This window comes from Lepidochelys olivacea (genome assembly GCF_965140295.1).
Source record: "Lepidochelys olivacea isolate rLepOli2 genome assembly, chromosome: 1".
Lineage (NCBI taxonomy): Eukaryota > Metazoa > Chordata > Testudines > Cheloniidae > Lepidochelys > Lepidochelys olivacea.
The window spans coordinates 351466268-351538356 of NC_140411.1; the positions used below are offsets into that span (position 1 = coordinate 351466268).

A 72089-nucleotide genomic window follows, 5' to 3' on the forward strand; every position below is an offset into this window, starting at 1 on the left:
AAGCCTCAGACAATCGACCCTGAAAGTTACAATTATACCTGTTTGCCACAGAGGTAAAGGGAGGCACATTCAGGTGAAGGTCAGACAGGGAGCGATTGGCAGAGTCAGAGATAAACCCCAATAGTTGGGACTACTCATGCCAAACACTAACCTGTATCAACTGAACCCTACTGGATACTTACCATTCATGGCTTCCAAATATGTCACTAACCTGAGAGGTTTCAGAGTAGCAGCCTAACCTGAGAGTAACTTTTGGAGAGGCTCATTGTGGGATTTTTTTTATTTTGTTTTGATGATTTTAAGAGGAACTATTGCACTTTATAGAATGGTGTAAAACCCATTGTGTAGTTGAGAATCAAGCCTACTGGGTTGATAAGAGAGGAAACCCATAGCTAGGAAGGCAAGAGAGGATACCCATATAGGTAACATGGCAAACATTAGGAATGTTTGCAGAAGTGCTGATGACATGCAGCTCTCTCATTATTTCACACAGATGTCTGTGTACTCAACACTTCTCAAAGCCAGGCCTATGCGCTCAGATGTGAATCTGAATCTTGCTGTTCATTTCCTGCTTCTTCCTGTTCCCATGGATATGCCTGCTGGGTTTAGCATGGCCTACAGTTTCCATTAAGGTCCCGATAATCCCATCACAATCCCCCCCAAACCCTCTTATCCCCCACAACCCTATGGGCCCCTGTGACCACGGAGCCCGTCCTAACTGTGTTGGCCACCATAATCGTGTAATCTCCCATAACCACTGGGACACCGGTTACAATATAATCCTCCATCACTTTATAAGCCTCTGTCAGCACATGTGCCCCCATCACCACCTCCAATGTCAGCTGCACCCGAGGAGTCCGCTCTGCTTTCCTGAGGGAAAGAGCTGAGAATGGCTCCTGGGAAGGTCATGACAGCCGGTGGGGGTTGGATCAGCCCTGTGTGGGAGTCAGGGCACTGCCTTACGTCTGGCTTGTTGTTGCTGTTGTGCATGCTTTGTGGAGTGTTACTCCAGATGTTTGTGAAGGAAGACATCTTTCTGCAGTGGAGATAAATCTGAAACATGCAGAAGGCAAGACAGAAAACATAAGGAGCATTGTGGCCACTTTTCTTTTCCTTATGAAAACCTGGTCGCTGTCCTGCAAAGTCACACAGATGCTTACCGCGAACTATGTGATTGGTCTTCTTGACACCAAAGAAAAACTTACATTGTTAAAGTGAAAAATCTGTCTAGTCTTTACATAAAAGACTCTCATAAATATAAAGGGAAGAGTAAACCCCTTTAAAATCCCTCCTGGCCAGAGGAAAAATCCTCTCATCTGTAAAGGGTTAAGAAGCTAAAGGTAACCTCGCTGGCACCTGACCAAAATGACCAAGAGACAAGATACTTTCAAAAGCTGGGAGGAGGGAGAGAAACAAAGGGTCTGGGTCTGTCGATATGCTGCTTTTGCCGGAGACAGAACAGGAATGGAGTCTTAGAACTTAGTAAGTAATCTAGCTAGGTATGTGTTAGATTATGATTTCTTTAAATGGCTGAGAAAATAGCTGTGCTAAATAGAATGAATATTCCTGTCTGTGTGTCTCTTTTGTAACTTAAGGTTTTGCCTAGAGGGATTCTCAATGTTTTGAATCTAATTACCCTGTAAGGTATTTACCATCCTGATTTTACAGAGATGATTCTTTTTTTACTTCTATTAAACGTCTTCTTGTAAGGAAACTGAATGCTTTTTCATTGTTCTAAGATCCAAGGGTTTGGGTCTGTGGTCACCTGTGCAAATTGGTGAGGATTTTTACCAAACCTTTCCCAGGAAGTGGGGTGCAAGGGTTGGGAGGATTTGGGGGGGAAAGACGTGTCCAAACTACGTTTTTTCAGGAACCCAGATAAAGTTTGGTGGTGGCAGTGGAAGTCCAAGGGTAAAATAGTTTGTACCTAGGGGAAGTTTTAACCTAAGCTGGTAAAAGTAAGCTTAGTAGGTTTTAACGCAGGTCCCCACATCTATACCCTAGAGTTCAGAGTGGGGAAGGAACCTTGACAAAGACTATTTGCTAAACAACGTAATGCAAGGAGGAACTCAGCCTGGCAAGTAAGGGCCTGTAGAATGCTCTCAGCCACTCCAAGAGCCAGATTCTACTATCACACTAGGGCAGAGGTGGGCAAACTACGGCCCGCGGGCCACATCCGGCCCGTGGGTCTGTCCTGCTTGGCCCCTGGAGCTCCCGGCCAGGGAGGCTCGCCCCTGGCCCCTCTCCCGCTGTTCCCCCAACGCGCAGCCTCAGATCGACATACAGACAGTGCTCTGGCCCGCTGCTCCTGCTGGGCAGCATGGCAGCGTGGCTGGCTCTGGTATGGAAAGGGGGTGGGGAGCAGGTGGTCCTGGGGGCAGTCAGGGGACAGGGAGCAGGCGGTGGAGGTTCTGGGGGGGGAAGTCAGAGGATGGGGAGCAGGGGGAGTTGGATGGGGGTAGGTCCCCGGGGGTTGTGAAGGGCAGGGGTGTGGATAGGGATTGTGGCAGTCAGGGGACAGGGAGCGGGGGGGGGTGTTGGATAGGGCGTGAGGTCCTGGGGGGCGGTTAGGGATGGGGGTCCTGGGAGGGGCAGTCAGGGGTCAAGGAGCAGGGGGGGTTGGATGGGTCGGGAGTTCTGAGGGGGCGAGAAGAGGGAGGAGGTGAATAGGGGGTGGAGTCCAGGCTGTTTGGGGAGGTACAGCCTTCCCTACCTGGCCCTCCATACAGTTGCACAACCCCGATGTGGCCCTCGGGCCAAAAAGTTTGCCCACCCCTGCACTAGGGGTTTGGAAGGTGCAACTTGAAAAGTTCCTGGTGCTGCCAGCTCCACTGGGAGGAATTTCATCCAGTGCAATTTTTTAAAAAGAAACAAGGAGAACCAGAAGACCGACATTATGATGCAGCAGAGTTTTTAATGCAAATGCGATTGGCAGTACACAGTTACAGAAAGAAATACTACAGAGCAGAAAGAATGTATTTCCAGTGTTTCAAGAAGGGGTACGACCAATCACCTGCCTCAATGGGATGTATTTCAGACAAAACGTTCTTTGTGCTTTGTTGCAGCTGCAGAGATTGAGAAACAAGTCCCCTTTACAATCATTTTAAGTTCCTTGTTTTACCCCAGTCGGTGGGAAATGAGACAAAGCAAAATAGAAGCAGAGGGACTACACAGCTTCTGCATTATACATCAGCCATAGCAAAGGTCAAAGTGAGGCATTCAAGGTACATATGGATAGAGAGGATAGAACACGTGGTGCCTAAAAGGGAATTAAAGTGGTAATAAATGTAAATGATGCCCATCTTAGGGCCCCTCTTTCCTTCACACTGCGGGGTCAGTGTAAACAGCCTGCGTGTAATTCAGAATGAGTCCACATGTAAATAAGAGAATCAGCACATGGCTGGGAAAGCCTTGGCAGAAAGAGTCATAAAGCGTAACATTAGAAATGCAGCATGGCAGGGAAGAAAGGTAAGCAGCAGGATACGGACCCTGGACTTCAGGAAAGCAGACTTCGACTCCCTCAGGGAACGGATGGCCAGGATCCCCTGGGGGACTAACTTGAAGGGGAAAGGAGTCCAGGAGAGCTGGCTGTATTTCAAGGAATCCCTGTTGAGGTTACAGGGACAAACCATCCCAATGAGTCGAAAGAATAGTAAATATGGCAGGCGACCAGCTTGGCTTAATGGTGAAATCCTAGCGGATCTTAAACATAAAAAAGAAGCTTACAAGAAGTGGAAAGTTGGACATATGACCAGGGAAGAGTATAAAAATATTGCTCGGGCATGTAGGAATGTTATCAGGAGTGCCAAATCGCACCTGGAGCTGCAGCTAGCCAGAGATGTCAAGAGTAACAAGAAGGGTTTCTTCAGGTATGTTGGCAACAATAAGAAAGCCAAGGAATGTGTGGGCCCCTTACTGAATGAGGGAGGCAACCTAGTGACAGAGGATGTGGAAAAAGCTAATGTACTCAATGCTTTTTTTGCCTCTGTTTTCACTAACAAGGTCAGCTCCCAGACTGCTGCGCTGGGCATCACAAAATGGGGAAGAGATGGCCAGCCCTCTGTGGAGATAGAGGTGGTTAGGGACTATTTAGAAAACCTGTTAATGCACAAGTCCATGGGGCTGGACGAGTTGCATCCGAGAGTGCTGAAGGAATTGGCGGCTGTGATTGCAGAGCCATTGGCCATTATCTTTGAAAACTCATGGCGAACCGGGGAAGTCCCGGATGACTGGAAAAAGGCTAATGTAGTGCCAATCTTTAAAAAAGGGAAGAAGGAGGATCCTGGGAACTACAGGCCAGTCAGCCTCACCTCAGTCCCTGGAAAAATCATGGAGCAGGTCCTCAAAGAATCAATCCTGAAGGACTTGCATGAGAGGAAAGTGATCAGGAACAGCCAGCATGGATTCACCAAGGGAAGGTCATGCCTGACTAATCTAATTGCCTTTTATGATGAGATTACTGGTTCTGTGGATGAAGGGAAAGCAGTGGATGTATTGTTTCTTGACTTTAGCAAAGCTTTTGACACGGTCTCCCACAGTATTCTTGTCAGCAAGTTAAAGAAGTATGGGCTGGATGAATGCACTACAAGGTGGGTAGAAAGCTGGCTAGATTGTCGGGCTCAATGGGTAGTGATCAATGGCTCCATATCTAGATGGCAGCCGGCATCAAGTGGAGTACCCCAAGGGTCGGTCCTGGGGCCGGTTTTGTTCAATATCTTCATAAATGATCTGGAGGATGGTGTGGATTGCACTCTCAGCAAATTTGCGGATGATACTAAACTGGGAGGAGTGGTAGATACGCTGGAGGGGAGGGATAGGATACAGAAAGATCTAGACAAATTGGAGGATTGGGCCAAAAGAAATCTGATGAGGTTCAATAAGGATAAGTGCAGGGTCCTGCACTTAGGACGGAAGAACCCAATGCACAGCTACAGACTAGGGACCGAATGGCTAGGCAGCAGTTCTGTGGAAAAGGACCTAGGGGTGACAGTGGACGAGAAGCTGAATATGAGTCAGCAGTGTGCCCTTGTTGCCAAGAAGGCCAATGGCATTTTGGGATGTATAAGTAGGGGCATAGCGAGCAGATCGAGGGACGTGATCGTTCCCCTCTATTCGACATTGGTGAGGCCTCATCTGGAGTACTGTGTCCAGTTTTGGGCCCCACACTTCAAGAAGGATGTGGATAAATTGGAGAGAGTCCAGCGAAGGGCAACAAAAATGATTAGGGGACTGGAACACATGAGTTATGAGGAGAGGCTGAGGGAGCTGGGATTGTTTAGCCTGCAGAAGAGAAGAATGAGGGGGGATTTGATAGCTGCTTTCAACTACCTGAAAAGGGGTTCCAAAGAGGATGGCTCTAGACTGTTCTCAATGGTAGCAGATGACAGGACAAGGAGTAATGGTCTCAAGTTGCAGTGGGGGAGGTTTAGGTTGGATATTAGGAAAAACTTTTTCACTAAGAGGGTGGTGAAACACTGGAATGCGTTACCTAGGGAGGTGGTAGAATCTCCTTCCTTAGAGGTTTTTAAGGTCAGGCTTGACAAAGCCCTGGCTGGGATGATTTAACTGGGAATTGGTCCTTCTTTGAGCAGGGGGTTGGACTAGATGACCTTCTGGGGTCCCTTCCAACCCTGATATTCTATGATTCTATGATTCTATGATTCTATCAGACCAAGGTGCTGAGCACACACAGCTCCCACTGAGCGCAACTGGAGCCATGTTTGCACAGCACATCTGAAAGCCATGCCCAAAAGGTCAGGGGTGAATCTGGATCTTGCTGTTAATTTCCTGGTTCTTCCTTCTTCCACGGATGTTCCAGCTCGGTTTAACATGGCCACAGCTTCCACTGAGGTAGCTATGGCAAGATACCCTATATCCCCATAATCCCCCATAACCATAAAGGCCCGGGTAACCACAGTATCCCCCATGGTCCAATAATCCCCCGTAACCGTAAAGGCCCCCGTAACCACCTTATCTCCCTAAACCATACAACCCTCCATAATGGCCTCCATAGCCGTATAATCCCCCCAAACCCAATAAGCCTCCGAAAACGGCTCCAACCACAGGTGCTCCTATGGCTGCCACTTTGCTCTGCTTAGGGAAATTGCTCAGAATTGGTCCAGGGAGGGTCACAACCACTGGTGAGGGTCTGATCACCACTTCAGAGTCAGGGCACTGCCTAACGCATGGCTCATTGCAGCTGCCAGTGACTGGACTGGGTCGGGTCACCCTTTCTTCTTAGTGCCGGTGGAAGAAAGGCTTCAAAGCTCGGTTAGAATTGTTGTGAGGTCAGCATGAGGCCCGAGAGAGAGCAGGAGTGGACTTAGTCTCTTTTTGTGTGGTCATGTATTTGTTTCTATTTTCTCTTTCTACACCTCTTGTCCACTCGCACTAAGCTTCCCTCCCAACCAGCCCTTTGATTCCCTCTCAATGACTTTGTCTGAAAAACACCGACTAGAATAAGTGTAACTATTTCCATGATGGACACCTGTGATTCTGGGATCATTTCACATATTTCTCAAAGAGATCGTGGTTGGGATCATGGTAATCACATATTTTCATTTGAGAATTTAACCTCTACATGTAAACCAGTTGAGCTTGGCATCACAGTGTGACTCTTTGGTTTTCCAAACCTTGGGAGTCACCAAAACTTGCTGATGAATAAAGAGAAACTTTGCTTCTCTCCTAACAAATCACTAAAGATAAACTCCTCAACTGGGGTAAAATGGGTTCAGGTCCACTGACTTCCATGGAGTGACATGAAATTACATCATATGAAGGAGCAACACCTTCAATGGGTATTTCTGCTCAGCAGAACATAGGAATTATTAGCCCGGGTCACACCACTTATCAGCTTGGTACATTCTCATGTCTTTAATAGTGAGGAATAACAGCTGCTTCGGAGGAAAGTAGCAAACCACTGAATTGGCCCTTTCTGGACTAACCTAAGAAAATATCTTTCTAATCCACCTAAGTGAAAAAGGGCTAACTGACTTTCATAAGTTACTGAAAAGATTTAAATGCCCTAATTCTTTGTCCAGTTAATAGGAAATATATTTCCCAATTGAATATGTTGTTCTTAAAGTCCCTCCTTTAGCTTCAGATCCTGAATCCACCAGCACTTGCAACTAAATAATTACACAAGATAGGTATAGAAGGACACCCTGATCCCTGACAAAAATCACAGTGACTACATGCAAGATTCAAGCTAAAATAAAAGGAGGCTCGAAAATAATATCTCTGGGGTTACAAAGAGATTGAGTTGAATTGGACTTATGTGATTCACTGAGGAGATGAAGTCCAGAAAAGTGTTTAGAAGAGGTCTGAGTCATGAGCACTTTAATACAGTTCTGAGGACTGCCTGGAGGATCTGCGATGCTGTTTGTGAGGAGGTCCTAATTAGTTACTAAACAAACTTGATTGCCTTCGTAAGTCCTCCTTTGGATGCAGCAGGTTTCCTCAGAGTTGGTGATTAGTGGGCGAATCTTAGCCTCAGAGGGCGTGACGTGCACATTGCACTCTTAAGCTGTCTTTTATCTTAAAATTGTACAGGCCAACTGCATTTCTCGTATCATTCCACTGACTTTATAGGTTTTGCAATGAGAATGAATGTCAAGGTGATTCTGAGCGGCATCAATAGCACAAGTGGGCGTCATGAAAAGAATTCCGTTTGGTCCTTTCAATTCATGCTGGTCGTGATTAGGGGCATGGGGCAGTTCATTCTAAATCTGCTAGGATGCAGGGATCCATTTTTCTCCATTCTCACCACCTCCATTCCCAGCAGGTCAGATCCAATCCCCTTTGAAATCAATAGGAATTATTCCATGGCCTCCAGTTTGTTTCCCGTCAGGACTTTAAGTCTGAAATTCACCCTTTGGCAGGAGGCTAGTACAATGCCTATGAACAACGTTAGTCCAATTTTAAACTTTCAAACTTGGTCTTAGCAGACTTCAGTGGCGCATGGGCCTTTTTGATAGCCCTCTGCCCAGGGCTGAATCTTACTCTATGGTGAGTAAAACGTGACCTAACATTGGACCTCCATTTGGGTCACCAATGCTGTTTCAAAGGACTGCCTAGAGCAAATTTGTTCATGGATCAAGCAGGGGTGGGGGGGCAGAGAGTGAAAGGAAACAGTGCTCTTTTACAGAATGGTGTTAAGTCTGGGAACCTCTACTCTACCATAAATCATCTCTCCATCTTTGAGCAGCCAAGAAAATGAGGTCTTGTAAGAAAGACGAAGGGTCCATCCTGGGGCCGGTTTTGTTCAATATCTTTATTAATGGAGGATGGCATGGATTGCACCCTCATCAAGTTTGCAGATGACACTAAGCTGGGGGGAGAGGTAGATACGCTGGAGGGTAGGGATAGGATACAGAGGGACCTAGACAAATTAGAGAACTGGACCAAAAGTAATCTGATGAGGTTCAACAAGGACAAGTACAGAGTCCTGTACTTCAGATGGAAGAATCCCATGCACCGCTACAGACTAGGGACCAAATGGCTAGGCAGCAGTTCCGCAGAAAAGGACCTAGGGGTTACAGTGGACGAGAAGCTGGACATGAGTCAACAGTGTGTCCTTGTTGCCAAGAAGGCTAACAGCATTTTGGGCTGTATAAGTAGGGGCATTGCCAGCAGATTGAGGGATAAAGAACAGGCATACTTGTGGCACCTTAGAGACTAACAAATTTATTAGGGCATAAGATTGAGGGATGTGATCATTCCCCTCTATTCGACATTGGTGAGGCCTCATCTGGAGTACTGTGTCCAGTTTTGTGCCCCACACTACAAGAAGGATGTGGAAAAATTGGAAAACATCCAGAGGAGGGCAACAGAAATTATTAGGGGACTGGAACACATGACTTATGAGGAGAGGCTGAGGGAACGGGGATTGTTTAGTCTGAAGAAGAGAAGAATGAGGGGGGATTTGACAGCTGCTTTCAACTACCTGCAGGTGGGTTCCAAAGAGGATGGATCTAAACCGTCCTCAGTGGTAGCAGATGACAGAACAAGGAGTAATGATCTCAAGTTTCAGTGGGGGAGGTTTAGGTTGGATATTAGGAAAAATCTTTTTCACCAGGAGTGTGGTGAAACCCTGGAATGCGTTACCTACGGAGGTGGTGGAATCTCCTTCCTTTGAGGTTTTTAAGGTCAGGCTTGACACAGCCCTGGCTGGGATGATTTAGTTGGGGGTTGGTCCTGCTTTGAGCAGGGGGTTGGACTAGATGACCTCCTGAGGTCCCTTTCAACCCTAATATTCTATGATTCTCTGAAAATGCAGCTGAGGGAGCCCAGCAGGAAACCCAGGTGAGAGGAAAATCACACATTCTTGGTGAAGCAGGAGATGGCTGTGGGATGAGATTTGACATAAAGTCTGATCAACCATGGGGCATGTTGCAGAAAACATTCCTGCCTAATCCAGAATGTTGTTCAAAGTGTAAATGATATCCACAAGGGTGGGTTGCATATCCAGGGAAGAGGGCAGAAGTGTCTTGTTTTGATTTCAAGTTCCTCAACCTCTTTGAAGGTGATGCAACCGAGTTGATTTGCCCCAAGAGAGCACCTTCATTTTTCAAATAAAAAATTCCTCCTAAAGCAAATGAGCCCCCGAAACTAGCTCTGACCACAGGGGCTCCTATGGTACCACTTGGCTCTGCTGAGAGAAATTGCGTAGAATTGGTCCTGGAATGGTCATAAGAACCGGTGAGGGTCTGATCACCACTTAAGAGTCAGGGCACTCCCTAATGGTCGGCTCCTTGAAGCCGATAGCAACTAGACTGGGCTGCTCTACCCCACATGGTTTTTAAGAAATACCAAATTTGAAATTACATGTGAATGAAAATGAAATAGCCCCAAATTGTGTGGCCTTAAATCATGGCCTGATTAAGGGAATGACACGAGAGACCTTGGCCTCCATTTTGTTTAAAGTGTGACTGTGTGACTCAGTGCAGAGGCGTCAAACCCCAATAACAATAGAAACAGAGAGACAACCCAAGACTTCTGACTCCTCCTACAACAGGTGGAGTTTGAAGCTGTTCCCTTTTACACTGTGTTACAAGACAATGTAAGTGACATGTCTGGTTACAAAATGTTTGCATCCTTTGATCTAAGCGTCAACAATAAAAAACTGGCTCATGCAGTGATCCACTGTAACTGCGGCTTCTTTATACCTGAGGATAATACTTCTCCAAAGGAATTACAAGTCTGTCCATTTTCCAAGAGTGCGGTAGCCTTGTAAATATCAAGATGGAATTAAAGCTTATAAAACTTGTTTTAAGTTATAGTACCCATGGCAATGAAGTCACCAAGTGGGTCAGAGTAATGCAGTGGTAATGAATTGTTCCAGCTTTGTGAAATGAGGTACAGAGTAGTATATCTCTTCAACACTGTCTTCTTTATACATGAGGCTTATAAAGATCCAAAGGAATTACAAGTGTGTACATTTCAAGCTCGTTCATGTGCAGTGTAGAAATAATAATCTCAAAGAATAATTCAAGCTGCGAAAAATTTTGGTACAAGAGAATTTAATTCTGCTCCAGTGTAAATACACACCACTGAGAAAACAATTACAAATAAAGGGAGTTAAGGTTCATTGCAAAACTCTCAATGGTTGATCATAGTTCACACTTAGATGAGAAGATGTTTCACCCAAAAGTTCCCCTCAAAATCATCAGAACAAAAAAAAAATTCCACAATGAGGCTCTCTAAGAGTTTCTCTCAGGTTAGTGACATATTTAGAAGCCGTGAATGGTAAGTATCCAGCTGGGTTCAGGAGATACAGGTTAATGTTTGGCATAAGTCATCCCAGATATTGGGGTTTATTTCTTACTCTGCACGTGGACAGTAGTAAGAAGCAGTTCAACTATAGGCTGAGCAAGTGCAGAATGGTGGTAGAATGTGCGTTTGGATGTTTGAAAGCATGCTGGCGCAGTTTACTGACTCGGTTAGATCTCAGCACAGCCAATATTCCAATTGTAATTGCTGCTTGTTGTGTGCTCCACAATATCTGTGAGAGTAAGGGGGAGACGTTTATGGTGGGGTGAGAGGTTGAGGCAACTCGCCTAGTGGCCAGTTTCTCACAGCCAGACAACAGGGCGATTAGAAGAGCGCAGCAGGATGCGCTGCACATTAGAGAAGCTTTGAAAGTCAGTTTCATGACTGGCCAGGGGAGGGTGTGAGAGTTGTGTTTGTTTCTCTTAAAGTTACCCACCCCCTATATATATATATATATATGAAAGGAAATAAAGTTACAATTGTTTAAAAAACATTCTTTATTATTTGTTGCACAAAACATTGAGAGAAATCAGAAGTTAGACGGGTGGGGGTTATTGGGTTAGGGGGGTAGAGGAGGAGGGAAGGACAAGTCCAGAAACCAAATCAAAATTTAGGATATGCCAGCTTTCTGCTGCTTGTTCAGTCCTCTGGGGTTGACCATGTGGGTCCCCGTAGCCTCCCCGCCCTGTGTTCTTGGGCGTCTGGATGAGGAGGCTATGGAACCTGGGGAGGAGGGAGGGCAGTTATTCAGGGGCTGCAGTGGCAGTCTATGGTCTTGCTGCCTTTCCTGCATTAGATCCACCATACAGCAGAGCATTTCAGTTTGCTCCCCCATGAGCTTGACGATAGCATCCTGCCTGCTCTCATCACGCCCATTCCTCCTCTCTTCATATTCATGTAACGCTTTACACGACTCCACAATTGTTTGCCTCCACGCATTCAACTGGGCCCTATCAGTGCAGGAGGACTGCATGAGCTTGGCAAACATGTTGTCCCAAGTTCATTTTTTTCTGCCTTCTAATCTGGACCAGCCTCTGGGACGGAGCAGATAGGGGCCTCATTGAAACATTTGCACCTGCTGCAGGAGGAGAAAAAGGGAGGGTAGGATTTTAAAAGATACATTTTAGAGAATAAAGCGGACACTGTTTCTCAGTGAAACAGGCAATTCATAGTATACAGCACATGTTCTTTCTGTACAAGGTCTCATTTTGCCTCCTATATTGAAGGGCCTGCCACTTTTGTGTGAGTAAGCCATCACACGCGGCCGGGCAACAGAATTCAGCTTGCAGGCAGTGGCCAGGCAATAGAATTCAGCTTGCAGGCAGCCTGCGGGCTCTCTGGGATGATTGTTTCACACAGCACCCTCCCTCCCCCCCCACCCTCACACACACACCCTGCGGAGCTCTGATGAGGCTCTGAGAAGGGATGAGCCCTTTAAACTAAACTCAAATATTTCCCTCCAACCCCCACCGCGTGGCTGCGATCAAACTCTCACTCACCAGATGTGCCTTCTCCAGGGTCATGGTCCGGGTGCATGCTTTGGGAGTAGGGGGAGGCTATTGACTCCAGCATTAAGAATAGTTCCTGGCTAGGGGGGAAAACAGATTCCCCACTTGCCATCTGTGCACTGTCCTCCTCCTCCTTCTCCTCCTCTTTGTCCTCCAAAAACTCATCCTCCTCGCTCCATGCTACTCCCCCCTTGCAGGTGTCCACGGACAGTTGTGGGGTAGTGGTGTCGTCACCCCCCATAATTGCATGCAGCTCATGGTAGAAGCGGCATTTATGGGGCTGTGGCCCAGAGTGCCCGTTCGCCTCCGTGACTTTTTGGTATGCTGGCCTGAGATCCTTGATTTTTGTACAACACTGTTCTGTGCCCCTGGAGTAGCTTCTTTCCATCATGGCCCTGGAGACTTTAGCATACGTATTTGCGTTCCTTTTTTTTGGAACATAGTTCTGCCATATCAGATTCATCTCCCCAACATGCAATGAGATCCAGTACCTCCTGTTCGGACCGTGCTGGAGCTCGTCTGCGAATCCGGGACTGCGTGGTCTCTTGAGATGGTGGATTCTGCATGGTCGCCTGTGATGGTGGACTGTGCTGATGGTCACCTGTGCTGATGGTGACCAAACAGGAAATTCAAAAGTTCCCTGGGCTTTCACAGCCTACCTGGCTAGTGCATCGGAGTTCAGAGTGTTGTCCAGAGCAGTTACAAGGGAGCATTCTGGGATAGCTCCCGGAGGCCAATATCATCAAATTACGTCCACAGTACCTGTAACCCGGAACTGCGATCTCGATTTTAGCGCTACTTCACTTGCCAAGGCGTAGTACAGAAATCAGAGTAAAGAGCCCTTTAAATCAAAAAAACTGGTTTGGTCGTGTGGACGGAACCAGTTTTATTTCAAGGTAACTTGGCTAATTCCGAAATCACCGTGTACTGTAGACCAGGCCTAAATTAGACCAGATGAGGCTCTGCACCTAGAATTACTCCTGCACATGAGAAGGTAGCAGTTGCCAGTCTGGAAGAGACGAGTGGCCCATCTAAGGCAGTATCCTGTCTCAGTGAGTGTCACTCACCAGCTGCTTCAGGAGAGAGCAGAAGAACAATGAATTAGTCCTTTATGGAGTAACCGTAGGGAGTTTCTTCATAAACTCTAAATTAAACATTGGGGTTGAGATTTTTCAGATTTCCCAAAGGGATTTGAATGCTCAAGTTCCAACTAAAATTAATAGGCTCTAGTGTTCCTAATGCGTGTCTTGCTCTGAAAATCCAGGGATTAACTTCTAAACCATGTAGAACCAAGGCCTGCACCTCGATAACAGAAAAAAATTGAAAAAATACCAAAACCCTTCCCACTCTTCAGAATCACAGAGTGTCTGTGCAAGATGCAGTCCTAAATTAGTGCAGTTCAGGAGCAGTGGTGAGCAGGGGGTGAGTAATCACTAGGACTGGTTTTATTGCTGACTCTGCCACTCGCTCCCTGGGTAACCTTCAGCTCAGTGTGCTTGTTCACCTCCACATCAACCAGCTCTCATAGTGATATTATGCTCGATGATCACAGGCTTCCTCAAACCAGAGGACTGCAAAGCACTGCAGGCTTATTAAAGTTGTGTGTGTGCACAGGGGCTGTATTATTTTAATAGTAGAAGTTTTTTGTGGGATTAGAGGCCCCAAAATTATGGATTAGGATTCAAGGGTTCTCACAGCAATTTTTGTGGGACAGCTCAGTGGTTTGAGCATTGGCCTGCTAAAACCAGGGTTGTGAGTTCAATCCTTGAGGGGGCCATTTCAGGATCTGGGGCAAAAATTGGGGATTGGTCCTGCTTTTAGCAGGGAGTTGCACTAGATGGCCTCCTGAGGTCCCTTCCAACCCTGATGTTCTACGATTCTATGGTAGCTTCTTCCAGTCAGAGGTTCACGCACCACCCATGGCTCTGAGCACCAGAGGGTAGAGGTGCTGAGTATGCACAGAGAGAGACATTCCCAACATGTTTTCTCTAAAGTACATTCCTTCTATTTGAAGTTGATGGAACTGTTCCCTTTTACACTGGTTCAGTATCTACCGTTAAACTTCAAAATATATTTAAAAGGGAAATGCAAAGGTACATGAAACGAAAATCAAAGAGCCCCAAATTCAAAGGTTAGGAATCACAAACTAAGTGACATCTGAGACCTTGATGTGCATTTTTAAAGTGAATCTAAACTTCAGTGTTGGAACATCTAATCCCAGTAAAAATATTACTACTTTAGTAATTCATCTCTTTGGCTGCAAAAACACATGATGAGTGTTTGTGAAGTGCTTTGAAATGCTGAGATCGGAGGAAGCCTCAGACAATCCACCCTGAAAGTTACAATTACACCTGTTTGCCACGGAGGTAAATCGAGGCACATTCAGGTGAAGGTCAGACAGGGAGCAATTCGCAGAGTCAATAATAAACACCAACTTGATATTTACAAGTCTACTGCACTCTTGGAAAATTGACAGACTTATAATTCGTTTGGAGAAATATTATCCTCAGGTATAAAGAAGCCACAGTTCAAGTGGATCACAGCATTAGCCAGTTTTTTATTGTTGATGCTGACATCCAAGGATGCAAACATTTTGTAACCGGACATGTTACTAACCTTGTCTGGTAACACAGTGTAACAGGAAACAACCTAGAGCTCCGCCTGTTGTAGGAGTCAGAAGTATTGGGTTGTATTTCTGTTTCTGCAACTGACCCAATGGGATCAATCTCACGCTAATCTCAGCCTCAGAGGGCGTGACATGCACGTTGCACTCTTCAGGTTTCTTTCATCTTAAAATTGTTTTGGCCAACTACATTTCTCGTGTCATTCCAATGACTTTTTTGGTGCTGCCATTATCATGAATGTCAAGGTGATTTTGAGCGGCATCAATAGCAATAGTGGGTATCATGAAAGGCATCCAGTTTGGTCCTTTCAATTCATGCCGCTCGTGATGAGGGGCACAGAACGTCATTGAAGTCTAGGGAACTCTACTGATGTCCACTGACTCAGTTTCTGCCTCTTGAACTTTGTAAACGACCATTTTCTAAGGAAAGGGAAATGCAAAGCTTTTTTTAATGAAAATCTAACAGCCCCAAATTCGGACTCTGGGAATCATCCACTGACTATTGGCATGACATCAGAAACCTTAACATGGATTTGTAAAGTTCATTTAATCCAGCATTTCTCAAATGAGGCCACCAGTGGATTTTTTTGCAGCTACGTCAGCCTCAAACACATGGGCAGGGATTGTGGGGGTGCAAAGCAGCAGCCCCTTCTGGCAGTGCGCACCTGTTGCTACTGAGTAACTGTTACCAAAGGCAGCGAGATGCACCTCTTTGTTCTTTACAGTGGCATCACCAGCATGGGGTTTTGCCTTCCAGCGTGCAGCCTTCTCTGGGGCTCCGGGCAGTACCTCTGGAGAAATGTGGGGCCCATGTGCGTGGCACGTGAGGCAGCTCTTGTTGTTGGAGGCGGCTGCAGCATTTGGTTGCCGGGCCGCTACCCTGCTCCCGCCTGCATGGGACATGGGGAGTCTGGGACTCTGCCGGCAGCCGGTGAGTTCCCAACCCACCCTCCCCAGGGCAGGCTCTCGGTGAAGGGTTCTGGGAGGCAGGGACAGAGAGACGGGTTTGTCAAAGGCCACCAAAAAAATTGTTGTGAGAACCCTTGAATCCAAATCCATAATTTGGGGCCTCTAAACCCACAAAAAACTTCTACTATTAAAATAATACAGCCCTGTGCAGACACACAACTGTAATGAGCCTCCAGTGCTTTGAAGTCCTTTGATTTGAGGAAGCCTCTGATCATCGAGCAGAATATCACTATGAGAGCTGGTTGATGTGGAAGTGAACAAGCACGCTGAGGTGAAGGTTACCCAGGGAGCAAGTGGCAGAGTCAGCAATAAAACCAGTCACAGTGATTACTCACCCCCTGCTCACCACTGCTCCTGAACTGCATTGGACAGTTCCCATTCGAGGCTTCCGAATAGCCCACGGCAGCATCCATGAAGCCAGTAGAATGATCCCAGCAATGTAGCTGACCCATAAAGTTTTCAGAGCAAAGAGCTTCAGGGTATAATGTGCCCCTCACCCCATGTGGAGTTAGGAACAAACTAATCCTCAAAAACACCAAGGGAAAAAATTACATCAGTTGAAGGAGTTACACAAAGTTTTCTTTTTAACTAATTGGGCCTTCAGGAACAAAGGACATCTCAAGTCCTCCGGTGGCATAAAACACTGTCTAAAAACACTTATGACTCAGGGGTCTCCTGTGTGAACTAGAAAAGTCCGATTCAAGTCGCTCTCTCCATAACCATTCCGATGATGTGCTTGGGATCCTTTTGATTTAGGGCTGAATCTTGCACAGATACTCTGGGATTCTGAACGGTGGGAAGGGTTTTTTCAATTTTTTTCTCTTATTGAGTTGCAGATGTTGGTTTCCTCATGGTTCATAACTTAAGGCTTGGATTTTCAGAGCAAGACAGGATACTGTATTAGATGGACTTGTGGCACCTTAGAGACTTACAAATTTTTTTGAGAAGAAGTTTTCGTGAGCTACGACTCACTTCATCGGATGCATTCAGATCCACTGAATGCATCCGATGAAGTGAGCTCTAGCTCACAAAAGCTTATGCTCAAATAACTTTGTTAATCTCCAAGGTGCCACAAGTCCTCCTTTTCTTTTTGGAGATGCAGACTAACACGGCTGCTACTCTGAAACCTGTATTAGATGGCCCACTCATCTCTTCCAGCATGGCAACTGCTACCTTCTCATGTGCAGATGTAATTCTAGGTGCAGAGCCTCGTCTGGTCCAACTTAGTGTAGCTGCAGTGAGACCAGTGGAACAGAGCAGATTTACACCGGGGAGGAGGTGGGGGTTTGTGTATTGTTTTGATTTTAAAAACCCAGTTTCGTTTATTCATCAGCAAGTGTTGGTGAGTCGCTGAGGTTTACAAACCAAAGCACCACCTTGAGATGTTGGACTGAACTTGTCTGTCAGTAGATGTCAGGAGACTGTTGGTCCCCTACTAAAGCTCGGCGGGGTGTTTTCGTGGTGCTCTCCCAGTACCAAAAGAAAGGGGAAGGGCCAATGAGAAATAAGGATCCTGAGACTAACAATGAGATCCCAATGCTGCAGGTCAGCCTGATTGACAAGGTGGGGCAGGCCAATGAAGGAGTCAGAAGCCCGGGGTCTCGTCCTCTGTGTGAGCGGGAGCTCCCTGAGCGGGAGGCCAAGCTAAGGAGAGAGCAGCAGCCAGAGCCAGGGTGGAACAAGTAATTAAAAATAGGGGCAGACAGACTTGGTTGTCAGACTCTACAACTGCACTAAAAAAGTAAGAGAACTGTGTGAGAAATACACCACTTTGGCGCTGGGGAGAGGATACAGCCCTTCATGAAACCATGGAAATGTAGTCTTGCTACTCTGTTTTCTATCCCTTTTTCTTTTTCTTTTCTTTTTTTTCTTTTTTTTTTTTTTTGACAATTTTTGACTCCACTTTACTTCAAATTCAAATATCTACTACCACATACTGTTGGTCTTCTGGTTTAATTGCTCTTCCATTCTGTGACCGATTGGACCGCGCCGCTCCCGCCCCTTGTCCAGGATGCCACCCAATTTACTGGGGTTTCACTGAGTCTCTCCTGCTCCACCAGCCTGGGGTCCCTTGCCCTGTTTTGTTGACTAGGCTCTGCGGCCTCTTGCAGCACACACACACAAGGAGGGCCACACCCAGCTGCGGACACAGACCGAAGTCAGCTCTGAGTGAGAGGACTCAGCCAGCACTCTCATACACATTCCTTATGGGAGATAAACCCCAAATCATATTGTCTTGAACTGTACAGAAAGTTCTGCACAGCAAAAGCTCAGAAAAATTCATCCTCTCCCTCAATGTAGAGAGAATTGTGCATAGCTTCTTACCCTCTCCCCCCCACCCCCAAATAGGAATTGTTCAAATTGGGCTCTGTTATAAACAAGAAATACGTTTATTAACTACAAAAGGTAAATTTTAAATGCTTATAAGGGATAGAAAACAGATTAAAGCAGATTACCTCAGTAAATAAACAAAAACCTTTTCAATGATAGCTTACATAAATTATATCTGAGTTATGCCATATTCATATCATAACCATATTTGAAGACTATGGGGTGTAACGTCACACCTCTCCCCTTCGACTACTGCCAGAGGTTTGGTCACTGACCAATGCGGAGGCAGTGTGCCTAAAATCCATTTTTGGCTTTGCTTATACTACCTCCAGTGTTGTCCATAGGTGCTTTTGCAGAGTTCTGGGTTTCTGTTCCCAGAATGTCTGAAAAGATTTTGGTGTATTTTCGCCATTGAAAACATCCTGTTAAAACATTGTTAACATCATGCAGATATCAATATCCTTTAAAGTGTAGGTATTTAGCCACCAATGCCATGAGGCGATGTGCCTCAGTTTCCCCTTCCACACACCAGTCTAGATTGGTTATGCTTTCTCTGCTATGCCAAGCTCTAAGCCTGTTTATGGGTACTAGCTGAGAAGCAGTGTTCTTATAGGACTTCCTTGTTACCTCTCCTAATCTGTACCAAAGAGTCTTCCAAAAATCATGCATGTCACATATTTTTAAAGTATTTACCACCAGGATCAAATTCTTTACCTTAACCCACAGTGTGTGTAGCAAGAGACATAACATTACCAGCAAATTCATAACACGGAGGCGCTTCCAAGTATGATTATCATACCACGCCTTCTGTCGAAACAGATCCGTTTGTTCAGCATTTATTGAATTCCTCATCCCCTCAGTAAAGGTACGTCATTGGGGGTTTGGCAAGGAAAGGGTGTATGGGGACCTTGTATGTCACTGGCCCACCTCCTGGCATGTTGCATTTCCTCGAATCCACTCCCACACCTGGGATTCCTTTGAGTTGCCCGCCCCCATCACTCAGTGTTTGATGCTTAGCTGTGGGGAGGGGTTTACCTGCCCAGGAAATGGCTGTCTCCTCCCCTTCGTCAGAGGGTTCATTAGCATATTCACTGACAGGGGAAGGCTTGGAAGAACCCCTAACCCCGACCTTAAAGGGACAGAGTTAGTTTTCACAAGTACATCAGGAAAAACATTTTGCAATAATGGGACCTGGCTTGGGGGACCCTTGGTCACCTCTCTCCATTCCCCAGAGGCCAGTTGTCTGGCTGCTCCCACAGGGAGGTCAATTACACTGTTCCACCTAAAAACCTGAGCCACAGGTGGGGTCCCTGGGATTACAGATGCAGATCCAGCAAATTTCTCCTGGGCAAGACTTCCTCTGTAAATAGTGTGGAGACATTCCTGTAGACATCCCCCGCCACATCCCATCTTTACTTCTTTCTCTGCCCCCCCCCTCCACCCTCAGGGGTACACTTCCCTGTGCTCCCTCGAGAGGAATCTGCCCCCTGTTCAGCTCTGGGCTCACAGCTTAGAGCCAGAACAGACCCTTTACTGGGAAGCATTGCACCCTGCTCCCTCTCTGAACTGGGTTTGCCTCCAGTTTACAGAGCGCATGCAATCCACACCCACCGCAGCGGTCCCCGAGACTCACCACTTTTCTCTGGGCTTCCCTGTAGGACAGGGGCTCTCAAACTTTTTTACTGGTGACCCTTTCAAATAGCAAGCCTCTGAGTGCGACCCCCACCCCCTTATAAATTAAAAACACTTTTTATATATTAACACTATTATAAATGCTGGAAGCAAAGTGGGGTTTGGGGTGGAGGCTGGCAGCTCGTGACCCCACCATGTAATAACCTAGCGACTCCCTGAGGGGTCTGGACCCCCAGTTTGAGAACCCCTGCTCTAGGACACCTTTTTCTGTGCATTTTAGAGTGAGTTCTGCTTCTTGCTTAACTGCAACATCCTGGCAGCCAGCAACCTGGACAAACTTCCTTCTGTCTGGCAAAACATTCCCATCCCCTGAGGGAACAGCCATGGGACAGGAGCTGGTTCTACCCTCCCCACCCCTGGTAGCAAACTGCCCTGCACGGCTGGAGAGGAATTAAAGAGACACTCTCCTATTTCCTCAGCAGTTTCTGTAGCTTTGGTCCTTCCCACTTGGGCTTCAGCACAAGATTCCTCCTCGCTGCTGACAGACCCCGGGACAGACGTACCCACACACAAAAAAGTCGTTCCCAGAAGAATTCAGCATATTTATTCACTTCTTTCATATTCTAATTATTGAATATGTGTCTATGCGCAGACCCTCCAGCTGCCATGTGTGTGGGACCCAGGAGCTGTGGACACGGACCAGGGGCTGCTCTGAGGCCCCTCAGCCCTGGCAGACAGAAGAACCCAGGCTCCCCAGCCTGGCTCCAGCTTCGGTTTGGCCAGGGAGACAGTACCTCGGGGACAGAAGAGGGATTGGAATGCGCCCCCGGAAGGAGCAGGGCCACACACACACTCTTAGGAAGAATCCGTCGCCCCTGATCTACCGTTAACATTGCGTTAACTAACTGATCTGGTGGCCACTTTTCCCTTCCTTACAAAAACCTGGGTCACTGTCTGCAAAGACTCACACAGACTCTTACCACGAACCATGTGATTGGTCTTCTTGAAATCAAAGGAAAAACTTACATTCTTAAAGTGAAAATCTGTCTAAGTCTTTGCAAGAAAAGACGCTTTGCTAAAACAGGTAATGCAAGGAGGAACTCCACCCTGGTACTCAGGGCCTGCAGAATGCTATCAACCACTCCCAGGGCTGGATTCTCCTGACACCTCAGGGCTTTGAAAATTGCAACTGGAGAAGTGCCCAGTGCTGCCGTCTCTCCCAAAGGGAGGAATTTCATCCAACATGATTTTTTAGGAAGGAGGGAGAAACAAGGAGAACCAGAAGACTGATAATATCATGCAGCAGAGATTTTAATGCAAAAGAAATTGGCAGTACACAGTTACAGGGAGAAATACTACAGAGCAGAAAGAATGTATTTCCAGCATTTCAAGAAGGGCTGCGTCCGATCACCTGCCTCAGTGCGATGTATTTCAGACAAGATGTTCTGTTTGCTTTCTTTCAGCTGCAGAGGTTGACAAACAAGTCCCCACTGTAACAATTTTAAGTGCCTTGTTTTATGCTATTGGGTGAAAAATGAGCCAAAGCAAAATAGAAGCAGAGGACTACGCAGCTTCTCCATTATACATGGGCCGTAGCAAAGGTCAAAGTGAGGCATTAAAGATACATATGGATAAGAAGGATAGAACATGTGGACTTAAAGTGATAATAACCATAAATGATGCCTATCTTCAGGCCCCTATTTCCTTCACACTGCGGGGTCAGTGTAAACAGCCTGCGTGTAATTCAGAATGAGTCCTCATGTGAATAAGAGAATCAGCACATGGCCGGGAAAGCCTTGGCAGAAAGAGTCCTAAAGCATAACATTAGAAATGCAGCAGGGCTATCAGACCAAGGTGCTGAGCACACACAGCTCCCACTGAGCTCAACTGGAGCCATGTTTGCTCAGTACTTTGGAAAGCCATGCCCAAAAGGTCAGGGGTGAATCTGTATCTTGCTGTTCATTTCCCGGTTCTTCCTTCTTCTGTGGAGGTTCCTGCTGGGTTTAACATGGCCCACAATATCCACCAAGATACCTACGGCCATATCCCCCGTATCCCCATAATCCCCCATAACCATAAAGGCCCGGGTAACCGCAGTATCCCCCATGGCCCAATAATCCCCCGTAACCGTAAAGGCCTGGGTAACCGCAGTATCCCCCATGGCCCAATAATCCCCCGTAACCGTAAAGGCCCCCATAGGCACCATATCTCCCTAAACCATACAACCCTCCATAACGGCCTTCGTAGCCATACAATCCCCCCAAACCGAATGAGCCTCCCAAACCAGCTCCGACAACAGGTGCGCCTACGGCTGCCACTTCGCTCTGCTGAGGGAAATTGCTCAGAATTGGTCCTGGGAGGGTCACGACAACTGGGGAGGGTCTGATCACCACTTCGGAGTCAGGGCACTGCCTAACGCAGGGCTCGTTGCAGCTGCCAGTGACTGGACTGGGTTGGGCCACCCCACATTCTGGATAGCAGAGGCTGGAGAAAGTCATCTTTCTGGGATGGAGGTAAACCTGAAACACACAACCAGGGTTAGAGTAAAGAGAAGGTACAAGTGCCGGTGGAAGAAAGACTTCAAAGCTCGGTTAGAATTGTCGTGAGGTCAGCATGGGTCCTGAGAGAGAGAGGAGAAGTGGATTTAATCTCTTTATATGTATCTTTATCTCTCTTTTTTTTTTTAATGTTTTTAATAAAGTAAATACTAATGGAAACTGTGTGATCATGGGAGACTTTAACTTCCCAGATATAGACTGGAGGACGAGTGCTAGTAATAATAATCGGGCTCAGATTTTCCTAGATGCAATAGCTGATGGATTCCTTCAGCAAGTAGTTGCTGAACCGACTAGAGGGGATGCCATTTTAGATTTGGTCTTGGTGAGTAATGAGGACCTTATAGAGGAAATGGTTGTAGGGGATAATCTTGGCTCAAGTGATCATGAGCTAATTCAGTTCAAACTGAATGGAAGGATTAACAAAAATAAATCTGCAACTAGGGTTTTTGATTTCAAAAGGGCTGACTTTCAAAAATTAAGGAAATTAGTTAGGGAAGTGGATTGGACTGAAGAATTTATGGGTTTAAAGGTAGAGGAGGCCTGGGATTATTTTAAATTAAAGCTGCAGAAGCTATCGGAAGCCTGCATCCCAAGAAAGGGGAAAAAATTCATAGGCAGGAGTTGTAGACCAAGCTGGATGAGCAAGCATCTTAGAGAGGTAATTAAGAAAAAGCAGAAAGCATATAGGGAGTGGAAGAAGGGAGGGATCAGTAAGGAAAGCTACCTTATTGAGGTCAGAATATGTAGGGATAAAGTGAGACAGGCTAAAAGTCAAGTAGAGTTGGACCTTGCAAAGGGAATTAAAACCAATAGTAAAAGGTTCTATAGTCATATAAATAGGAAGAAAACAAAGAAAGAAGAAGTGGGACCGCTAAAAACTGAGGATGGAGTGGAGGTCAAGGATAATCTAGGCATGGCCCAATATCTAAACAAATACTTTGCCTCAGTCTTTAATAAGACTAAAGAGGATCTTAGGGATAATGGTAGCATGATAAATGGGAATGAGGATATGGAGGTAGACATCACCATATCTGAGGTAGAAGCGAAACTCAAACAGCTTAATGGGACTAAATCGGGGGGCCCAGATAATCTTCATCCAAGAATATTAAAAGAATTGGCACAAGAAATTGCAAGCCCATTAGCAAGAATTTTTAATGAATCTGTAAACTCAGGGGTTGTACCGTATGATTGGAGAATTGCTAACATAGTTCCTATTTTTAAGAAAGGGAAAAAAAGTGATCCAAGTAATTATAGGCCTGTTAGTTTGACATCTGTAGTATGCAAGGTCTTGGAAAAAATTTTGAAGGAGAAGGTAGTTAAGGACTTTGAAGTCAATGGTAAATGGGACAAAATACAACATGGTTTTACAAAAGGTAGATCGTGCCAAACCAACCTGATCTCCTTCTTTGAGAGAGTAACAGATTTTTTAGATACAGGAAACGCAGTGGATCTAATTTACTTAGATTTTAGTAAGGCGTTTGATACTGTGCCACATGGGGAATTATTAGTTAAATTGGATAAGATGGGCATCAATAGGAAAATTGAAAGGTGGATAGGGAATTGGTTAAAGGGGAGACTACAACGGGTCCTACTGAAAGGTGAACTGTCAAGTTGGAGGGAGGTTACCAGTGGAGTTCCTCAAGGATCAGTTTTGGGACCAATCTTATTTAATCTTTTTATTACTGACCTGGGCACAAAAAGTGGGAGTGTGCTAATAAAGTTTGCAGATGATACAAAGCTGGGAGGTATTGCTAATTTAGAGAAGGACAGGGATACCCTACAGGAGGATCTGGATGACCTTGTAAACTGTAGTAATAGGAATAGGATGAAATTTAATAGTGAGAAGTGTAAGGTCATGCATTTAGGGATTAATAACAAGAATTTTAGTTATAAGCTAGGGACGCATCAACTAGAAGTAACGGAGGAGAAAAAGGACCTTGGAGTATTGGTTGATCATAGGATGACTATGAGCTGCCAATGTGATATGGCTGTGAAAAAAGCTAATGTCGTCTTGGGATGCATCAGGAGAGGTATTTCCAGTAGGGATAAGGAGGTTTTAGTACCGTTATATAAGGCACTGGTGAGACCTCACTTGGAATACTGTGTGCAGTTCTGGTCTCCCATGTTTAAGAAGGATGAATTCAAACTGGAACAGGTACAGAGAAGGGCTACTAGGATGATCCGAGGAATGGAAAACTTGTCTTATGAAAGGAGACTCAGGGAGCTTGGCTTGTTTAGCCTAACTAAAAGAAGGTTGAGGGGAGATATGATTGCTCTCTATAAATATATCAGAGGGATAAATACCAGAGAGGGAGAGGAATTATTTAAACTCAGTACCAATGTGGACACAAGAACAAATGGATATAAACTGGCCACTAGGAAATTTAGATTAGAAATTAGACGAAGGTTTCTAACCATCAGAGGAGTGAAGTTTTGGAATAGCCTTCCGAGGGAAGTAGTGAGGGCAAAAGATCTATCTTGCTTTAAGATTAAACTCGATGAGTTTATGGAGGAGATGGTATGATGGGACAACATGGTTTTGGTAATTAAATATTCATGGTAAATAGGCCCAATGGCCTGTGATGGGTTTTTAGATGGGGTAAGATCCAAGTTACCCGGGAAAGAATTTTCTGTAGTATCTGGCTGATGAATCTTGCCCATATGCTCAGGGTTTAGCTGATCGCCATATTTGGGGTCGGGAAGGAATTTTCCTCCAGGGCAGATTGGAAGGCCCTGGAGGTTTTTCGCCTTCCTCTGTAGCATGGGGCACGGGTCACTTGCTGGAGGATTCTCTGCTCCTTGAGGTCTTCAAACTACAATTTGAGGACTTCAATAGCACAGATATAGGTGTGAGGTCTTTTTTAGGAGTGGTGGGTGAAATTCTGTGGCCTGCATTGTGCAGGAGGTCAGACTAGATGATCATAATGGTCCCTTCTGGCCTAAATATCTATGAATCTATGAATGTGTGGTCATGTATTTGTTCCTATTTTCTCTTTCTATGCCTCTTGACCAATCGCACTAAACTTCCCTCCCAACTGGCCCCTTTGAGACCCTCTCAATGATTTTCTCTGTAAAACACTGGCTAGAATAAATGCAACTATTTCTATACTGGACACCTGGGATTTTGGGTCCATTTTAGACATTTATCAAAGATAACATGGCTGGGATCATGGTAATCACTTCTTTTCATTTGAGGATTTAACCTCTGCATGCAAACCAGTTGAGCTCGGTATTACAGTGTGACTGTTTCGTTTTCCAAACCCTGGGAGTCACCAAAACTTGCTGATGAATAAACAGAAACTTTGCTTTTCTCCGAACAAATCACTAACAACAAACTCCTGAACTGGAGTAAAGTCAGCTCAGGTCCACTGACTTTCATGGAGCCCCATGCTATTACACCATCTGAGGAGAAGCACCTTCAATGGGTATTTCTGCTCAGGAGAACATAGGAATTGCTAGAATGGGTCACACCACTTGTCAGCTTCATCGATTCTCGTGTCTCTAATAGTAAGGAATAACAGCTGCTTCAGAGGAAAGTAGCAAACCACTGAATTGGCCCTTTCTGGACTAATCTGAGAAAATTTCTTCCTAATCCAGCTAAGTGAAAAATGGCTAACTGACTTTCATAAGTTACTGAAAAGATTTAAATGCCCTAATTCTTGTCCAGTTAATAGGAAATATGTTTCCCAACTGCATATCTTGCTCTTAAAGTCTCTCCTTTAGCTTCAGATCCTGAATCCACCAGGACTTGCAACTAAATAATTGCACAAGAGGGAAGAACACCCTGATCCTTGACAAAAATCACAGTGAGTACATGCAAGATTCGACCTAAACTAAAAGGAGGCTCTAGACTGATATCTCCAGGGTTAGAAAGAGATTGAGTTGAATTGGACTTACCCAGTTCACCGAGGAGATGAAATCCAAAGAAGTGTTTAGAAGAGGTCTGAGTCGTGAACACTTTTATACAGTTCCGAGGACTGCCTGGAGGATCTGTGATGCTGTTTGTGAGGAGGTCCTAATTAGTTACTAAACAAACTTGATTGCCTTCGTAAGTTCTTCTTTGGATGCAGCTGTTTTCCTCAGCGTTGGTGATTAGTGGACTAATCTCAACCTCAGAGGGCGTGACATGCACATTGCACTCTTCAGTTGTCTTTCATCTTAAAATTGTTTCGGCCAACTACATTTCTCGTGTCATTCCAATGACTTTATTGGTGCTGCAATGAGAATGAATGTCAAGTTGATTCTGAGCAGATCAGTAGCACAAGTGGGTGTCAAGAAAGGAATCTAGTTTGGTCCTTTCAATTCATGCTGGTCGTGATTGGGGGCATGGGGCAGTTCATTTGAAACGTTCTAGGAAGCAGGGATCCATTTTTCTCCATTCTGACCACCTCCATTCCCAGCAGGTCAAATCCAATCCTCTTTGAATCATTCCATTGCCTCCAGTATGTTTCCTGTCAGGACTTGAAGTCTGAATTTCACTCTTTGGCAGGGGGATAGTACGAAGCCGATGAACAATGTTAGTCCCATTTTAAACTTTCAAACTCGGTCTTAGCAGGGACATCAGTGGCACATGGGCCTTTGTGATAGTCTTCTGCCCAGGGTGAATCTTACTCTATGGTGAGTAAAAGATTGGACCTCCACTTGGGTCACCAATGCTGTCTCAAAGGGCTGCCTAGAGCAGATTTGCTCATGGGCCAAGGGGAGGGATGGCTCAGAGTGAAAGGAAACAGTGCTCTTTTACAGAAAGGTTTTGAATTAAGTCTTGGAACCTGTACTCTACCACAAACCATCTCTCCATCCATGAGCAGCCAAGGAATTGAAGTCTAGTTCGACAATGCAGTTGAGTGAGCCCAGCGGGAAGCCCAGGAGAGATTAAAATGATGCATTCTTGGTGAAGGAAGAGATGACTGTGGGATGAGATTTGACATAATGTCTGATGAGACAAAGGGCATGTTGCAGAAAACATTCCTGCCTGGACCAGCCTGTTGTTCAAAGTGTAAAAGATATCCCCAAAACTGGGTTCGATATCCAGGGAAGAAGGCAGAAGCATCTTGCTTTGGTTGGTAATTTACCCCAAGAGAGCACCTTAATTTTCCAATAAAAAAATCCCTCCAAAAGTAATAGAGCTCCCGAAACCGGTGTTGATGCCAGGGGCTCCTATGGTCCCACTTGGCTCTGCTGAGGGAAATTGTGGAGAATTGGTCCTGGGAGGGTCACGACTCCCGGTGAGGGTCTGATCACCACTTCGGAGTCAGGGCACTGCCTAACGCACATGTTGTTGAAGCCAGTGGACTGGGCCGTTCTACCCCGTATGGTTTTTTAAAAATGCCAAAATCAAAACTACATTTGAAAGAAAATGAAATAGCCCCAAATTGTGTGGCCTTAAATCATGACCTGATTTTGGGAATGACATGAGAGACCTTGGCCTCCATTTTGTTTCAAGTGACTGTTTGACTCAGTGCAAAGAGGTGTCTTATCCCAACAACGATTTATTAATATTCTAAGAATACAACCCTTTGCGTGTGTGAAACACCAGCGAGAGTTTGTGAGGCGCTTTGAACTCTGGAGTCCTGAGTATGTTTAAGAACTTCCAGTCTTAACACCTTGATTCTCTGTGTTTGATAGGCCTAGAAACAGAGGCACGTTGAGGTGAAGGTCACAGGGGGAAAGTTACAGAAATACAGCCCAATACTTCCGACTCCTCTTACTACAGGCTGAGGTCTAGGTTGATCCGTGTTACACTCTGTTACAAGATAAATGTTAGTATCATGTCTGGTTACAAAGTGTTTGCATCCAGTAGGGATCAGAAGATACAGATTAGTGTTTGGCATGAGTCGTCCCAACCACTGGGATTTTTTTCTGACTCTGCCAATCGCTCCCTGACTGACCTTCACGTGAATGTGCCTCCCTTTACCTCCATGGCGAATAGGTATAATTGTAACTTTCAGGGTGGATTGTCTGAGTCTTCCTGTGATCTCAGGATTTCAAAGCACTTCACAAACACTCATTAAATTGTATACAGCCAAAGAGATGCATTACTAAAGTCATAATAATTTTTTACTGGGATGAGATGTTCCAACACTGAAGATTAGATTCACTTTAAAAATGTATGTCAAGGTGTCAGATGAAAAGGAGTACTTGTGGCACCTTAGAGACTAACCAATTTATTTGAGCATAAGCTTTCGTGAGCTACAGCTCACTTCATCGATGAAGTGAGCTGTAGCTCATGAAAGCTTATGCTCAAATAAATTGGTTAGTCTCTAAGGTGCCACAAGTACTCCTTTTCTTTTTGCAAATACAGACTAACATGGCTGTTACTCTGAAAGGTGTCAGATGTCACTCCAGTGGTCAGTTTGTGATTCCTAACCTTTGAAATGGGGCTTTTTGACTTTTGTTCAATGTATCTTTGCATTTCCCTTTTATATATATTTTAAAGTTTCAGGTAGATACTGAACCTGTGTAAAAGGGAACAGTTCCATCAACTTCCAATTGAAGGAATGCACTTTATCTAGCCCGGGATAGAGAAACCTTGTACGGGGTGTATCGCTGTGTGCATTCTTGGCACCTCTACCCCCTGGTGCTCAGATCCAACTTATAGGGAAACCAAGAGAACTCGGTCTTGTGAGAGACTTCAGCTAATAAGGAAAAGGAAGAAGTACAAGATTGACAGAGTTAAGCAGAACTTCTGCAAAGGTCACATTGCTGTGGGATGAGACGGGATTAATTACAATTCTGACCTACCTAGGGCATTCTGCAAGACCCGTCTCCCACACAAAGCTTTTCAGATGGAATTAGGATGATTTTTAAAGTGGAAAATACGCTCCCACCAGGATTTCTTCTAACCCGAGCAACATTAAACGCCTTTCCTCAGTTGTAAGGCACAGAACGTCATTGAAGTCTATGGAGCTGTACTGATGTCCAGTAGCTCAGTTTCTGCCTCTTGAGCTTTGCAAAGGAATGTTTACTAAAGAGAGGGAAATGCAAAGCTTTATTGAAAGAAAATGAAAGAGCCCAAATTCAGAAGCTTGGAATCATCCACTGACTATTGGCATGCCATCAGAAATCTTAACAGGGATTTGTAAAGTTCATTTAATTCAGTGGATTTTTTTGCAGCTATGTCAGCCCCAAAAGCATGAGCGGGGATTGTGGGGGTGCAAAGCAGCAACCCCTCCTGGCAGCTCCCACCTGTTGCTGCTGAGTACCTGTTACCAAAGTTAGCGAGATGTGCGGCATTGGTGTTTGCAGTGGCATTGCCAGCAGTGGTTGGCGTCTTGTACCTTTCAACCTCCTTGGAGTTGCAGGCAGTGGCTCTGGAGACATGTGGGACCAGTGTGCGCGGCACATGAAGCAGCTCTTGTAGGTGGAGCTGGCTGCGGGATATGGTCACATCTGTCTGGATGGGACATGGGGAGCCTGGGACTCTGCGGGCAGCCAGCGAGTTCCCAACCCACCGTCCCCAGGGCAGGCTTTCGGTGAAGGGTTCTGGGAGGCAGGGTTTGTGAAAGGCCACCAAAAAAATTGTTGTGAGAACCCTTGAATCCTAATCCATAACTTGGGGTCCTCGAATCCCACAAAAAACTTCGACTATTAAAATAATACAGCCCTGTGCACACACACAACTCTAATGAGCCTGCAGTGCTTTGAAGTCCTTTGATTTGAGGAAGCCTCTGATCATCAAGCACAATATCACTATGAGATCTGGTTGATGTGGAGCTGAACAAGCACACTGAGGTGAAGGTTACCCAGAGAGCGAGTGGCAGAGTCAGCAATAAAACCAGTCACAGTGATTACTCACCCCCTGCTCACCACTGCTCCTGAATTGCTTTGGACAGTTTCCATTCAGGGCTTCTGAATAGCCCACGGCAGCATCAGTGAAGTCAGTAGAATGATCCCAGCAACGTAGCTGGCCCATAAAGTTTTCAGAAGAAAGGGAGCTGCAGGGTATAATATGCCCCTCACTCCATGTGGAGTTAGGAAGAAAATAATCCTCAAAAACACAGAGGGAAAAAATTACGTCAGTTGAAGGAGTTATGTTAAGTTTTCTTTTTAACTAATTAGGCCTTCAGAAACAAAGGGCCTCTCAAGTCCTCTGGCGGCATAAAAAACTGTCTAAAATTACTCATGAGTCAAGGGTCTTCTAACCACTTTAACTTATTCTCCTCTGAGAACTAGAGAATCCTATTCAAGTCGCTCTCTCCATAACTGTTCAGATGAGGTGCCAGTGATCCTTTTAATTTAGGACTGAATCTTGCACAGACACTCTGTGATTCCAAACAGTGGGAAGAGTTTGGGGGTTTTTCAATTGTTTTCTATTATCGAGTTGCAGGTGTTGATTTCTTCATGGTTTAGAATTCAAGGTCTGGATTTTCAGAGCGAGACAAGCATTTTAGACACTAGATCCTGTTGATTTTAGTTAGCATTTGGACATTCAAATTCCTTAGGGAGCTCTGAATAATCTCACGCCCAATTTTATTTTAGGGTTGTGATAAATGAATGGCAGGGGAGGAGCTCCCTTTTATGGACACCCAGCCAGCCAGTTAGCTATAAAATCCCTCTTAGTAGCTGTTCTCTATTTGCTTTACCTGTAAATGGTTAGAAAGTCTATCGGTAGAAGGAAGGGAGTGGGCACGTGACCAAAAGAGCCAATGGGAAGGCTAGAACTTTTTAAAATTTGGAAAAAAACTTCCCCTTTGTTTGTCTGTGTTGTTCTCCCGGAGAGCAGAGCCAGGGCTGGAACTATGCTGTAAGAGCTTGGGCAAGGTATGAAAAATCATCAGATCATACCTAGAAACTACTCATTTGGAACCCCAGGTATGGAAGTAGATCAGGAAATGTCTCGGGAGACGCGAAGAGGTTTATCTCTTTTATTTCTTTATGTCTTGTGGACTCCTCTGTGGTAACCCCAGGTGCTTTTGTTTTGCTTGTAACCTTTAAGTGGGACCTCAAGAAAGCTATTCTTGCTTCTTAATTTTAGTATTTTCCCTTTTTAAATCTAGCAGTAGCCAGAGGTTTTAGAGTTTTTTTTTAAAATAAAGTTCACCTCTTTTAAGACCAGTATTGCAGTTTTGTGTCTTCAAAAGGTTTGTGCACATGTTGCTTAATTAGCTGGTGGCAACAGCTGATTTCCTTTGTTTTCTCTAAACTGTAACCTTGGAATTTGAATACAAGCCTGGAGTGGCCAGTATTATTTTTTAAAATGCTTGAGGGCCCCCATCTTCTGCACTCGAAGTGCCAGAGTGGGGAATCAGTCTTGACAAGGATTTATGAAGAAACTCCCCAAGTTTCCTCCAAAAAGGAGTAATTCATTGTTCTTCTGCTCTCTCCTGAAGCAGCTGGTGAGTGACACTCACTGAGACAGGATACGGCCTTAGATGGGCCACTCGTCTCTTCCAGCCTGGCAGTTGCTCTCTTCTCATGTGCGGGAGTAATTCTAGGTGCAGATCCCCGTCTGGTCTGACTTAGTGTAGCTGAAGTGAGGCCAGTGAAACAGAGCAGATTTACACCTGGGGAGGAGGTGAGGGTTTATGTTTTGTTTTGATTAAAAAAACCCATTTTTGTTTATTCATCTGCAAGTGTTGGTGACTCGCTGAAGTTTCCAAGCCAAAGCACCACCTTGTGATGCTGGACTGAACTTGTTTGTCAGCAGATGTCAGGGGACTGTTGGCCCCTTACTAAAACTTAGTGGCTTTTTTTTCATGGCCCTCTCTCAGGACCAAAAGAAAGGGGAAGGGCCAATGAGAAAACAGGATCCTGAGAGTGAGAGTCTCTAAGGCGAATGGGGAAAGGCCAATGCTGCAGGTCAGCCTGATTGACAGGGCGGGCAGGCCAATGAAGGAGTCAGGATCCCGGGGTCCCGTCCTCCGTGTGAGCGGGAGCTGCCTGAGCGGGAGGCCGAGCTAAGGCGAGAGCAGCAGCCAGAGCTGAGCTGAGCAGAGCCTCAGCAGCCTGACGGGCCAGAGCAGCAGCCCAGAGAGCAGAGCCGAGCTGGAGGCAGAGCCGCACCCAGGCTGAGGCAGAGTGGAGCCGGGGCCTGGGCTGGAGCCGTCCGGAGCTGGGTGCGGTGAGCAGCTGGGGAGAGTGCTGGGGGGGCGGGGCGGGACCCTGCGCAGAGGGCCCAGCGCAGGGAGACGCCCCCAGCCAAGGCGGGGATCAGAACCCCGATGGGGCCTGACGCTGGGAAGAAGGGTCCTCCCACCTAGAGCCCGAGGGCAGAGCAAGGGTCTGACCCGCAGCATCCCTGCAGCACAGCCAGGGCCCGGGCAGGAGGCCTGGCGCAGGGTGAGGAACAGACTGTGAACTGCCCTTACGCTCCAGAGACGGCTGTTTGTGGTGTCCCTCTGCCCACAGGGTGGGGTGACTTGTTCCTTTAACCTTCCCCATTTTCTCTTATTGATTTATTAGTTGCTGTTTAATAAATTGGTTTTGCTTTGCACTGTATGTAATGATCAGTGGGTGTCCGGGAAGCATCTCGTGTGAAGAGATCACCCCGTTGTGGGGACACCCTACCCCTGTCCTAAGTGACCATGAGCAGACTGCAGGTCGAGCCCCTCAGGAATCCTGGGCCCAGTGTTGTCGGGGTTACAAGGTCCCTGCCACAAGGGAGAGTGGAAAGGGAGACCTTGGGGTCAGGCATCCTGTGGATAAGGGATGTGGGAGCGAGGACTCAGGTTCTTTCTGTAGCCAATTCCACTGGGGGATTGCAGGAGCTAGAAAAGTTCCTGGCTATTGTGGGACCATCCCCCACTCACACAGAGGTTTCAGCCAAACAAGGAAACTAGTATTATAAATGCTATTCCAGCCATTTTCGGTGGGATATTTTTTTAATAGACTGGAAATCCCAGGCATTAATGATAGACATTTTATGTATGTATGCTTCTTAGAGACAGGATATTTTTAGGACAAAGAGAGTAACAAGGATTCAAAAGAGCTCCATAGGTCCCTCTTTCTTTCTTTCTTTCTTTCTTTCTTTCTTTCTTTCTTTCTTTCTTTCTTTCTTTCTTTCACAGATTCTGAATGAGCTATTTCCTGACATCTAGTGGTGAGCTGTGGAAAAGGATTTCAGGAGTTGATCTCGTTTTCCTGGGCACACCCACCCTGCCTAGGTACTCAGCACAGTGGGATTGATTGCCCAAATGATCACTTGTGACTAGTGCTGAATCCCCAGTCTCCTTGTTATTGAGGCAGGAGTAATAAAGGGTTGTTATCCTAGTTGTCTGAATAGAGGGCAGCAGAACTGTACCCAGGCCCTCTCAGCTTTTGAGGCCCCTAGCCATAATAAAAATGAAGGACGACACATGAAAACAAAATAAGGCACCAAAGAAAGGGTGAGACATAATTTGAATATTTTTTTATTTAACAAATGCTTTTCTAGCCTTTTTCTGTGCAAATGCACTAATTGTTGAGGAAAAATCTTGCTCTTGTGCAATGTCACAGTTGATATTAAGCATGGTGAGCCCATTCAAATGCTCTTGTCCCACAGTTGAATGATGATAGTTCTTTACCTGCTTCAAGATGTTGAAGGCGTGTTCACCAGAAGCCACTGATGGAGGCAAACTGATAAAAATACACAATGCAATTGTGATATTAGGAAACACCCCATTGAGTCCAAGTTTGAGTATTTCTTGAATATTGCAATCCAATTGAAAGTTTGTGGAATATATTTGTTTGAGGAAGATGACCTCGTCACTGAGATCTTTTGAGATTTCTGTGTTCTACTGTTGCTGAAATTGTTCAGCTACAAAAAGTAGATCTTCATTTCTCAGTCTGTTGAACTGCCAAAGAAACGCCAAAAGGGTACAAATTAGACGCAGTGACTGAAATCGACATGTAAGACCTGATTGAAGAGAGTGAATGATGACAAGGAAGACATTGACCCTATAGTGTTGCTCGGTATCGGATTCAGTCGGTAAGTTGCGATTGGTGGAGAACTCAGATTGGGGGGGAGGGATAGCTCAGTGGTTTGAGCATTGGCCTACTAAACCCGGGTTCTGAGTTCAATCCTTGAGGGGGCCATTTAGGGATCTGGGGCAAAAATTGGGGATTAGTCCTGCTTTGAGCAGGGGGTTGGACTAGATGACCTCCTGAGGTCCCTTGCAACCCTGGTATTTTATGATTCTATGATTCAGATGAAATGCCAATATTCTGTGCTACTAATTTGGACTCAGTCAGGATCACATCGCATTGTTCACAAATCTGTTGAATATCATTGATAAGACTTTCAGTGTTATCCCTCTCAACATCAAGTGTAGCATGGCATGGTTCAATTACAGATCAGTTTGGTGGATCATTGTAAGTAGCTTCATCCACAAAGATGACATCGGAATGCATTCAAATGTGGACATGTGAATGAAGCAGGGTGCACAGTACAGAGATTGTTTTTCCGTATTCCAGCATAACCAGTCTCTTGTATAGGTCTCACCATTTGGAAGAGTTTTTGTGAGCAGACGAGTAGGGAAAGCATGATTCTCAGCATCTCGTGGAATGTTACTTGGAATTTCAAAACAACTAATTTGAAGAAAAGATTGCATTTGGGCAGCATTGCTCTTGTCAATAATTCCAATGTCAGTTACAGTCAAAGCTGTACTCATAAATTGCTCTTGCTATGTAAAATCTATATCTTTGAGCTCTTAGCTGCTGCTTCACTCAATTGTTTTTGCCGTCTCTTGCTTGCACCACTTTCAAATCTCGTCTTCATCATGATCTATCTGGTCAATATGTAGCCTAACCACACTTGAAATATTCTGCTGTCAATAAGTAGCTTTTACTGTAAACATGTACACAAATGCTGAAAAGATTGAAAACCAAGGAATACTAATTAAGAACACAAAATAAAACAGTCAGACAGGTTGTTATCCTTTTCACTGAATCAAAACTCAAGCATGCAAGGTACAATATAACAGGCTGAGCTGAAGACAAAGGGATGAGATATATATAGTAAACACAGACACGGATACAGACAGAGGGATAATGTCCAAAAATTTCAAACATGTGTCCTCACAAAACTCACTCTACAAGATTGTCCTCACAAATTTTTGCCTTGAATCTGGGCATACAGACACACATAAACAATTCCTTAGACAAGTAGACGTAAAACTATAAAGACACTAAAATGTAACAATTCTCTACCTTTCCACATGCACTTGATCCAGCACCTGCCACTAGTAGTGGTTTGTTTATGTAATCAGCTGATCTGAGAGGACACGTTCAAATCTTGTGCCATCAGAACCAGTGTATTTTTATTAATATTTATGAACATTTTAAACTGTTTAATATGACAAGATCTATATCAGTTAACAAAAAAATTATGTCTTTTACCAAATCACATGTCTTATTTGCTTAAATTTGCAGCTGTAAGCTGAGAGAGTGTGTCTGACAGGGATGCACATAAAAACAAGTTGCAAAACTTATAAAATGGCAAAAAATTTATAAGTTTTTAAATTTGAGGCCCCCTTTGAGCTTGAGGGCCAGGCCAAATGGCCCTCCTGCCCCCCTCCCCCACCAATTGTCCCTGGTAATGACCTTCCCAGGAGCCATTCTCAGCTCTTTCCCTCAGGAAAGCAGAGCGGACTCCTCGGGTGCAGCTGACATTGGAGGTGGTGATGGGGGCACATGTACTGATAGAGGCTTATAAAGTGATGGAGGATTATATTGTAACTGGTGTCCCAGTGGATATGGGAGATTATACGGTGTGACGGGGCAAGGCCAGATGGCTACAGAAAAGTAGTGGGAGATAGATATATTAGCTCCAGGCTAAACAAATCCCTGGTACCAGGATAAGTGAAGTGCTCCAGGTCAATTAAGACACCTGGTGCCAATTAAGAACTTTCCAGAAGGCAGGGAGAAGGCTAGGTTGATTGGGACACCTGAAGCCAATCAGGAGCTGGCTGAAACTAGTTAAAAGCCTCCCAGTCAGTCAGGTGGGTGTGCATGTCAGGAGCTGTGGGAGGAAGTTGCGCTGTTGGAGAGGCTGAATAGTACACACCATATCAGGCACAATGAAGGACTCCCTGAGGTAAGGGTAAAGTGGAGCTTGAGGAAGTGAGGGCTGCTGTGTGGGGGAAGTAGCCCACGGAATTGTACATGTCATGTTTCTAAAAGGTCAGCTTCCATATTTGATACTAATAGGGTCCCTGGGCTGGAGCCCGGAGCAGAGGGTGGGCCTGGGCTCCTCCCCGACCTTTGCCCCCTGATTAATCACTGAGACTGGGAGACAACAGAGACTGTGCAAGGAAGGATAACTTCTCCTCACCTCCTTCACTGCCTTATAACATGGCCCATATGGTTGTTGGGGAAAAGAGGGTTGGGGGGATCGTGATGGGGTCATCGGTACCTTAATGGAAACTGTGAGCCATGTTAAACCCAGCAGGCATATCCAAGGGAAAAGGCAGAACCAGGAAATGAATGGTACAATACAGGTTGATATCTGAGTGCCTAGGTGTGACTTTGAGAAGTGTTGGGTTCACTGAACTCAGTGTGAAATAATGAGAGAGCCTCATTTCATCAGCACCTCTGCAAACAGTCCTAATGTTTGCTATGTTACTCTTGATCGGTTTTGTCTAATTTCTTCCTGGTTATGGGCTTCCCCTATTATCAACCGAGTGGGCCTGATTCTCAACTACACAATGGGTTTTACACCAGATTGTAACGTGCAAATGATGCAGGGGCCATAAGGTGTTCTGCTGGATGTCTTGCACCTCCCTGTGAAGCATCTGGTACTGACCACTGTGGGAGAGAGGCCTGATCTTCTGTAGAAATGCCTATGCTCTTTCGTTCCAAGGAGGGTCCATGGGTAAGGTCTGATATTGAAGACTAGAGCTGTATTGCTCTTACACAAAACCCTTGGCTAGATGGCTAAATCTCTCCTCCCCACCTGAGTATTGTATGATGTCCTTAAACAGGCAGGAATGTCTGGATACATTTTTACTTTTGTGTTGTCAAATCAAAAATTTGATTTGTGGAAAATGTTCATCTTCTGGGAACTGAGAGCCACAAAAATGTTGACGAACAATGTAGTGGGAAGTGTAATCTTTTGATCTGCAATTCCTGCAATATCAAGCCATGGTACATCCAGGGGATTTTATACAAGACCGATAATATGGAGTGCAGTGAGTCACAGTTACCTCAAAAACCATGTGATTCTTGTATGGAATGAATGGTCTGGAAATGAGTCTCTTGATATCACACATGAGATTCCTGACTTCTGCAGATGACGTTTGTGATGTTGCACCCCATAATGCTTTATAGAAATATGTTTATGAGTGTAAATATGACATATCTGGAATATGTTTTATGCTAGACATGCCATGTAACATATCTTTGCAAACATTGTGTTCTACTGAATGTATTCCTCCTATTCGTAATCTATAATGTACAATTTTATATCTGAAGTTATGAGCATTGGCTCTATGCTTGTATTTGAAGTGTTTGCTCTAGGAAGCACATAAGGCAGATTTAGTCAACAGAGCGTGAAGGGGTTAGTTAAGTAATTGGGAGTACTTCGTTAACAATGGACCTTCAGAGACGCCAATCCACATCTGAGTTTCCCTGGGAATGTTCAAACTAACATGTAAAGAATGGCGTCAGCCTGTAAAGAACTGAGTCATGCATGGACATGTGACTTGCCCATGTGATTCCAAAACTCCATCTTGTATCTGTGATTCTGCACAGGAGAACACCAGGGGTTTCCACCCAAGAGAAAGACTATATAAGGCCCTGGAAAACGCCTCCATTTTGTCCTCAGCTGGCTCAAGAGATAGCCTCTCCACCCCAAAGAGATGCCTGAAAGAAACTGGAACAAAGGAGCTATTCATCTTCATAAATGATCTGGAGGATGGTGTGGATTGCACTCTCAGCAAATTTGCGGATGATACTAAACTGGGAGGAGTGGTAGATACGCTGGAGGGGAGGGATAGGATACAGAAGGACCTAGACAAATTGGAGGATTGGGCCAAAAGAAATCTGATGAGGTTCAATAAGGATAAGTGCAGGGTCCTGCACTTAGGACGGAAGAACCCAATGCACAGCTACAGACTAGGGACCGAATGGCTAGGCAGCAGTTCTGCGGAAAAGGACCTAGGGGTGACAGTGGACAAGAAGCTGGATATGAGTCAGCAGTGTGCCCTTGTTGCCAAGAAGGCCAATGGCATTTTGGGATGTATAAGTAGGGGCATAGCGAGCAGATCGAGGGACGTGATCGTTCCCCTCTATTCGACATTGGTGAGGCCTCATCTGGAGTACTGTGTCCAGTTTGGGGCCCCACACTTCAAGAAGGATGTGGATAAATTGGAGAGAGTCCAGCGAAGGGCAACAAAAATTATTAGGGGACTGGAACACATGAGTTATGAGGAGAGGCTGAGGGAGCTGGGATTGTTTAGCCTGCAGAAGAGAAGAATGAGGGGGGAATTGATAGCTGCTTTCAACTACCTGAAAGGGGGTTCCAAAGAGGATGGCTCTAGACTGTTCTCAATGGTAGCAGATGACAGAACGAGGAGTAATGGTCTCAAGTTGCAGTGGGGGAGGTTTAGATTGGATATTAGGAAAAACTTTTTCACTAAGAGGGTGGTGAAACACTGGAATGCGTTACCTAGGGAGGTGGTAGAATCTCCTTCCTTAGAGGTTTTTAAGGTCAGGCTTGACAAAGCCCTGGCTGGGATGATTTAACTGGGAATTGGTCCTGCTTTGAGCAGGGGGTTGGACTAGATGACCTTCTGGGGTCCCTTCCAACCCTGATATTCTATGATTCTATGAGAGTAACTACGGGGGGGCGAGTGATTGCTGGAACCAGAGTAGGAGGAAGTCTAGTCTGTAAAAGAAGCTTATTGGAACACCTCTGAGGGCGAGATTTACCTGCATTTAGTTTCCTACTTTATTAGGCTTAGACTTGCATGTTTTATTCTATTTTCCTTGGTAACTTACTTTGTTCTGTCTGTTCTTATTTGGAACCACTTAAATCGTACTTTTTATATTTCATAAAATCACTTTTTACTTATTAATTAACCCAGAGCAAGTAATTAATACCTGGGGGAGCAAACAGCTGTGCATATCTCTCTATCAGTGTTATAGATGGCAAACAATTTATGAGTTTACCCTGTCTAAGCTTTCTATAGAGTAAAACGGGTTTATTTGGGCTTTGTGTCTCATTGGGAACTGGGTATCTGGGTGCTGGAGACAGGAGCACTTAGGGTGAGCAGATGTCCCGATTTTATAGGGACAGTCCTGATTTTTGATACCTGATTTTTGGGGCTTTTTCTTTTTCGGCACCTATTACACCCCACCCCCCTCCCGATTTTTCACACTTGCTATCTGGGCACTCTAGGAGCACTTCTTAAGCTGTTTTCAGTTAAGCCTGAAGCTTTTGGGGGATGTGGTTCAGACCTGGGTCTGTGTTTGTAGCAGACTAGTGTGTCTGGCACAACCAGGTAAGGTACTGAAGTCCGAAGCTGCCAGGGAAAACTGGCTTCGAGGTAGTCTCAGCAAATCAGGTGGCAGTCCCAAAGCGGTTTCTATGACCTTATTTATCACATCAGGGACATAGCGTAATTTGTCTATATGGGCAGAACGGACTTCAGTCAAGTGTGTTAGCATCATCCTTGTGAAATCAACTTTTGGTTGTGTTATTTGACCCAGGAGTGGACATGGCTGCTGACCAGTTGATAAACACATGAAGGGAAAGCATGAGAAGATTAATTTAACCGAGTTTTATTGGTGCAGTGAAATTCAAAATTCCAATATGAAGCTGAACTATTTCTACCCCATTGCCCTAAATGTTCTCATCTCATCTCCAGCACTGCAAAATTCATGCAAAGGTTGTGTCAAGCGTAGGCACTGACTTTTCTTTTTGCCAGTGGGTTCTCTCGAAGAAGTGTGTGTTTTGGGGCGGGGGAGGCTGGCCAATTTTGGGGGTAGACTATTTTCAGCATAATTATACACTTCTTTCATATTCTAGTTTGAGAATATGTGTCTGTCCTTGGTATCTTTACAATTTTAATTAAATTGTTAGAACGACGTCTTCACTAACGTCCCAGTTGAAGGACATTATGTCTCAGTGTAGCTTTCTGGATGAAATGGTCAGCAATCTTATTTACATCTAGTTCCCTGGTATGGTCTTGATGCACGTTAAGGACAGCGGCATTACTCAGTTGCGTCTGTCCCACTGGTGACTGGAGATAATTTGTAAATCTTCTGAAGCTGGAGAATGATCATTCCGCAGTTCAGGATGATACAGGCACAGTGAGAAGGAGTCTCATAAATTTGCAGTACTCTGGAAGCATAGTGCTTTCAGAGTACGGCAAAGGACTTCAAAATCTCTTTCTTGATGGGTAACAGCTAATTTAGACCCCATCATTTTGTGTGTATAGTTGGGATTATATTTTGTCATGTGCATTACTTTGCATTGAACATTGAATGTCATGTGCCATTTTGTTGCCAAGTCACCCAGTTGAATAATTTTGTGTCATCTGCAAATTATGCCACCTCACTGTTTACCCCTTTTTCTAGATCATTTCTGAATATGTTGAACAACGCTGATCTGAATACAGGCCCCTGGGGGGCACCACTATTTACTTCTCTCCATTCTGAAAATAGGCCCTTTATTCCAATTTTTTGTTTCCCATTTTTTAACTGAGTTGCCTGGCAATGCTTTCAGGATCATCCTTAATTTAATTTAATGACAAGCCTTTTATCTTAATCACCCTGTCCAAGGGCAGAAGTTGAGAGTAGCACAGAACTTATTACATTCCTCACTCAAACTTACGAAAACCTGGGTCGCTGTTCTGCAAAGACTCCCACAAACTCTTACCACGAACCATGTGATTGGCCTTCTTGAAACCAAAGAAAATCTGTCTAAGTCTTTGCAGGAAAAGACTCTTTGCTAAAGCAGGTAATGCAAGGAGAAACTCCACATGGTGCTTAGGGCTTGCAGAATGCTTTCAACCACTCTAAGAGCAAGATTCTTCTATCACTCCAGGGCTTTGAAAATTGCAATTTGAGAAGTGCCCTGTGGCCCCGACTCCACAGGAAGGAATTTCGTCTGATGGAATTTTTAAGCAAGGAGGGCGGAACAAGGAGAACCAGAAGACCAATACCATGATGCAGCAAAGTTTTTAATGCAAATGCAATTGGCAGTACACAGTTACAGGAAGAAATAGTACGGAGCAGAAAGAATGTATTTCCAGAGTTTCAAGAAGTCCTATGACCAATCACAGGCCTCAATGGGTTGCATTTCAGACAACAGATTCTTTGTGCTTTGTTGCAGCTGCAGAGGTTGACAAAGAAGTCCCCTCTGTAACCATTTTAAGTTTTTTGTTTTACCCCAGTCGGTGGGAAATGAGACAAAGCAAAATAGAAGCAGAGGACTACACAGCTTCTCTGCGGGCTTAGTGTAAATAGCTTGCGTGTAATTCAGAATGAGTCCTCATGTGAAAGCGAGAATCAGCACATGGCTGGGAAAGCACTAGCGGAAAGAGTCCTAAAGCGTAACATTGGAAATGCAGCAGGGCTATCAGACCAAGGTGCTGAGCACACACAGCTCCCTCAGGTGGAGCCATGTTTGACAGCACTTCTGAAAGCCATGCCCAAAAGATCAGGGGTGAATCTGGATCTGTTCATTTTCTGGTTCTTCCTTCCTCCACGAACGTTCCTGCTGGGTTTAACATGGCCCACAATATCCACCAAGATACCTACGGCCATATCCTCCGTAACCATAAAGGCCCGGGTAACCGCAGTATCCCCCATGGCCCAATAATCCCCCGTAACCATAAAGGCCGGGGTAACCGCAGTATCCCCCATGGCCCAATAATCCCCCGTAACCGTAAAGGCCCGGGTAACCGCAGTATCCCCCATGGCCCAATACTCCCCCATAACCGTAAAGGCCCCCGTAGGCACCATATCTCCCTAAACCATACAACCCTCCATAACGGCCTCCATAGCCGTACAGTCCCCCCGAACCGAATGAGCCTCCCAAACCAGCTCCGACCACAGGTGCTCCTACGGCTGCCACTTCGCTCTGCTGAGGGAAATTGCTCAGAATTGGTCCGGGGAGGGTCACGACAACCGGGGAGGGTCTGATCACCACTTCGGAGTCAGGGCACTGCCTAACGCATGGCTCATTGCAGCTGCCAGTGACTGGACTGGGTCGGGCCACCCCGCATTCTGGATAGCAGAGGCTGGAGAAAGACATCTTTCTGGGACGGAGGTAAACCTGGAACACAAAACAGGGACTAGAGTAAAGAGACGGTACAAGTGCCGGTGGAAGAAAGGCTTCAAAGCTGGGTTAGAATTGTCGTGAGGTCAGCATGGGTCCTGAGAGAGAGAGGAGAAGTGGATTTAATCTCTTTGTGTGTGGTCATGTATTTGTTCCTATTTTCTCTTTCTATGCCTCTTGTCCACTCGCTCTAAACTTCCCTCCCAGCAGGCCCCTTTGATCCTCTCAAAAAGACTTTGTCTGAAAAACGCTGACTAGAATAAGTGTAACTATTTCTGTGCTGGACACCTGGGATTCTGGGTCCATTTTAGACATTTCTGAAAGAGAAGATGGCTGGGATCATGGTAATCAGATTGTTTCCTTTGAGGATTTAACCTCTGCATGCAAACCTGTTCAGTCTGGTATCACAGTGTGGCTCTTGGCTTTCCAGACCTTGGGAGTCACCATTACTTGCTACAAGAAGAAACAGAAACTTTTCTTTTCTCCAAACAATTCACTACAGAGAAACTCCTCAGCTGGGGTTTAATGGGTTCAGTTCCACTGACTTCCATAGAGCGGCACGAAATTACACCATATGAGGTATGGGTATTTCTGCTCAGAAGCACATAGGAATTGCTAGCCTGGATCACACCTCTTGTCATCTCAATCCATTCTCTTGTCCTCAGTAGTGAGGGGTCACAGCTGCTTAATAGAGGAATGTAGAAAACCACTGAACTGGCCCTTTCTGGACTAACCCGGGAAAATTTCTTCCTAGTCCAGCAAAGTGAAAAATGTTAAGAGACATTCCAAAGTTACTGAAAAGATTTCAATGCCCTCATTCTTCTTCCAGTTAATAGGAAATATGTTTCTGAATTGCATGTGTTGCTCTTAAAGTCTCTCCTTTAGCTGCAGATCATCAATCTACAAGCGCCTGCAACTGAATCACGACTCAAGATAGTTATGGAAGAACCCCCTGATCCATGACAAAAATCACAGTGAGCAGATGCAAGATTCCATCTTCAATGGAGAGAGGCCCTATTGTGATACCTCTGTGGTTAGAAAGAGATTGAGTGGAATTGGACTTACCCAGTTCACTGAGGAGATGAAGTCTGGAGAAGTGTGTAGAAGAAATCTGAATCGTGAGTGCTTTTATACCGTTCCTAGGACTGCCTGGAGGATCTGAGATGCTGTTTGTGGAGGAGGTCCTAATTAGTTACCAAACAAACTTGATTTCCTTCGCAAGTCCTCCTTTGGATGGAGCTTATTTTCCTCAGCGTTGGTGATTATTGGGCTAATCTGAGCCTCAGAGGGTGTGACATGCACTTTGCATTCTTCAGCTGTCTTTCATCTTAGAATGGTATGGGCCAACTGCATTTCTCGTATCATTCCAGAGATTTTATAGGTGCTGCCATTATAATGAAGGTCAAGGTGATGATTCTGAGCGGCATCAGTAGCACAAGTGGGTGTCATGAAAGGAATCCATGAAAGGAAAGTTTGTTCCTTGCAATTCATGCTGGTCGTGATTAGGGGCATGGGTCAGTTCATTCTAAACGTGGTATGAAGCAAGCACCCCTTTTTCTCCATTCTCACCACCTCCATTCTCAGCAGGTCCAATCCAATTGCCTTTGAAATCCATGGGAATCATTCCATTTCCTCCAGCCTGTTTCCTGTCCTGACTTTAAGTCTGAAATTCATCCTTTGGCAGAGGGATAGTACAATGCCTATAGACAACTTGAATCCAATTTTAAAGTTTCAAACTTGGTCACAGCAGGGACTTAAGTTGAGCATGGGCCTTTGTGATGGCCATCTGCCCAGGGGTGAAGCTTTTTCTATCGTGACTAAAACTTGACCTAACACTGGCCCTTCACTTGGGTCACCAATGCTGTCTCAAAGGGCTGCTGAGAGTAGATTTCATCATGGGTCAAGGGGAGGGATGGCAGAGAGAGAAAGGAAGCAGTGCTCTTTTACAGAAAGGTTTTGAATTAAGTCTTGGAACCTGTACTATACCACAAACCATCTCTCCATCCATGAGCAGCCAAGGAATTGAAGTCTAGTTCGACAATGCAGTTGAGTGAGCCCAGCGGGAAGCCCAGGAGAGATTAAAATGATGCATTCTTGGTGAAGGAGGAGATGGCTGTGGGATGAGATTTGACATAATGTCTGACGAGACAAAGGGCATTTTGCAGAAAACATTCCTGCCTGAACCAGCCTGCTGTTCAAAGTGTAAATGATATCCCCAAGGCTGGGTTCGATATCCAGGGAAGAGGGCAGAAGTGTCTTGCTTTGGTAGGTAATTTATCCGAAGAGAGCACCTTCATTTTCCAGTAAAAAAATCCCTCCAAAGGTAATAGAGCCCCCGAAACCGACGTTGACGACAGGGGCTCTTATGGTCCCATTTCGCTCTGCTGAGGGAAATTGTGGAGAATTGGTCCTGGGAGGGTCACGACTACCGGTGAGGGTCTGATCACCACTTTGGAGTCAGGGCACTGCCTAACGCACGGGTCACTGAAGCTGATAGCCACTGGACTGGGCCGTTCTACCCCATATGGATTTTTAAAAAATGCCAAAATCAAAGCTATGTTTGAATGAAAATGAAATAGCTCCAAATTGTGTGGCTTAAATCATGACCTGATTAAGGTAATGACAAGAGACACCTTGGCCTCCATTTTGTTTAAAGGTACTGTATGACTCAGTGCAGAGATGACTTATCCCAACAACACTTTATTAATATTCTAAGAATACAACCCTTTGCGTGTGTGAAACACCAGCGAGTGTTTGTGAAGGCTTTGAAATCTGGAGTTCTGAGGACACTGAAGAACTTCCAGTTTTCCCATCCTTACTCTCTGTGTTTGATATGCCTGGAAAAAGAGGCATGGTGAGGTGAAGGTCACATGGGGTCAGTTGCAGAAAACAGAAATACAACCCAAGAGTCCTGACTCCACCTACCACAGGCTGAGCTCTAGGTTTATCCCTGTTGCACTGTGTTACAAGACAAGGTTAATAACATGTCTGGTTACAAAGTGCTTGCATCCTTGGATCTAAGCACCAACAATAACAAACTGGCTAATGTTGTGACCCTCTTTCACTGTGGCTTCTTTATACCTGACGCTAATACTTCTGCAAAGGAATTGCAAGTCTGTCAATATTCCAAGAGTGTGGTGGCCTTGTAAATATCAAGTTGGAATTCAAGCTTTAAAAACTTGTTTTAAGCCACAGCACCCACTGCAATGAAGACACCAAGTGCCCTGTGTGCACTACTTTTTCTCTCCTTGGAATGACCGCTCTCTAATGGGTCACAGTAAGGCAGTGGTAATGAATTCTTTCAGGTCTGTGAAATGTGGTACAGAGTGGTATATCTCTTCAACATTGCCTTCTTTGTACATGAGGATAATAAAGGTCCAAAGGAATTACAAGTGTGTGCATTTCAAGCTTGTTCATGTGCAGTGTAGGAATAAAATCTCAATATACAATTCAAACTGGGAACATTTTTGGAACAAGAGAATTTAATTCTGCTCAAGTGTAAATACCCACCACTGAGAAAACAACTACAGGTAAAGGGAATTAGAATGCATTGCAAGACTCTCAATGGTTGATCATTGTTCACACTTAGATAAGAAGATGTTTCACCCAAAAGTTCACCCCCAAATCATCAAACCAAAATTAAAAAAATTCCAGAATGATCCTCTCTCAGAGTTACTTTCAGGTTAGTGACGTATCTGGAAGCATCCAGTAGGGTTCAGGTGATACAAACAGGTATAATTTTAACATGCAGGGTGGATTGTCAGAAGCTTCCTCTGATCTCAGCATTTCAAAGCACTTCACAAACACTCATCAAGTTTTATGTAGCCAAAGAGATGAATGACTTAAGTAGTAATAACTTTTTACTGGGATTAGATGTTCCAACACTGAAGATTACCTTCACTTTAAAAATGCATGTCAAGGTCTCAGATATCACTCCAGAAATCTTGTTGGGAATGTTTCTCTCTGTGCATACTCAGCAGCTCCACCTCCGGGTGCTCAGATCCAGCATATTGTGAAACCAAAATGGGAAACATCAGGTACTGCATCTCCATTCATGAGCAGCCAAGAGAACTGGCTCTTGTGGGGGACTTCAGCTAATAAAGAAAAGGAAGAAGTACAAGATTGACAGAGTTAAGCTGAACTTCTTCAAAGGTCACATTGCTGTGGGATGAGACTGGATTAATTGCAATTCTGACCAACCTAGGGCATTCTGCAAGACCCGTCTCCCATGGAAAGCTTTTTAGCCAGAATTAGAATGATTGTTACAGTGGAAAATACACCCCCACCAGGATTTCTTTTAACCTGAGCAGCATTAAATGCAGTGTTTTCCCCAGGAATTGAAATTAGGGGGGGTGTTCAAATTTACAGGGGGAGGGGGTGGGGGTGGGGGTGGTCAGGGACAATAGAGGGTCAGACCGTAAGGGTGAAGGTTGGCTGTATGGCACCACAGTAAAAACTGAAAAATATTTCATGACCATTTTATTAGATTTAACTCATGTTTTAAAATCGTCACACGAATTACAGTTGGTTTCTCAAGCTTTCTATGAAGCACTACATCTCCATCCTTCTTGGTTTCTTGTTATAATTTTGCACAACCCTGTTAATGAACTTCTTGAATGCAGTGCGTTCATCTTTGGTGGCTTCTTGTGTGTTTGGTACTTCCATTCCTTCAATTGATATGCCCATTCATATGATCAGGCAGAAGGCGACTTCTTTCAGAAAACAAAATTGTATTCAGTGATGAAAAAGAATGCTCAACTGTAGCAGTTGTTACTGGGAGTAGCAAGAGATGAAGTCCTACTTCTTTCATCCCAGGAAACATAGCATAAAGATTGGGTCGAACGACTAGTGATGATAAAAAAGAAGTTGAAGTCAAATCTTCATTCATTTGTCATATGATATTCCACTCTGTGTTCAAATTCTCTGTTCTGTCCTGAGCACATGGCAGCCCCATTGCTGGTAGTGCCTCACTCCACTCAACTGTCGGTGTTTTATAGGACAGGGATCTGTAAAAGCTACGTAGAGGTTGTGTCGAATTGAGAAGCCGCTTTTGTAGCGTTTTAAGAATCAAGTCTGTGTACTTTTTCAGTTGTCTTAACAAACACTTCTTGTCCTCTTCACTTAAGGATTCAATATAAATGCCTTCATTAGTCAACTTCTTGACTGAAGTCTTTGCTTCTTCCAGTACTTTTTCAATGGATAGCTCTCTGATTGATCCAAATGTAGAATTCTATTGCTGGACAAAGATCGACTACTGTTGTAGCAGATGCCTGGATGGCATTGTTTAATGACTCAAGTGGTTTCAACAGTAGACTTACAAGAGAGAGAATGGCAATAGTCTTCTATGAAGGTAGTAGCAAAAATAATCCGCCAGCCTCACTACTTAGATCCATCCCGTCTTGGTAGATCCAAAGCCAGTAAGAATGGCTGGAATAATTTTAAGACAACAGCCGAGGATCGCTCAAGAGAAACCAGAGGGTTTTCCCAGGTTGGACTAATTTGAACTTCAGTCCAAGTATATCTTCTATATTTTCCAAGATATTCAGGCTTTTTGGACTCTTTCTGAAAAAAAGACTATAATGAAGACATTAAATGTATAGCTTTTTAAATGTCTTTTGAAGAGTCTGCAGCTCGTACTAGCGCTAGTTGGAGTGGATGGCCTCTGCAGCGTGTATAGGAGAGACTAGGGTTACACTTTTCTCTGAGGAAAGCTTGCACTCCACCATGTCTTCCAGAGAAGTTTGCTGCTCCATCAAATGCACAAGCAGCCATCTGTTTGGGGTCCAGTTGAGAAGCATTCAACTCTTCTAAGATGTGGGTTGTCACAGATGCAGCCGATGTGTCTTCTATAACTTGAAAATCTAGAAATGCATCTACTGGCCTACCCCTGACATCAAGACAACGTACACAATGACTTACTACTTGATGCCCATTTGCATTGGTGCATTCATCAGCCATGTATGCAAATTTTTTGAATGTGCTGAGAGAGTTCTTCACTTTTTCAGCTGTTGAGTCTTTCACTGTTGCACACATGTGTCTAGCCAGGCAGTTGAGTTTCTTGCAGAAAGACAGTGAGCATTTGCTGGTCTTGTTTGGAACCAGTGTTCAACTTCAGGATGAACACGTGACAATGCACTTAACATTGGCCTCCAGTTTGTAGCATGTGGCATCTCTTGCTTAAATAGAAAGTAGGATGCCACAGCCATGTTTGTTCGCATGAACTGTGTTGGTTCTCCAGCATTCTTAACAGCCTCATGAACACTCACCGGTGTTGTCCTTGGTCAGTGGAGACTCAGAGTTCAGAGGTGCTTTCACATGAGTTCACCTCCCAGGTTGGGGGCAAGAAGGCACCTTGCTCGTTCCTCCAGCTGCTCACTGTTCGCTCTGGCCACTGCTGTTTGTTGTGCCACCGTTCACTCCATCGTTCTGTTGCCAATGGCCCTGCGCCGTCACCTTGTGTTGCCACCTGTCACTGTGACCTCTGCGAGTTGGTCTCTTGAGCTGGTCCCACCCAGCTCCCAGTGATTTTAGCTGAGCTCTCAGTGGGGGAACCTCACTCCCAGTGCAGACTGGGCCGTCTCTTCCACAGAAGCACTGTCCCACAGCCGGTCTGAGCACTTAGACCCGATTATCAGTGATTTCAGCTGTAGTGGTCACTTAACACAACAAAAGACTTATCTATGGAGCCTAATCAGCTCTGTCTTTAAACAGTGGAGAGGGGCAGGTGAATTAGTACTTGTGACTCAGGGAGACTATCAAGGAAAACACCTGTGGAAGAAAACTCAGTCTTCACTCTTAGGTTATTTGCAACAAGTCAGAGACAATTCATTCATGCAATTGCAGGGAAGACAGCAATTGGACAGAGTATCCGTCCTTAGGCAAATCTTCAAAGTACAAACAATATAAAGCGATATTTATACCCTTTCATTACATATAGCTGTGTCCTGTTTATACATTTTTCTTCTCATTATGTTAGTCAACATTGCATTCCATTCTTATCTTAAAGCAAGGTCCCTTATAGTTTTCTCATCCGCCTCGCCCAAACCCCGCTTTCACAAATCTCGCGTTATTAGGGTTAAGGTTGGCCTGTTTCTTGCTCTGTCTCTTTACCAAACTAAAATAACTGCACACAAAATCCTCTTTTCCCTTTCACACTTCCACACACCTGTCCCCACCCTCTCTCTTGATACCCTCAATCAGCACAGGCTAAGTACAGTTCTACTGCCCATTACCCATACAGTAAGAATAACAACTTTTCATTACACCCCCCACCCTGCATTCAAGTGATTTGTAACCCAACAAAAGGTGCCCCAGAGTCCATAGACACCCTTCCCCTGGGGTGTGAGAGAGTGGAAATCTTCTCTAGTTTATGGGCCGCTGACCCAGCAGACAGGGCACCTTTTCCCGGAGTGTGTGAAACCCTTCTTTAGCTTATCAGCCACTGACTCAGCGGACAGGACACTCCTGTGTGATTGGAAAGTGGGTGGGGGACAGTCTAAGAATACCCCCACACCACTGAAGAGCACCCCTGCATACTACATGTACGTACATTATGGTCCTAGGACCTGCAAGTATTTAGAAATTGGGATGTTTACACGTGATAATCCATCTAAACAGTTCCCACTAGAAGGAACCTTTGATCTAGATCAAATCATACACCTCAGAGGAAGCCACAAAGAGACTCCATGGGTCTCGAGTGAGTCTGAAGGACTCCCAGGCAAAATTAAAGACTCAAGTGCAGGATTTAAAAATGAAATGTAAAGCATCCGGATGCCTCCCTACCTGAACTACTGCATCAACTCCCTCAGCTCCTTTATAGCCCCAAATAATTAAGGCTGAAAGTGAGGAGGGAAAGGAACAGGTTAATCTGAAAAATCATCTTGGCCTAGAGATAAAGAGAAAGCTGCTCTGTGTTCAAGGTCAAGAATCAACACAGACCATGCCAAGTACAAAAAAAAAAAAGGCAACACAAGTTGCAGGACTGAGATTACATTTGCAAAGTTTGGCCGCCCAGTGAGACCGAACAGTCTGCCTTTGCGACCCTGGAACCGGTGTGGTTTGGGGACGCTGAAGAAGCCACAGGCAGCCGGCCTGGACAGGAATACTGAGCAAAGGTCTCTGAAAGAGATGCTCCAAAAGATCCCAGGGTGAAAAAACCCTCCCAAGAGCGGAAGCACGTTGGAGATTTTTTTTGCAGCTTACCTCTGGACAACCTGTGCACAGGATAACCTCCCGTCCACCTCTCTCTCTCTCTCTCTCTGTGTCTCTCCTACCCCTGAGCCTGGCCAACCTGGGCAGCATGTTTGTGAGTATGAAAAAAGGTTGCAGGTGGATCTACCCCTGGTCGTAGCAGGACTGGGGAATAAGAGGAGTTGGGGAAAAAACCCTTCCATTTGGTTTTGAAAGGGTGTCTACGGACTCTGGGGCTGCACTGACCAAGGACAACAACTGTGAGTGGGGTGCAGAGAAGGGATGGGCACGTAAAAGGGACTTTTGGGTTGCTGGATTTAAGGACCTGTGGGGAAAAGGACACTGCCCAACTTATTTGGGGTTGGGTCTTTTGCTCGCAGTTTACGTTTATGAATCTAGTTGTGGTGTTTTCCCGAATTAATGCTGAGTTACTCCCCTCCTTTTATTAAAAGATTTTGCTACACTCTGACTCTGTGCATGCCAGAGGGGAAGTATTGCCTCTTAGAGGCGCCCAGGGGGTGCTGTGTAATTGTCCCAGGTCACTGGGTGGGGGCTCGAGCCAGTTTTGCGTTGTATTGTTGAAAAGGAACCCCTAGATACTGAACCCGGCCCTTGTTACTGCCAGCTCTGACTGGCAGAAGGGTTTCTTTCTTTCTTTCTTGCCTCCTGGGTGTTTTGGATTTATCTCTACTGCAGAAAGATGTCTTCCTTCACAAACGTATGGAGTAACACTCCACAAAGCATGTACAACAGCTGCAACAATCCAGACGTAAGGCAGTGCCCTGACTCCACAGGGCTGATCCCACCCCCACCGGCTGTCACGACCTTCCCAGGAGCCAGTCTCAGCTCTTTCCCTCAGGAAAGCAGAGCGGAATCCTCGGGTGCAGCTGACATCAGAGGTGGGGGTGGGGGCTCATGTGCTGATAGAGGCTTATAAAGTGATGGTGTCCCAGTGGTTATGGGAGATTACACGGTTATGGTGGCCAATACAGTTAGGATGGGCTCAATGGCCACAGGGGCTCATATGGCTGTTGGGGAAAACAGGGTTCGGTGGCATTGTGATGGGGTCATCGGGACCTAAATGGAAACTGTAGACCATCTAACACCCAGTAGGCATATGAAATAATGAGAGAGCTGCATTTCATCACCACCACTGCAAACATTCCTATTGTTTGCCATGTTACCCTTGATCGGTTTTGTCTAATGCCTTCCTGGCTAGGGGCTTCCTCTCTTTTCAACCCAGTGAGCTTGATTCTCAACTACATGATGGGTTTTACACTATGCTGTAGAGTGCAAATGAAGCTGGATCCATAAGGTGTACGTTACCTACATCTACCCTGACTGGAATGGCTCTCTCCCATGCCAGAGCACTGTCAGAAGGATTCAGTGTTAATGAGAATTAGGCCAGAGGATCTTCTATCCAGGAATATGTGTGTGTGTTTTTGGGCGGGGGAGGCTGGCCAATTTTGGGGGTAGACTATTTTCAGCACAATTATACACTTCTTTCATATTCTAATTATTGAATATATGTCTCTCATTGGTATCGTTACTATTTTAATTATGACTAAATTGTTAGAATGACATAATTACATTGTCATGAATTGCAGTATATTCAAATCATTGCAATCACCTACAAGCGGTCTTCACTAACTTCCTAGTTTAAAGGCATTATGTCTCACTGTAGCTTTCTGGATGAAACTGTCAGCAATCTTATTTGTCATTTAGTTCCCTGGTATGGTCTTGATGCACGTTAAGGACAGCTGCATTATTCAGTTGCCTTTGTCCCATTGGTGACTGGAGATAATTTGTAAGTCTTCTGAAGCTGGAGAATGAGCATTCTGCAGTTCAGGATGATACAGGCACAGTGAGAAGGATTCCTATAAATTTGCAGTACTCTGGAAACATGGAGCTTCCAGAGTACTGCAAAGGACCCCAAGATCTCTTTCTTGATGGGTTACAGTTAATTTAGACCCTATCATTATGTGTGTATAGTTGGGATTATATTTTTCCATGTGCATTACTTTGCATTGAACATTGAATATCATGTGCCATTTTGTTGCCAAATCACCCAGTTTTGTGAGTCCTCTGCTGTCAGCTTTGGATTTAATTATTTTGAGCAATTTGTATCATCTGCAAATTATGCCAGCTCACTTTTTTACCCCTTTTTCTAGATCATTTATGAATATGTTGAACAATGCTGGTTCCAGTACAGGCCCCTGCGGGGCACCACTATTTACTTCTCTCCATTCTGAAAATGGGCCATTTATTCCAACCTTTTGTTTCCTCTCTGTTAACTGGATTGCCTGGCAATGCTTTCAGCATCATCTAATGATCCTTAATATCATTTAATGACAAGCCTGCCTCTTTTTATAAACAAACTCCCTGCCCCAAGGGCAGAAGCTGGGAGAAGCACAGAACTTATCACATTCTACACTCAAGCTCTGTCTGGGGCTAGGGTGTGGACTGTGAGCAGACTTCTGGTGCAAAGGTTGGGGGTGGGGCAGGAATCACTGGTCGGTCCAGTTTTTAGTTGGGCCAAACCCCCTGCACCTCCTCTTACCCATGAGACTCCAGCCTTAGTCTTGGCCAGAAGTGGGAGCCGGGTCAGAGTAAGAACGACACAGGTAGCTGTGGGGAACTGTGGCCCATCCACCTGCCATGTGTGGGCGGTGCAGCAGCTAGGGATACGGGCTGGGGTCTGCTCTCGGGTCTCCCCACCCTATCAGATGTGGGGGGGGGAGGGCTCCCCAGCCTGGATCCAACTTCGGCTTGGCCAGGGGGATGGGGCCTTGGGCAAGAAGAGGGGCAGGAGTGGGCCCACAAAGGGGGCCAGACCTCGTGGCCCTCCCACTATTGGGAAGAATTTGTCATCCCTGGTCTAGAGTTAACACTGCATCAAGTATGTGATCTGGTGGCCACTTTTCTTTTCCTCATGAGAATGTGGGTCACTGTCCTGCAAAGACTCACGTCGACTCTTACCACGAACCGTGTGATTGGTCTTCTTGAAAGTCAAGAAAAAGCTTACATTCTTAAAGTGAAAATCTCTCTCAGTCTTTGCAGGAAAAGACTATGTATCCAGGGCTTTGAAATTTGTAATTGAAGAAGTGCCCAGTATTGTCTGCTCCACAGCGAGGAATTTCGTTCAGTGTGATTTTTAAGAAAGGAGGAAGGAACAAGGAGAACCAGAAGACCGATACCATGATGCAGCAAAGTTTTTAATGCAAATGCAATTGGCAGTACACAGTTACAGGAAGAAATAGTATGGACCAGAAAGAATGTATTTCCAGAGTTTCAAGAAGGCCTGCGACCAATCACAGGCCTCAATGGGTCGCTTTTCAGACAAGATGTTCTGTTTACTTTGTTGCAGCTGCAGACGTCGACCAAACAAGTCCCCTCTGTAACCATTTTAAGTTCTTTGTTTTACCCCAGTTGGTGGGAAATGAGACAAAGCAAAATAGAAGCAGAGGACTACACAGCTTCTCCATTATACTTCGGCCGCAGCAAAGGTCAAGGTGAGATGTTAAAGGTATACATTGATGGAAAGGATAGAACATATGGGGCCTAATTCTCCTTGACAGCAAGGTCTCTTTTTCCCTTGTAAAGGGACTTATAGTGATAATGAATGTAAATGATGCCTATCTTAAGGCCCTTGTTTCCTTCACACTGCGGGCTTAGTGTAAATAGCTTGCGTGTAATTCAGAATGAGTCCACATGTGAGTAAAAGAATCAGCACATGGCTGGGAAAGAGTCCTTAAGCGTAACATTAGAAATGTAGAATGACTATCAGACCAAGCTGCTGAGCACACACAGCTCCCACTGACTTCAAGTGGAGCCATGTTTGCACAGCATTTCCGAAAGCCATGCCCAAAAGATATGGGGTGAATCTGTATCTTGCTGTTCATTTCCTGGTTCTTCCTTCTTCTATGGATGTAGAGGCTAATGTAGTGCCAATCTTTAAAAAAGGGAAGAAGGAGGATCCTCCTTTAGCTTCAGATCATCAATCTACGAGCGCCTGCAACTGAATCATGACTCAAGATAGTTATGGAAGAACCCCCTGATCCCGGATAAAAATCACAGTGAGCACATGCAAGATTCCGTCTTCAATGAAAAGAGGCCCTACTGTGATATCTCTGTGGTTAGAAAGAGATTGAGTGGAATTGGACTTACCCAGTTCACCAAGGAGATGAAGTCCGGAGAAGTGTTTAGAACAGGTCTGATTGGTGAGCACTTTTATACAGTTTCTAGGACCGCGTGGAGTATCTGCGATGCTGTTTGTGGAGGAGGTCCTAATTAGTTACCAAAGAAACTTGATTGCCTTCGTAAGTCTTCCTTTGGAGAGAGCCGTTTTCCTCAGCCTTGGTGATTATTGGGCTAATCACATTCTCACCACCTCCATTCCCAGCAGGTCAGATCCAATCCCCTTTGAGATCAGTGGGAATCATTCCATTGCCTCCAGTATGTTTCCTGTCAGGACCTTAAGTCTAATATTTGCCCTTTGGCAGGGGGATAGTACGATGCCTATGAACAATGTTAGTCCCATTTTAAACTTTCAAACTGAGTCTTAGCAGGGTCTTAAGTGGAGCATGGGCCTTTGCAATGGCCGTCTGCCCAGGGTGAATCTTACCCTAAGGTGGCTAAAACGTGACTTAACATTGGACCTCCATTTGGGTCACCAATGCTGTCTCAAAGGGCTGTCTAGAGCAGATTTGCTCATGGGTCAAGGGGAGGGGTGGCAGAGAGTGAAAGTAAGCAGTGTTCTTTTGTACAAAGGGTTTGAGTTCAGTCTTGGAACCTGTACTCTATCAGAAACCATCTCTTCATCCATGAGCAGACACGAAACAGAGGTCTTATAAGACAATACAGCTGAGTGAGCCCATCAAGAAGCCCAGGACAGGTTAAAATGATGCATTCTTGGTGAAGGAGGAGACGGCTGTGGGCTGAACCTTTGGTGATATGAAAAGATAACGAATGGAAGAGCAATTAACCAGCAAACCAATAGTATGTTGTAGTATCTATTTGAATATGAAAGAAAGGGGAGTAGAAAATTGTCAGAATAAAGAACAAATAAAGAAAGCAGAGTAGCAAGACTACATTTCCAAGTTTCATGAAGAGCCGTATCCTATCCCAAGCTCCAAAGTGGTGTCTTTCTTACAGTTCTCTGACTTCTTCCTTGTAGCTGTAGAGTTTGACAACTCAAGTCTGTCTGCCACCATTGATAGTTACTTGTCTCACCCCGGTCAGTCTGAACTGAAAAAAGCACAATAAAAGCAGAAGTTCGGAAAGCTTCTCTGTTCTGCAGCTGCTGTTAGAAAGTCAAAAGGCAGAAAGAAAGGGTCCATATTCCTGGATAGAAGATCATCTAGCCCAGGGGTCGGCAGCCTTCAGCACATGGCCCGTCAGGGTAATCTGCTGTCAGGGCGCGAGGCATTTTGTTTACATTGACCGTCTGCAGGCATGGCTCCCCGCAGCTCCCGGTACCCGTGGTTCACTGTTCCCAGCCAATAGGAGCTGCGGGAAACAGCACAGGCTGCAGGGCTGTACTGGCTGCTGATTCCCCTTTCTTTTGGTACTGGGAGAGGGCCACAACCCCCCAGGCCCCACCAAGTTTCAGTAAGTGGCCAACAGTCCCCTGACATCTACTGACAAATGAGTACAGTCCAGCATCACAAGGTGGTAGATTGATTTGTAAATCTCAGCGAGTCACCAACACTTGCTGATGAATAAATAAAAATGGAGGTTTTTTATCAGAACAAAACACAAACCCTCACCTCCTCCCCTGGTGTAAATCTTCTCTGTTCCACTGGCTTCACTGCAGCTACACGAAGTTAGACCAGACGAGGCTCTGCACCTAGAATTACTCCTGCACATGAGAAGGTAGCAGTTGCCATGCTGGAAGAGACGAGTGGCCCATCTAAGGCAGTATCCTGTCTCAGTGAGTGTCACTCACAAGCTGCTTCAGAAGAAAACAGACCAATGAGTTAGTCCTTTATGGAGGAAACCTGGAGAGTTTCATCATAAACCCTAAATAAAAAATTGGGGTTGAGATTTTTCAGAGCTCCCTAAGGGATTTAAATGCCCAAGTTCCCACTAAAATCTAGTGGCTCTAGTGTCCCAAATCCATATCTTGCTCTGCAAATCCAGGGCTTCACGTCTAAACCATGAAGAAACCAAGGCCTGCAACCCCAAACCCTTCCCACTGTTCAGAATCACAGAGTGTCTGTGCACGATTCAGTCCTAAAGTAGAAGGATCCTTAGTACATTGTCTGAACAGTTATGGAGAGAGTGACTTGAATAGGATTCTCTAGTGTACAGAGGAGAATAAGTTAAAGTGATTAGAAGAGCCCTGAGTCATGAGTATTTTTAGACAGTTTTTTACGCTGCTGGAGGACTTGAGAGGCCCTTTGTTCCTGAAGCCCTAATAAGCTAAAAAGAAAACTGTGACTAACTCCTTCAACTGATCTAATTTTTTTCCTCTGTTTTTGATGATTATTTTCTTCCTAACATCACTTTGGCTGAGGCACACATTACACCCTGCAGCTCTCTTTGCTCACTAGGACTGGTTTTATTGCTGACTCTGCCACTTGCTCCCTGTGTAACCTCCTCAATGTGCTTGTTCACCTCCACATTAACCAGATCTCATAGTGGTATTATGCTCGATGATCGGAGGCTTCCTCAAATCAAAGGACTTCAAAGCACTGCAGGCTCATTAAAGTTGTGTGTGTGCGCAGGGCTGTATTATTTTAATACTCGAATTTTTTTGTGGGATTTGAGGCCCCCAAATTATGGATTAGGATTCAAGGGTTCTCACAATAATTTTTTTGGTGGCCTTTCACAAACCTGTCTCTCTGTCCCTGCCTCCCAGAACCCTTCACCAAGAGCTTGCCCTGGGGAGGGTGGGTTGGGAACTCACTGGCTGCTGGCAGACTCCCAGGCTCCCTGTGTCCCAGGCAGGCGGGATCAGGCGAACGGCCCGGCGACCAAATGACGCAGCTGCCTCCACCAAGAGCTGCCTCATGTGCCGTGCACACAGGCCCCATGTGTCTCCAGAGGTGCTGCCCGGTGCCCACGAGGAGGCTGTGAGGTTTAGGAGCCCAACCCCTACTGGCGATGTCATCGCAAACACCAAAGAGGCGCATTTCATTGCCTTTGGTAACAGCTGCTCAGCAAAACAAGTGGGTGCTGCCAGAAGGGGCTACTGCTTTGCACCCCCACAATCCCCGCTCATGCTTTGGAGGCTGTCGTAGCTGAAAAAAATCCACTGGGGGCCTCATTTGAGAAATGCTGGATTAAACGAACTTTACAAATCCACGTTAAGGTTTCTGATGTCATGCCAATAGTCAGTGGATGATTCCTAGCTTCTGAATTTGGGGCTGTTTTTTTTTTTTCATTTAAAAAAGCTTTGCATTTCTCTTTCTTTAGTAAACATTCCTTTACAAAGCTCAAGAGGCAGATACTGAGCCACTGGACATCAGTACAGCTCCATAGACTTCAATGACGTTCTGTGCCTTACAACTGAGGAAAGGCATTTAATGCTGCTCGGGTTAGAAGAAATCCTGGTGGGGGACGTATTTTCCACTTTAAAAATCATTGTAATTCTGTCTGAAAAGCTTCACGTGGGACACGGGTCTTGCAGAACACCCTAGGTTGGTCAGAATTGTAATTAACCCTGTCTCATCCCACAGCAATGTGACATTTAAAGACGTTCTGTTTCACTCTGTCAGTCTTGTACTTCTTCCTTTTCTTTACTAGTGAAGTCTCTCACAAGACCCAGTTCTCTTGGCTGCTAATGGGTGGAGATGCAATACCTGATGTTTCCCACTGGTTTCCCGTTATGTTGTCTCTGAGCACTGGGTGTAAAAGTGCGGAGTATGCAGAGAGAGATACACCTCCAACAACGTTTCTCTAACCCTGGCTAGGTAAAGTGGATTTCTTCAACTGGAAGTTGATGGAACTGTTCCCTTTTACACTGGCCCAGTATCTTCCGTTAAACTTCAAAATATATATGAAGGGAAATACATGGAACAAAAATCAAAGAACCCCAATTTCAAAGGCTAGGAATCAGAAACTGAGCACTGGACTGACATCTGAGACTATGACATGCATTTTTAAAGTGAATTTAATCTTCAGTGTTGGAACATCGAATCCCAGTAAAAAGTTATTACTACTTTAGTTATTCATCTCTTTGGTGTATAAAACTTGGTGAGTGCTTGTGAAGTGCTTTGAAATGCTTAGATTGGGGAAGCTTCAGACAATCCACCCTGCACAAGTACTCCTTTTCTTCTCATCTAAGGGTATGTCTACACTACGAAATTAGGTCGAATTTATAGATTAAGTCGATTTTGTAGAAAGCGTTTTTATACAGTTGATTGTGTGTGTCCCCACACAAATGCTCTAAGTGCATGTAGTCGGCGGAGTGTGTCCACAGTACCAAGGCAACTGTCGACTTCCAGAGCGTTGCACTGTGGGTAGCTATCCCACAGTTCCCGCAGTCTCCGCCACCCATTTGAATTCTGGGTAGAAATCCCAGTGCCTGATGGGGCTAAAATATTGTCACGGGTGGTTCTGGGTACATATCGTCAGGCCCTCCTTCCCTCCCTCCCTCCCTGAAAGCAAGGGCAGACAATCATTTTGTGCCTTTTTTCTTGAGTTACCTGTGCAGACGCCATGCCACGGCAAGCATGGAGCCCGCTCAGCTCACCGTCACCGTATGTCTCGTGGGTGCTGGCAGACGCGGTATTGCATTGCTACACAGCAGCAGCAACCAATTGCCTTGTGGCAGTAGATGGTGCTATAGGCCTGAAAACCATCCTCATCGTGTCCGAGGTGCTCCCGGCCGCCTCGGTAAGGTCGGTCAGGAGCACCTGGGCAGACATGGGCGCAGGAACTAAATTAGGGGTGACTCGACCAGGTTATTCTCTTTAGTCCTGCAGGCAGTCCTATTGTACCATCTTATGGTGAGCAGGCAAGAGATGAGGATGGCTAGCAGTTCTATTGCACCATCTTCTGCCGAGCAGCCAGGAGATGTGGATGGCTTTCAGTCCTTCTGCACCCTCTGCTGCCAGCCAAAGATGTAAAAGATAGATGGAGTGGATCAAAACAAGAAATAGACCAGATTTGTTTTGTATTCATTTGCTCCCCCCTCCCTCCGTGAAATCAACGGCCGACAATCGTTCTGGTGAGGTCTGTCAGGGGCACCTTGAAATCTTTAATGGAGATTCAGTCCTGCCTGAAATACCAGAGGGAGGAATAGGTTAGTGGGTTGAGCATTGGCCTGCTAAACCCAGGTGTTTGAGTTAAATCCTTGAGGGGGCCATACTGTGTGACAGTTGTTTTTGTTTTTCCTTAATGTAAAGCCACCCCCTTTGTTGATTTCAATTCCCTGTTAGCCAACCCTGTAAGCCATGTCATTAGTCACCCCTCCCTCCATCAGAGCAAAGGCAAACAATCATTCCGCGCCTTTTTTCTGTGCAGACACCATACCACAGCAAGCATGGAGCCCTCTCAGATCACTTTGGCAATTAGGAGCACATTAAACACCACGCACATTTTCCAGCAGTGTATGGAGCACCAGAACCTGGCAAAGCGAAACCGGACGAGTAGGCGACATCAGCGTGGTGACGAGAGTGATGAGGACATGGACACAGACTTCTCTCAAAGCACGGGCCCTGGCAATACGGGCATCATAGTGCTAATGGGGCAGGTTCAAGAGGTGGAATGTTGATTCTGGGCCCAGGAAACAAGCACAGACTGGTGGGACTGCATAGTGTTCATAGAATCATAGAATCATAAAATATCAGGGTTGGAAGGGACCTCAGGAGGTCATCTAGTCCAACACCCTGCTGAAAGCAGGACCAATCCCCGACTAAATCATACCAGCCAGGGCTTTGTCAAGCCTGACCTTAAAAACTTCTAGGGAAGGAGATTCCACCACATCCCTAGGTAACGCATTCCAGTGTTTCACCGCCCTCGTTGTGAAAAAGTTTTTCCTAATATCCAACCTAAATCTCCCGCATTGCAACTTGAGACCATTACTCCTTGTTCTGTCATCTGCTACCACTGAGAACAGTCTAGAGCCATCATCTTTGGAACCCCCTTTCAGGTAGTTGAAAGCAGCTATCAAATCCCTCCTCATTCTTCTCTTCTGAAGACTAAACATCCCCAGTTCCCTCAGCCTTTCCTCATAAATCATGTGTTCCAGTCCACTAACCATTTTTGTTGCCCTCCACTGGACTCTTTCCAATTTTTCCACATCCTTCTTATAGCGTGGGGCCCAAACCTGGACACAGTACTCCAGATGAGGCCTCACCAATGTCGAATAGAGGGGAACGATCACGTCCCTCGATCTGCTGGCAATACCCCTACTTATACATCCCAAAATGCCATTGGCCTTCTTGGCAACAAGGGCACACTGTTGACTCATATCCAACTTCTCATCCACTGTAACCCCTAGGTCCTTTTCTGCAGAACTGCTGCCGAGCCATTCGGTCCCTAGTCTGTAGCGGTGCATTAGATTCTTCCGTCCTAAGTGCAGGACTCTGCATTTGTCCTTCTTGAACCTCATCAGATTTCTTTTGGCCCAATCCTCCAATTTGACTAGGTCCCTCTGTATCCTATCCCTACCCTCCAGCGTATCTACCACTCCTCCCAGTTTAGTGTCATCTGCAAACTTGCTGAGGGTGCAATCCACACCATCCTCCAGATCATTTATGAAGATATTGAACAAAACCGGCCCCAGGACCGACCCCTGGGGCACTCCACTTGATACCGGCTGCCAACTAAACCTGGATCCATTGATCACTACCTGTTGAGCCCGACAATCTAGCCAACTTTCTATCCACCTTATAGTCCATTCATCCAACCCATAGTTCTTTAACTTACTGGCAAGAATACTGTGGGAGACCGTGTCAAAAGCTTTGCTAAAGTCAAGGAACAATACATCCACTGCTTTCCCTTCATCCACAGAGCCAGTTATCTCGTCATAGAAGGCAATTAGATTAGTCAGGCATGACTTGCCCTTGGTGAATCCATGCTGACTGTTCCTGATCACTTTCCTCTCCTCTAAGTGCTTCAGAATTGATTCCTTGAGGACCTGCTCCATGATTTTTCCAGGGACTGAGGTGAGGCTGACTGGCCTGTAGTTCCCAGGATCCTCCTTCTTCCCTTTCTTAAAGATGGGCACTACATTAGCCTTTTTCAGTCATCTGGGACCTCCCCCGATCGCCATGAGTTTTGAAAGTTAATGGCAAATGGCTCTGCAATCACATCCGCCAACTCCTTTAGCACTCTTGGATGCAACGCATCCGGCCCCATGGACTTGTGCTTGTCCAGCTTTTCTAAATAGTCCCGAACCACTCTTTTCTCCACAGAGGGCTGGTCCTCCTCCCCATGCTGTGCTGCCCAGTGCAGTAGTCTGGGAGCTAACATTGTTTGTGAAGACAGAGGCAAAAAAAGCACTGAGTACATTAGCTTTTTCCACATCCTCTGTCACGAGGTTGCCTCCCTCATTCCGTAAGAGGCCCACACTTCCCTTGACTTTCTTCTTGTTGTTAACATACTTGAAGAAACCCTTCTTGTTACTTTTAACATCTCTTGCTAGCTGCAACTCCAGGTGTGATTTGGCCTTCCTGATTTCACTCCTGCAAGCCCGAGCAATATTTTTATACTCATCCCTGGTCATTTGTCCAATCTTCCACTTCTTGTAAGCTTCTTTTTTGTATTTAAGAGCAGCAAGGATTTCACTGTTAAGCCAAGCTGGTCACCTGCCATATTTACTATTCTTTCGACACATCGGGATGGTTTGTCCATGTAACCTCAATAAGGATTCTTGAAAATACAGCCAGCTCTTCTGGACTCCTTTCCCCCTCATGTTATTCTCCCAGGGGATCTTGCCCATCAGTTCCGTGAGGGAGTCAAAGTCTGCTTTTCTGAAGTCCAGGGTCTGTATTCTGCTGCTCTCCTTTCTTCCTTGTGTTAGGATCCTGAACTCGACCATTTCATGGTCACAGCCTCCCAGGTTCCCGTCCACTTTTGCTTCCCCTACTAATTCTTCCCGGTTTGTGAGCAGCAGGTCAAGAAGAGCTCTGCCCCTAGTTGGTTCCTCCAGCACTTGCACCTAGAAATTGTCCCCTACGCTTTCCAAAAACTTCCTGGATTGCCTGTGCACCGCTGTATTGCTCTCCCAGCAGATATCAGGGTGATTGAAGTCTCCCATGAGAACCAGGGCCTGCGATCTAGTAACTTCTGCGAGTTGCCGGAAGAAAGCCTCATCCACCTCCTCCCCCTGGTCTGGTGGTCTATAGTAGACTTCCACCATGACATCACCCTTGTTGCTCACACTTCTAAACTTAATCCAAAGACTCTCAGGTTTTTCTGCAGTTTCATACATGAGCTCTGAGCAGTCATACTGCTCCCTTACATACAGTGCAACTCCCCCACCTTTTCTGGCCTTCCTGTCCTTCCTGAACAGCTTATATCCATCCATGACAGTACTCCAGTCATGTGAGTTATCCCACCAAGTCTCTGTTATTCCAATCACATCATAATTCCTTGACTGTGCCAGGACTTCCAGTTCTCCCTGCTTGTTTCCCAGGCTTCGTGCATTTGTATATAGGCACTTGAGGTAACCTGCTGATCGCCCCTCTTTCTCAGTATGAGGCAGGAGCCCTCCCCTCTCATGCGCTCCTGCTCATGCCTCCTCCCGGTATCCCACTTCCCCACTTACCTCAGGGCTTTGGTCTCCTTCCCCCAGTGAACCTAGTTTAAATCCCTTCTCGCTAGGTTAGCCAGCCTGCTTGTGAAGATGCTCTTCCCTCTCTTCGTTAGGTGGAGCCCGTCTCTGCCTAGCACTCGTTCTTGGAACACCATACCATGGTCAAAGAATCCAAAGCCTTCTCTCTGACACCACCTGCGTAGCTATTCATTGACTTCCACGATTCAATGGTCTCTACCCAGGCCTTTTCCTTCGATGGGGAGGATGTTGCAGGTCTGGGATGATTCCCAGTGGCTGCGAAACTTTCACATGCGTAAGGGTATTTCATGGAACTTTGTGACTTGCTTTCCCCTGCCCTAAAGCACATGAATACCAAGATGAGAGCAGCCCTCACAGCTGAGAAGCGAGTGGCAATAGCCCTGTGGAAGCTTGCAATACAAGACAGCTACCGGTCAGTCAGGAATCAATTTTGAGTGGGCAAATCTACTGTGGGGGCAGCTGTGATGCAAGTAGCCAACGCAATCAAAGATCTGCTGATACGAAGGGTAGTGACCCTGGGAAATGTGCAGGTCATAGTGGATGGCTTTGCTGCAATGGGATTCCCATAGATGGAACCCATATCCCTATCTTGGCACCGGAGCACCAAGCTGGCGACTACATAAACCACAAGGGGTATTTTTCAATGGTGCTGCAAGCACTGGTGGATCAGAAGGGACATTTCACCAACATCAATGTGGGATGGCTGGGAAAGGTACATGATGCTTGCATCTTCAGGAACTCTGGTCTGTTTCAAAAACTGCAGGAAGGAACTTTATTCCCAGACCAGAAAACAACCGTTTGAGATGTTGAAATGCCTATAGTTCTCCTTGGGGACCCAGCCTACCCCTTAATGCCATGGCTCATGAAGCCATACACAGGCATCCTGGACAGTAGTCAGGAGCTGTTCAACTACAGGCTGAGTAAGTGCAGAATGGTGGTAGAATGTGCATTGGGATGTTTAAAAGCGCGCTGGCGCAGTTTACTGACTCGGTTAGAGCTCAGCGAAACCAATATTCCTACTGTTATTACTGCTTCCTGTGCGCGCCACAATATCTGTGAGAGTAAGGGGGAGACATTTATGGTGGGGTGGGAGGTTGAGGCAACATGCAGCCACACACCAGGGTGGTTAGAAGAGCACAGGAGGGCACAGTGTGCATCAGAGAAGCTTTGAAAACCAGTTTCATGACTGGCCAGGCTACGATGTGAAAGTTCTGTTTGTTTCTCCTCGATGGAACCCACCACCCCTTGGTTCACTCTACTTCCCTGTAAGCTAACAACCCTACCACCCTCCCCTCCTCTGTTTGATCACCACTTGCAGAGGCAATAAAGTCATTGTTGTTTCACATTCATGCATTCTTTATTAATTCATCAGACAAATAGGGGGATAACTGCCAAGGTAGCCTGGGAGGGGTGGTGGAGGAGAGAAGCCCCGGGAGAATGGTGGAGGAGGGAAGGACAAGGCCACACAGCACTTTAAAAGTTTAAAACTTTAAAACTTATTGAATGCCAGCCTTCTGTTGCTTGGGCAATTCTCTGGGATGGAGTGGCTGGGTGGCCTGAGGCCCCCCACCGTGTTCTTGGGCGTCTGGGTGAGGAGGCTATGGAATTTGTGGAGGAGGGCGGTTGGTTACACAGGGGCTGTAGCGGCACTCTGTGCTCCAGCTGCCTTTCCTGCAGCTCAACCATATGCTGGAGCATATTAGTTTGATCCTCCAGCATCCTCAGCATTGAATCCTGCCTCCTCTCATCATGCTGCTACCGCCTTTCAGCTTCAGCCCTCTCTTCAGCCCGCCACTTACTCTCTTCAGCCCGCCACCTCTCCTCCTGGTCATTTTGTGCTTTCCTGCATTCTGACATTTTCTGCCTCCACGCATTCGTCTGTGCTCTGTCAGTGTGGGAGGACAGCATGAGCTCAGAGAACATTTCATCGTGAGTGCATTTTTTTCACATTCTGATCTTCACTAGCCTCTGGGAAGGAGAAGATCCTGTGATCCTTGAAACACATGCAGCTGGTGGAGAAAAAAAATGGACACTGGTATTTAAAAAGACACATTTTATAGAATGTCACTCTTTCACGGTAAAGCTTGCTGTTAATATTACATACATAGCACATGTGCTTTCATTCCAAGGTCGCATTTTGCCTCCTCCCTCCCCGTGGCTAACAGCGGGGAACATTTCTGTTCAGCCACAGACAAACAGCCCAGCAGGAACGGGCACCTCTGAATGTCCCCTTAAGAAAGGCACCCTATTTCAACCAGGTGACCACCAATGATATCACTCTCCTGAGGATAACACAGAGAGATAAAGAACGGATGTTGTTTGAACGCCAGCAAACATACACTGCAATGCTTTGTTCTACAATGATTCCCGAGTACATGCTCCTGGCCTGGAGTGGTAAAGTGTCCTACCATTGTGGACGGAATAAGGCTGCCCTCCCCAGAAACCTTTTGCAAAGGCTTTGGGAGTACATCCAGGAGAGCCACGAATGCCAGGGCAAATTAATCATTAAACATGCTTGCTTTTAAACCATGTATACTATTTTAAAAGGCACATGCACCAGAGGTTCCTTCTCCGCCTGGCGGGTCCGGGAGGCAGTCTTGGGTGGGTTCAGGGGTACTGGCTCCAGGTCCAGGGTGAGAAACAGTTTCTGGCTGTCGGGAGCACTGGTTTCTCCGCTTGCTTGCTGTGAGCTATCTACAACTTCATCATCTTCCTCATCCCCAAACCCTGCTTCTGTGTTGCCTCCATCTCCATTGAAGGAGTCAAACAACACGGCTGGGGTAGTGGTGGCTGAACCCCCTAAAATGACATGCTGCTCATCATAGAAGCGGCATGTTTGGGCCTCTGACCCGGGGCGGCCGTTTGCCTCTCTGGTTTTCTGTTAGGCTTCCCTCAGTTCCTTAAGTTTCACGCGGCACTGCTTTGCGTCCCTGTTATGGCCTCTGTCCTTCATGCGCTGGGAGATTTTGACAAATGTTTTGGCATTTCAAAAACTGGAACAGAGTTGTGATAGCACGGATTCCTCTCCCTATACAGCAATCAGATCCCGTACCTCCTGTTCAGTCCATGCTGGAGCTCTTTTGCAATACTCGGGCTTCATCCAATACCATCTAATTGCATCCACAGTACCCCAAATTCAACCCAGCAAGGCTGATTTCAGCACTAATCCCCTTGTCGGGGGTGGAGTAAGGAAATCTATTTTAAGAGCCCTTTAAGTAAAAAAAAAAGGGCTTCGTCGTGTGGATGGGTGCAGGGTTAAATCGATTTAACGCTGCTAAATTTGACCTCAACTCCAAGTGAATACCAGGGCTAAGTGTGAACTATGATCAACCACTGAGAATTTTGCAATGCACCTTAACTCCCTTTATTTGTAGTTGTTGTCTCAGTGGTGGGTATTAATTCTGGAGCAGAATTAAATTCTTTTGTATCAAAATTTGTGCCAGCTTAATTGTATATTGAGATTTTTATTCCTACACTGCACATGAACAAGCTTGAAATGTACACACTTGTAATTCCTTTGGACCTTTATTATCTTCATGTATAAACAAGGCAATGTTGAAGAGATACACTACTCTGTACCTCTTTTCACAAACCTGGAAGAATTAATTACCATTGCATTACTGTGACCCATTAGAGAGATGTGATTTGAAGGAGAGAAAAAGTAGCGCACACAGTGCACTTGGTGACTTCATTGCCGTGGGTGCTATGACTTAGAACAAGGTTTTTAATCTTAAATTCCGCACTCTTGGAACATGGACAGACTTGTAATTCCTGTGGAGAAGTATTATCCTCAGGTATAAAGAAGCCACCGTTACAGTGAATCACAGCATGAGCCAGTTTTTTATCCATCGGTGATCTTCCTGAAAACATCATCCTGGCCACTATGGATGTAGAAGCCCTCGACACCAACATTTCACACAAAGATCAACTACGAGCCGTCAGGAACAATATCCCCGATAATGTCACGGTAAACCTGGTGGCTAAACTTTGTGGCTTTGTCCTCACCCATAACTATTTTACATTTGGGGACAATGTATACCTTCAAATCAGCGGCACTGCCATGGGTACCCGCATGGTCCCACAGTATGCCAACATTTTTATGGCTGACTTAGAACAACGCTTCCTCAGCTCTCGTCCCCTAATGCCCCTACTCTACTTGCGCTACACTGATGACATCTTCATCATCTGGACCCATGGAAAAGAAGCCCTTGAGGAATTCCATCAGGATTTCAACAATTTCTGTCCCACTATCAACCTCAGCCTGGACCAGTCCACACAAGAGATCCACTTCCTAGACACTAAACTTGCTCTAACCCCTCAGACAGAGACAAACGCCTACAAGATCTCTATCAAGCATTCTTACAACTACAATACCCACTTGCTGAAGTGAAGAAACAGATTGACAGAGCCAGAAGAGTACCCAGAAGTCACCTACTACAGGACAGGCCCAACAAAGAAAATAACAGAAAGCCACTAGCCATGACCTTCAGCCCCCGACTAAAACCTCTCGAACGCATCATCAAGGATCTACAACCTATCCTGAAGGACGACTCATCACACTCACAGATCTTGGGAGACAGGGCAGTCCTTGCTTACAGACAGCCCCCCAACCTGAAGCAAATACTCACCAGCAACCACACACCAGACAACAGAACCACTAACCCAGGAACCTATCCTTACAACAAAGTCCGTTGCCAACTGTGTCCACATATCTATTCAGGGGACACCATCGTAGGGACTAATCACATCAGCCACACTATCAGAGGCTCGTTCACCTGCACATCTACCAATGTGATATATGCCATCATATGCCAGCAGTGCCCCTCTGCCATGTACATTGGTCAAACTGGACAGTGTCTACGTAAAAGAATAAATGGACAGAAATCAGACGTCAAGAATTATAACATTCAAAAAACAGTCGGAGAACACTTCAATCTCTCTGGTCACGCAATCACAGACATGAAGGTCGCTATCTTAAAACAAAAAAACTTCAAATCCAGACTCCAGCGAGAAACTGCTGAATTGGAATTCATTTGCAAATTGGATACTATTAATTTAGGCTTAAATAGAGACTGGGAGTGGCTAAGTCATTATGCAAGGTAGCCTATTTCCTCTTGTTTTTTCCTACCCCCCACCCCAGATGTTCTGGTTTAAGTTGGATTTAAACTTGGAGAGTGGTCAGTTTGGATGAGCTATTACCAGCAGGAGCATATATATATAATTTGTTGCAACTTATCCTTGCAACAAAGCCCGTTGCCAATTGTGCCCACATATCTATTCAGGGGAGACCATCACAGGGCCTAATAACAGAGAGTGGAGAGTGGTCAGTTTGGATGAGCTATTACCAGCAGGAGAGTGAGTTTGTGTGTGTATGGGGGTGGGGGGGATGTGAGAAAACCTGGATTTGTGCTGGAAATGGCCCACCTTAATTATGCACATTGTAGGGAGAATGATCACTTTGGATGAGCTATTACCAGCAGGATAGTGAGTTTGTGTGTGTGGTTTTTGGGAGGGGGGTGAGGGGGTGAGAGAACCTGGATTTGTGCAGGAAATGGCCCAACTTTATTATCATGCACATTGTGTAAAGAGTTGTCACTTTGGATGGGCTATCACCAGCAGGAGAGTGAATTTGTGTGGTGGGGTGGAGGGTGAGAAAACCTGGATTTGTGCTGGAAATGGCCCACCTGATGATCACTTTAGATAAGCTATTACCAGCTGGACAGTGGGGTGGGAGGAGGTATTTTTTCATATTCTCTGTGTATATATAAAGTCTGCTGCAGTTTCCACGGCATGCATCCGATGAAGTGAGCTGTAGCTCACGAAAGCTCATGCTCAAATAAATTGGTTAGTCTCTAAGGTGCCACAAGGTCTCTTGTGTCATTCCCTTAATCAGGCCATGATTTAAGGCCACCCAATTTGGGGCTATTTCATTTTCATTCAAATGTAGTTTCAAATTTCGGATTTCTTTCCGTGTGGGGTAGAGCGGCCCAGTCCAGTGCCTATCAGCTGCAACGAGCTGTGTGTTAGGCAGTGCCCTGACTCTGAAGTGATGATCAGACCCTCACCAGTTCTTGTGACCCTCCCTGGACCAATTCTCTGCAATTTCTCTCAGCAGAGCCAAATGGGACCATAGGAACCCCTGTGGTCAGAACCGGTTTCGGGGGCTCATTTGCTTTTGGAGGGATTTTGTTATTGGAAAATGAAGGTGCTCTCTTGGAGTAAATCAGCTCGGTTGCATCACCTTCAAAGAGGTTGAGGACCTTGAAATCAAAGCAAGACACTTCTGCCCTCTTCCCTGGATATGGAACCCACCCTTGGGGATATCATTTACACTTTGAACAACATTCTGGATTGGGTAGTGTTGCGGTTCAAATACAAGACAGCACAGAGCTTTTAGCAAGCAAGCGAGCTGGTCTGCCAACCGACTTCTGCCTGTCAGCATTCCACCTTCCCCTTTATTCTTTCTCTCCCCCCGCGCATTACATTCTCCAACAGATAAAAGGAATAAACTGGCTTTGTTTAACATTCTTATTTACCAGTTTCTAACTACCGCATTCCTTGCTCTCGGGCCTTGAGCCCAGTCCTGGGAGGCTTCCCACGGTTCATGTCATCTGGGCGAGATTCCAAGGTTCATGCCCTTGAGAAGAGCTGTGTGTGCACAGCTCCTGTACAACACTCTGGGTGTGCCCTGAATGTTGCCAAGCGCATGAACCGTGTATGAATCCTACAGGGCAGGAATGTTTTCTGAAACATGCTCCATGGCTGATCAGACTTTATGTCAAATCTCATCCCACAGCCATCTCCTCCTTCACCAAGAGTGTGTCATTTTCCTCTCTCCTGCGTTTCTTGCTGGGCTGCTGGGCTCACTCACTTTCCTGCTGGGCTCACTCAGCTGCATTGTCTGAAGTCAAGACTGAACTCAAAACCTTTCTGTAAAAGAGCACTGCTTCCTTCCACTCTGAGCCATCCCTCCCCTTGGCCCATGAGCAAATCTGCTCTAGGAGGCCTTTTGAGACAGCATTGGTGACCCAAGTGGAGGTCCAATCTTTTACTCACCATAGGCTAAGATTCACGCCAGGCAGAGGACCATCACAAAGGCCCATGCTCCACTTACGTCCCTGCTAAGACCAAGTTTGAAAGTTTAAAATGGGACTAACATGATTCTATGATTGTAACTTCTGCTCACTGTTTGGTATTCATTATACTTGTCCATATTGTAACTCAAACTCCATTTTAACTTGTCCCAAACTCCCCTGGGGAGATCCCAATGCTGCAGGTCAGCCTGATTGACAGGGTGGGGCAGGCCAATGAGGGAGTCAGATGCCCGGGGTCCTGTCCTCTGTGTGAGCTGGAGCTCCCTGAGCGGAAGGCCAAGCTAAGGAGAGAGCAGCAGCCAGAGCCAGGGTGGAACAAGTAATTAAAAATGGGGGCAGACAGACTCTTGGTTGTCAGACTCTACAACTGCACTAAAAAAGTAAGAGAACTGTGTGAGAAATACACCACTTTGGCGCTGGGGAGAGGATACAGCCCTTCATGAAACCATGGAAATGTAGTCTTGCTACTCTGTTTTCTATCCCTTTTTCTTTTTCTTTTCTTTTTTTTCTTTTTTTGACAATTTTTGACTCCTCTTTGCTTCAAATTCAAATATCTACTACCACATACTGTTGGTCTTCTGGTTTAATTGCTCTTCCATTCTGTGACCGATTGGACCGCGCCGCTCCTGCCCCTTGTCCAGGATGCCACCCCATGTACTGGGGTTTCACTGAGTCTCTCCTGCTCCACCAGCCTGGGGTCCCTTGCCCTGTTTTGTTGACTAGGCTCTGCGGCCTCTTGCAGCACACACACACAAGGAGGGCCACACCCAGCTGCGGACACAGACCGAAGTCAGCTCTATGTGAGAGGACTCACCCAGCACTCTCATACACACTCCTTATGGGAGATAAACCCCAAATCATATTGTCTTGAACTGCACAGAAAGTTCTGCACAGCGAAAGCTCAGAAAAATTCATCCTCTCCCTCAATGTAGAGAGAATTGTGCATAGGTTCTTACCCTCTCCCCTCCACCCCCAAATAGGAATTGTTCAAATTGGGCTCTGTTATAAACAAGAAATACGTTTATTAACTACAAAAGGTAAATTTTAAATGCTTTTAAGGGATAGAAAACAGATTAAAGCAGATTACCTCAGTAAATAAACAAAAACCTTTTCAATGATAGTTTACATAAATTATATCTGAGTTATGCCATATTCATATCATAACCATATTTCTATGAAGACTATGGGGTGTAACGTCACACCTCTCCCCTTCGACTACTGCCAAAGGTTTGGTCACTGACCAATGCGGAGGCGGTGTGCCTAAAATCCATTTTTGGCTTTGCTTATACTACCTCCAATGTTGTCCATAGGTGCTTTTGCAGAGTTCTGGGTTTCTGTTCCCAGGATGTCTGAAAAGATTTTGGTGTATTTTCGCCATTGAAAACATCCTGTTAAAACATTGTTAACATCATGCAGATATCAATATCCTTTAAAGTGTAGGTATTTAGCCACCAATGCCATGAGGC

At 45.6% G+C, this 72089-nt stretch overlaps 1 protein-coding gene across 2 annotated transcripts; it reads right to left on the reverse strand.

Moving 5' to 3' along the window:
* Positions 1–21126: 21126 nt before the first annotated feature.
* On the reverse strand, positions 21127–43740 carry LOC311532417 (uncharacterized protein). Of its 2 annotated transcripts, XM_084650864.1 has the most exons (3): positions 43657–43740; positions 42090–42588; positions 21127–21970 (listed from the first exon to the last, which is right to left on the reverse strand). In XM_084650864.1, the coding sequence occupies exons 2-3, from the start codon at positions 42565–42567 to the stop codon at positions 21837–21839; spliced, it is 612 nt and encodes a 203-aa protein (XP_084506990.1). In that variant the 5' UTR covers positions 42568–42588; positions 43657–43740; the 3' UTR covers positions 21127–21836. The 2 variants fall into 2 exon arrangements, with proteins under 2 accessions (XP_084506990.1, XP_084506989.1); XM_084650863.1 differs by lacking the exons at positions 42090–42588; positions 43657–43740 and adding an exon at positions 26289–26363 and having other exon boundaries at positions 21127–22352.
* Between the last annotated feature and the right edge of the window lie 28349 nt (positions 43741–72089).

Bases quoted from the DNA above. Each gene is read 5' to 3' on its own strand.
- LOC311532417 (XM_084650864.1), bottom strand. From the start codon at position 42,567: ATGTCTTTCTCCAGCCTCTGCTATCCAGAATGCGGGGTGGCCCGACCC. The intron at 21,971-42,089 runs GTTACGGAGGAT...GCGGTTACCCAG, and splicing joins CGGTTACCCGGGCCTTTATG to GCCTTTACGGTTACGGGGGA.